Genomic DNA, 71,628 nt, shown 5'->3' with positions numbered 1-71,628 from the left:
TCTTTTCTATGGTTCTTTTATTTTCGATTTTGTTTATTTCTGCTCAAACTTTAGTGATTTCTGTCCTTCTGGTTGATTTAGGGTTCCTTTGTTCCTCTCCCTCTAAGTCCTTGAGGTGTGTAGTAAGGTCGTTCATTTGAGCTTCTTCTTGGTTTTTAATATGTGATTGTATGGCTATAAGTTTCCCTCTCAGTACTGCTTTAGCTGTGTCCCAAATATTTTGATAGGTTGTGTCTCAATTTTCATTTGTTTCCAGAAACATTTGAATTTCTTGCTTGAGTGAATCTCTGACCCAGTGGTTCTTAGGAGTATGTTGTTTAGTTTCTAAATTCTGTGACTTTTAATAATTGTCTGTTTGTTGTTAAATGTTAGTTTTACTCCACTGTGGTCAGAGAAGATATTTGGGATGATTTCAATGCTCTTGAATTTATTGATGCTGTCTTTGTGGCCTAACATGTGGCCTATCCTGGAGTATGTGTTATGTGGATTTGAAAAGAAGGTGTATTCCAGTTTTGGGGGGTGGAGGACTCTGAAAATGTCCAAGAGGTATAGTCTGTCAGTCTCTTCATTCAATTCTCTTGTATCTTTGTTGGTTCTCTGCTTTATTGATCTGTCTAAGTGTGAGAGTGGGGTATTGAAGTCTCCCACAATTATTGTATTACTATTGATGTATTTTTGAAATTCTTTCAGTAAGTGCTTGACATATTTAGATGGTCCCTCATTGGGTGCATAGATGTTAATAATTGTTAAGTCTTCTTGGCTGATTGATCCTCTAATCATTATGTAATGTCCTTGCCTATCTTTTATTACTTTATTTAATTTAAAATCTATCGTGTCTGAGATGAGAATGGCTGTTCCTGCCCTTTTTTGTGGACCGTTAGCCTGTATGATAGTTTTCCATCCTTTCACTTTAAGTCTGTGTTTATCTTGTTGTGACAGATGGGATTCTTGCAAGCAGCATATGGTTGGATTATGTTTTCTGATCCATCCCCCCACTCTGTGCCTTTTGATGGGTGAATTTAAGCCACTGACATTTATTGATATTATGGATTTAATGTATTGTAGTGCCATTGTTCAAAAAAAAATTTTTTTATTTGCTCTGATATATTGCAAGTATTATAGTGATGTTCTTGTTTATAAGAGATCTTTTAGAACCTCTTTCAGGGCCGGTTTGGTGATGGTTGCCTCCTTTAACTGTTGTTTGTCTAAGAAGGTTTTGATCCCTCCATCTAGTTTGAATGAAAGTCTAGCAGAATATATTATCCTTGGTTGAAACCCTTTTTCATTCAGGCCTCGATGATATCTTGCCCTTCTCTTCTGGCATTTAGAGTTTGAGTGCTGAAGTCTGCAGATAACTTATGGGTTTTTCCCTTGTATGTGACTTTTTGTTTCTCTCTTGCAGCCTTTAGGATCCTTTCTTTATCCTTATTTCTTCTCATTGTGACTATGATGTGTCTTGGTGTCTTCAGATCTGGGTTGATTCTGTTTGGTACTCTCTAGGGCTCTTGAATCCTGATGTCCTTTCTGGTATTCATGTCTGAGAAGTTTTCTTCTATTATTTCCTCTAGAATGTTTGCTTCCCCTTCCTCTCTTTCTTCCTCTGGCAGGCCAATTATACGAATGTTACTTCTTTTGAGATCATCCCATATGTCTCTGTTGTTGTTTTCAGTGTCTCTCAATCTCTTTTTAAGCTCTTTCACCTCTTTCTTAGTTTTCTCTAACTCATCCTCTGTCTGACTAATTCTGTTTTCTGCTTCTGTTAGTCTGCTTTCCCTTGCCTCAGCTTCTTTCTTCATTATAGCTATTTCAGCTTTCAGTTCTCTAATTGCCTCAAGATAATCAGTATTTTCCTTGGGGGTCTCAACTGTTGTTTCCCTAATACTGCCATTCCTTTCCTCCAATGTTGTTTTCATTTCTGTGATTAATAAGTTTATTATTGCTTGCATACTTTTCTTATCTATGGTTACTTCTGGCTGATATGTAGTTTCTTCTGGGCTCTTGTCTTCATTCATTGGAGTAGCATTTTTTTTTGTTTTTGATCTACCCATTTTTTTGATTTATGTGTCTCTTTTTTATGCTTTGTTGTTCCTCAGTTGTTGTGTCTTGAGTACAAGCAACACTGTACTAAATACCTTTATGACAATTGCACTCACCAACCTCAGGAATTACAGTAGCAACTGAAGCAAGCATTGAAGCAGTTTAATCACTACCAGTTAGCCAAACAATGTCTCCAGTCCGTGAAAAAATAGTAACCAAATCCCAGTGAAGAAGAAAGAGAAAAGAAAGAATAGCAAGAATAGACAGTTATGCAAATCTACTATCTACTGTGTATTCTAGGGGTAACAAGAGGGGAAAGGGAACTAGAGCAGATATACACACATAGAGAGTCCACTCTGAGTCAGATTTCTTCTCCTAAATAATTCATTAATTCAGAAAGGCAAAGAAGAAGGAAGTGTATGACAAGATAAAAAAAAAAGAAAAAAGAGACAAGAGAGAGAAAAGAGAAAAGATAAGAAAAAGAGCTGTAATTAAAGATCAGTGAAAGGAAGGTTTTTTTATTACTTTATTTTTAATTTAATTTAATTTAATTTTTTTAATTAGATAGGAGGAGGAGGGAGGGGAGAATCTGTAGAGGAGGTAGGAGTAATGAGACAAGTTCCTCCCACAATAGATAAGATGCCCACTACCCTAGCAATGAAAGATACCCTAAGAGTTAATTCTGATCAACCTAAAGGGGGGGAAGATATATGCCTTTATATAATATTAATAATAAAATAGAGCAGGGTAAAAAAAAAAACCCTGTCCCAGATTACCTCAAACCTCATGATCAGAGGCAGCTGATTGTTAAGAAAGAGAAAAAAAAAAACACCTCAGGACTAGAAAAGGATAGCTGAAGTAGACAGTTATGCAAATCTACTATCCACTGTATATTCTAGGGGTAGCTAAAGGAGGGAGGGAAGTTAAGCAGAGATACTCACGGTGAGAGTCTACTCTGAGTGAGAATTCTTCCCCAAAATATTTCTCAAATGTGTATCAGTGAATTCAAAAAAGCACACTGTTTGGTTGTGTGGGGGATGGGGCATGTGGCTTTGGAAGCTGTAGGATTAAGGAAGAAATGATGACAAGAATGAGAAAAAGGAAAAAAAAGAAAGAGAGAGAGAGAAAAAAAAAGAAAAAGATAAGAAAAAGAACAGTCATAAAAGAGCGGTGAAAGGAAAGAGTTTTTTATTTATTTATTTTTAATTATTTAATTAGCTATGTGGGGTGAGGTGGGGGGGTTGGCTACTTAGAAAGAAAAAAGGTCAGAGGTTTCAGAAGGGTATAGACTTAGAATGAATGATACTCCCTGGTGGGACAGGAATCGTGGTAAAGAATGAAGCTCAGCAGGGGAGCATGCTAGGAGATGGTCCCCAGGGACTGGTTATGGTGGGGGGGAGGGGGAGGAGGTGTGCTTAATAATTTTAAAAGAAAAAAAAATGTTTTCCCTTTTTTTCTACTCTATTTTTTAACCCAAATTAAGTTATAGTCACCTCCTTGGTGTCACCGCTAGGACCCCTTATTAACTGGCCTACTAAATGCAGAAAATCCTACCGTTTCCAGAAGATGTGGTCAGAGCTCAAGCCACTAGCAGCTTCTCAGTCCGCCATCTTCTGGGAACCCCCTGTATATCTATTTTTAACTCTCTCTACAGATTAGTAAGATAAGATCTGTTTTGCCTGCTGCCCATATAAGAAAATTACAGATCAAAGAGAGCAAATATTCAGTCCAGTGTCACTTGTCTCCCCTATAGATAAATGCTCTGGCCATCTGCGAGCTTTCCAGCCTCTAGGATGCTCAGATCCATAGGTACCTAATCTGATACCTTTACATATGCCAATCAATTGCGAAATGAAACTCTTCTATGAGCTAAAGTGAGTAACTACATTCTAAAGACTACATGTACATTGTAAATACATTTAAATACATAGAAAAAGCAAAACAAAGAAAAAACTCAAAATAACAAACTTGAAGATAAAGAGTATAAAGAATCCCGTATGCTGCTAGATGGTATCAAGGAAAATTAGTATTTTTCCAAAGCACTTGCGCTTGCTGTTATCTGATATGATCAAATACTTAATCTATTATCACGTACAGTCCACTCTCCTAAGCACACTATATGATGCTGAGATGTAATGCAGACATGTAGGCAAAAAAAAAAAAAAGTTTTTGGTGTATTGCACCAAAGTCGATGACTCTGGGGCTGGGGGGCAGAGTGGGCGCAGTGTTCAGGTCCTGGAACAAGATGGTGGAGGAGGACCTAGATGGGGGGGTGGTGGTGAAAGTGTCATGTGGAAAACTGAGAAATGTTACACATGGACCAACTACTGTATTTTACTGTCGACTATAAACCATTAATCCCAACAAAGACAAAGAATTGTTTTTAAATTGCCACTTGAGAGCATTTCTGAGGAAAATAAAATCCTTAAAGAAAGCCAGGATTCAAAATGTGGAAGCTGCCAGAATACCCATCAGCAGATGACTAGATAAAGAAATTATGGGATGCACATTCAGTGGAATACTGCTCCGCAATTAAAAATGATATTGTGGGGGTCGAGCAGTAGTGCACTGGGTTAAGCACACATGGTACGAAGTGTAAGGACCAGTGTAAGGATCCCAGTTTGAGCCCGCAGCTCCCCACATGCAGGAGGTTACTTCACAAGCTGTGAAGCAGGTCTGCAGGAGTCTATATTTCTCTCTCTCTGTCTGTCTTACCCTTCTCTATATATATGTTTCTGTTTTATCCAATAACAACAACAACAATAATAACCACAATGACGATAAAACAACAAGGGCAACAAAAGGGGGAAAAACTAGTCTCCAGGAGCAGTGGATTTGTGGTATAGGCATGGAGCCCCAGCAATAACCCCAGAGGGAAAAAAAAATAATTAAAAAAAGATATTGTATTGCTCAGTTCAAATTGGATCAAACTGAAGGTGATTACATTACATAAAATAAGTAAAGAGGTGAATGACAACTACCAGACGATTTCACTCATATGTGGAATATAGAGAACTGGAGCAAGTAAACTTACAAAATCAATAGGGACCAAGTGTCTCAGAGACCTGATGGAGTTATGATGATTATCAGAGGGAAAGGTGAACACAGGACTTGGGTGGTGGTGTGATAACACACCTATGTAATTGTAAAGATATACCCCTTGAGGGGAGAGGACAGTAGGTAGTGCACCGGGTTAAGTGCACATAGAACCAAGTGCAAGGACCTTGGTATGAGCCCCTGGCTCCCCACCTGCAGGGGAAAAGTGATGAAGCAGATTTTCAGGTGTCTCTCTGTCTCTCTCCCTCTCTTTCTCCCTCTCTTCTCTCAATGTCCTCTATCCTATCAAGTAAAAATGAAAAATCACCACAGGAGCAATGGATTCATCACGTAATCACTGAACCCCAGTGATAAGCTTGGAGGCAAAAAAAAGATATACCCCTCGACTACTATAATTTTGTAAAACAATATTGTATCCCCAATAAAACATTTAAAAAGAATAAGAAAAGTCAGGGTCCTAAAAGAACAATAAATAACATTTAAAAATATATATTGACTGCAAGGAAATTTGCTAGCTAGACTTTAAGAGCACTGATGGAAGGGCTTGCAGAGTCAGGAGGAATGCTCAATAGATTCCAGTTAAGGATTTAATGACTGTAATAAAATAAGTTAGGAAGCTTGAGAATCTGGAGGGTGGGCACCTGGTTAAGCACACACTACAGCTGGTCCCCACTTGCAGAGGGTAAGCTTCACTAGTAGTGAAACAGGGCTGCAGGTAACTGTATGCCTCTCTCCCTCCTCCTCTCTTTTCAATTCCCCTCTGTCTCTATTAAATAAATAAATAAATAAATAATAACACTTTTACAAAAATCAAGTAAAAAATATGGATGGTGACCCAAGTAAACAGTGAGCCATACTGGTAGGAATATATAGATAGTCTGATGGGAGTGGAGCTAACATTTTAGCTGAGAAAATTGGTTGGAACTAGTTGAGGACAAGTGTTGGGTAGTATGCTAGCTCCCCCAGCTTAAAGTTTCTGTCTCTAATCCTGCTTAACTAAGCACTGGCATACCTGTAGGGCATTGGTTTGATCCCACTTAAAGCTGCAGTCTATTTACATAAATCACTGTTAACTAAGCACCACCCTCCCTCCAGGGCATTGGTTTAATCCCCACTGGTTCAGGAAGTCTTTTTGCTCCACCCCCTCTCCTAGCACACCCTGATCTCCACCAGTCTTTTTTTTTCTCCACCCTCTCTACGTCACACCCTGTTTCCACCCTACTTGGCTAGTATATATACAAGCGGCTTTTCTGAGTAAAAACACTTGGAATTGCTTTCTGGCTCCAAGAGTTCCAGAGTGTATCTCCTGTGACGTTAGTATGGCAGGAGTTCCTGATCCCTCTCCACGCAGCAGCCTAGATTGGCTCCAGTTGAGTTCTCTCAAACCCAGAGAGCACTTGCTCAGGAAGAAGCACCCTCAGGCTATCCTGGCAGACAAGAAAAAGGAAATTAGGATAAATCTTTTAAGAAAACCAGAGACTGAAACAACTTCTTCAGTACACACCCCTTAGTAAGTGCTATCACCAAAACAAAGGCTGGAAGCAGAGTTAAGTCTTATCTTCTTGGTGTTACTCCCATGTATTCTTGGAAACAAAGTCAGGGACATTAATCAATTGTTACTAAATTTCATTGTGTTTAATTTGAAGGGCCATCCCTTCAAATTAAAGCCAAAGGTTGGAAGCAGCCTAAAGACCCAGATGACTGGCTAAAGAAATTATGGGATATATATTCCATGGAATACTACTCTGCAATCAAAGGATGATGTTGTGTTCTTTGGAACAAAATGGATGGAACTGGAGGTGATGATGCTTAGCGAAATAAGTGAAGAGGTAAGAGACAATTACTGATGGTTTCATTCATATCTAAAAACTGGATATACATGAACTTGAAAAAAAACAGAAGCAAGCAAACTGTTTCTAAGGTTTGTGAGAATTCTCATGTCTATTTTTGGGAGGGTGAGGATACAGAATTTTGGTGGTGTGTGTGGTGCAGAACCATATACTGTCAGCTTACAATCTTTTAATTAATAAAAAATTAAATTAAGGGAATCAGGCAGATTAACTGCAGGTGGTGCAAAGTGCAAGGCATAAGGATCCCAGTCGAGCCCCAGGCTCCCCACCTGCAGGGGAGTCGCTTCACAAATGGTGAAGCAGGTCTGCAGGTGTCTTCCTCTCCCCTTCTCTGTCTTCCCCTCTTCTCTCCATTTCTCTCTGTCCTATCCAACAACAATAATAAATACAACAAGGGCAACAAAAGGGAATAAATAAATAAATACTTTTTAAAAATCTTTAAAAAATTAAATTGGGGGGAAATTAAATTAAATTTAAAAAATTAATTATGTTAAGTCAAGTCCATTTTCTCAGTCATCTGAGTTCTTTTTGACATTTTAAGTTTCCCCTGTAGTTTACAAGTAATATTTCTATTTCTAGAATATTTGTTCCCTATAAAATGGTCAATTCTGCCAGCTAATTCCTTGGGCACATTATTAATAGGGTACACAGACCTTCTGTGTACTATTTCACAAAATAGAATAATAATTCAAGTTGTACTGGCCCCCTTTGTCTTAAAGTCCACCCACCAGCACCACTTCCCCCCACCCTAGCTCTGCTCTCCAAAGCCTCTTTCACTGTCACTAGTAGTAAGTCTCCACTTGACTTCTCTTCTTCTCTGGGTGACATGTATTAGCATGGGTTTGATTTGCCAGATTCAGACAAGGTGTACTGAGGTCCAGTGCCAGCATCTCTTCTCCTCTCTCTACCCAGATCCACCCACCTCCTACATTGGAGAGAGACCACAGGTGACAGCTTTATCAACAAAGCAGTCAGTCAGCACAGGCTAAAACATACCCTTCACATGACGGGAATTTTCAAAGAGAAGTGGTAGGCTCTCAACACCTGTTGCCATGATCACTATAGAAGCCTAGCTTCTAGTTTGCTCTTGCAAAGAGTAGAGAAAGTCCAGTCTTTGGCACCATTCCCCATTTCCATTCCTCCCCCCGCCAACTTTATTTAAAAATTTTATTTATATAATGGAGACACTGACAAAACCCTAGGATAAGAGGGGTACAACTCCACACAATTTCCACCACCAGAACTCTGTATCTCATCCCCTCCCTTGATAGCTTTCCTATTCTTTATCCCTCTGGGAGTATGGACCTAGGGTCATTATGGGGTGCAGAAGGTGGAAGGTCTGGCTTCTGTAATTGCTTCCCTGCTGAACATGGGCATTGGCAGGTCGATCCATACTCCCAGCCTGTCTCTCTCTTTCCCTAGTGGGGCAGGGTTCTGGGAAGCAGGGCTCCAGGACACATTGGTGGGGTCGTCTGCCCAGGGAAGTCTGGTTGGCATCATGCTAGCATCTGGAACCTGGTAGCTGAAAAGAGTTAAAATAAACCATCCAAACTTTTGTGTTTTTCAATTTGTTTTCTTTGTTTAACTGTATCTTTTAAGAAGATGCTTAGGACTTGTACCCTGTATCATCAAACACCATCTGCAGTCTGTGTGAGAACTTCAGCAGAACTGTTCCCTCCACTTCCAGACTCTCCCTCCCTTTATGCCATGCAGATACCTAAAATTGCCATATGCCCATATTACAGAAGAAACGGCAGTCTGTTCAGAAACTCCAGTGGTCTTCTGATTGTTTTTTTCTTAAAGACTGATTTCTAACTTGAATACCAAGAAATAATGACTTCATCTTGTCACTCTAGAAGGATTCCCAGGGCCAAACATGGGCCAGTCGGTGGTGCACCTGATTAAATGCAAACATTACAATGCACAAGGACCCAGGTTCAAGGCCCTGGTCCCCACCTGCAGGGGGGAAGCTTCACAAGTGGTGAAGCAGGGCTGCAGTTGTCTGTCTCTCTCCCTCTCTACCGCCTCCTATTTTCTGACTGTCCCTATCCAATAATAATTCCAGATCCTAGAGGGGGTCAAGTGGTGACTAACCCAATAGAGTACACATATTTCCATGTGTTAGAATTCCGGGTTCCAGCCCCTGGTCCCCACCTGTAGGAGGAAAGCTTCCCAAGTAGTGAAGCAGGGCTGCAGGTGTCTGTCTCTCTCCTCTAGCTTCCTCTCCCCTCTCAATTCTTCTGTCTCTATCCAATAATAAATAAATAAACAAATATATATATATATATATATATATATATATATTTAGAAATAAAGAATCTTCACCCTCTATCAAAGCCCCAACATGATGCCATGATTCAGTCAGCGACACATTTGGATTGTGACGTATTAGTACAGCTTTGTGCTTGTTTGTCTGGACTTTTGGTCCACGTTGTTTTCTCCTTTGTAAAGGAGAAACGGATGCATTCTCACCACTTTTTTTTTTTTATCTCTTCTACACAGTATCATTTTATTATGTCCCACCCTCCCACCTTCCACCATGGCCTTTTCTCTCCTGCAGTTCTCATCCTCTGGAGCTCAAAGAAAGCCCTGGAGCCTGCGCTGCACACGAGTCATGGCTCCCAGCCTCCTCTGTCAGGTAAGTGTCCCCCTCTTCAATGAATTGTGGCCTCTAGCAATGTTCCTCTGGTCAGTAATAAACACCTGGAGTCATTAGTTATCCAGAGGAATCTGTATTCTTCTCTGTGACAACTAATTTTCCAACTCGATACTAGATTTAAATCTAGTCACCTCTACCCCCTGTCTGTTGCCTGCCAACATTGTGTGACTGATGTGACCCTGTTCCAGCCCTACTGTATTGATCTATAGAGGGGCTCCCTTCATCCATGGGTTTTTTTGTAAGCAGTTGTTTAAAATTTCTGAAAATTTTCTCTTCCTGGGGCCAGGAGGTGGCATACCTGGTTAAGCGCACACATTACAGTGTACAAGGACCTGGTTCAAGCAGCTGGTCCCACCTGCAGGGAGAATCCTGCACAAGTGGTGAAGCAGGTTTGCTGGTGTTTATCTGTCTTTCTCCCTCTATATCTCCCCTCTCCTCTCAACTTCTTTCTGTCTCTATCTAAGAAAAAAATTATAAAATAAATTTTGTTAAAATTCTCTTCAAAACTGTACCCACCCATCCATAAATCTACTATGAACAATTACCCCTCCAATAAAGTGATTTGGAAAGATAATCTATTTATCGTTCTTTCCCTAAATCACTTAATCTACCAACATGGTTTTTCAATCAGCCCCTCCTGAAGACCTGTGTACTCTAGTTCTGAGCTATCCCTCCTCCTTCTCTGCATTATTTTTCCTTGTCTTTTTTACATGTTATTCTCTCCTTTCCACCTTCTCTGTTTTCTCTCTGAGAACTTAATGCTCATTGGACTTCCTATATATGGCCTCTTGTATTTTCACACGTTTCTCTTGTTTTGCTCTGAGTCTAAATGGCTTTAGATTTAGCCTTTCTTTAATTTAATTTTCCTCTCAGCCATTAGATTGCTAACTAGAAAGTATCTTTTTTATTATTTGTTTGGCCCTTCTTCCTAACAGCACACGTTATGTGGTTTTTATTATTGTCTCAAATTTTTGAGCATATTAAAGTTCTGCCTTCTTTGTTTTCTTCCTCATTATTTCTCTTTCTTTGGTTCTACTTGACTTTCCCTTCTATTATCAAATTCTTATAAATGAGGGCTGGGTGGTGGCGTACCTGGTTGAGCGTACACGCTACAGTGCGCAAGGACCCAGGTTCGAGCTCCCGGTCCCCACCTGTAGGTGGGGGACAAGTGGTGAAGCAGAACTGGAGGTGTCTCTCCGTCTCTCTTCCCCCTGTCACCCCTTTCCCTCTCCATTTCTGGCTGTCTCTATCTAATAAATCAAGATTTAAAAAAAATAAATAATTAAAAGTCTTATGTCCCATTAAAAAATTCTTATAAATCATTCAGCTGTGATTTATATTTGTCTACCAACATTAAAAATTAATAACCAGAATGATTATTTTAAAGGATGGGGGAGGGTTCCCTGAATCTATCTGCTTCCTTGTCGGTCTTTCTTCCCCTAGAAAGAAATCTGACTGGAGGATCTTTCTGGGTGATATTGCCTTATCTTTAGGGTTTGTAAGAGATGAACTGCCCTACAGGTCAGCTTTCAAATCCTGGGAAGGAAAGGGTTTGGCTGAAAGAGAATCATTCCCACAACAATAACCTGACTCTTTTAGGTGGTTTCTTCATTTTCTTAGCGATAGCTTCAGGTATTATTTCCCTGAGAACAAATATCTGTGACTATAATGATAGTTATGAATTCTTTGTCTTTAAACTATTTAAAAGTTTGTTTATATATTTGTTAGCAAGAGATAGAGAGAGGGGACCACATTATCACTCTGGTACAGGCAGTGCCTGGGATTGAATTCAGTCATGCAGGCAAAATCCACAGTCTATCATCACTGATTCACCTTTTCAGCTGCTGCCTTTAATTCTCTTTACTTGTATTTTTTTTTATTTTGATTATGCTTTATAAGTGCACAGCTAAGCTCTGGCTCATGGTGGTGCAAGGACATAAAACTGGGTCCTGAACCACATACTTTATTTGCATGACCATTGTGCAACACACCCCCTGCCTTGTTCTTATCATTTTTTAAACATTTTTTATTGTATTTTTAATTTATTTATTGGGTATGGACAGCCAGAAGTTGAGAGAAAGGGGGAGGCTTAGAGGAAAAGAGACACCTGCAGCCCTCCTTCACCAGTTGCAAAAGTTTCCTCCCTACAAGTGGGGACTGGGGGCTTGAACCCAGGTCCTTGCACACTGTAACATGTGCACTCAACCAGGTGTGCCACCACCTGGCCCCATTCTTATCATTTTAACAAATGTAGCTTCTTCCGCCCTAAGTTTGGTTGGATATTTATTTATTTATTTATTTGTATATTTACTTATTTTACCAGAGTACTACTGAGTTCTGGCTTATGGTAGTGCAGGACACTGAACCTGGGACTTCAGAGGTTCAGGTAGGAACGTCTTCTGTGATGCTGGCTTGCCAACCAGATGTCATAACTAGTATGCTCACTCCCTAGTTCAAAAGTCTGGAGTTTCCCCAGAGAACCTCTTATTAGCCCACTTTGTTTCTTAGAAAATCTAGAGGCCGAGTCACTTAACAAAAGAGTACCAGTAACAGAAGCCAAGTCTGCTACATTCTAAATCCCACTAGTTCTTTGCACTTGAGGTTTTTCTGTTATTAATACAAAAGAAATTTGACAGAGTTCATAGCCAAAGTCTGGCAAAAGTCATGATCATTTCTGTTCTTCCTTAGTTACAGAGCACCACACGCCACATCCCTCCCACCATCCCTCCCTCTTGGCCAGAAAAGAATAAAAACCACAATAAAAGACCTAAGGAAGAAGTGGTTTCCTGCCCTTAGAGGACTCAAGAGCTCAGCTGGGAGAAGCCGGAAATGTCATTTCTTGGTTTTTGTTGTTCAGTTCTCATCCCAACCATTTATACCCAAAGGGAAAGGGGTATGATCCAAACAAGGTTCCCTGAATGTTTGTAATTCACTCTGTAATTGCTGGAGGGTTTTCATTCCCAAATGCCCTCATCACAGCCTTGGAACACTGACACAGAAACCCCCTTAGCAACACTGATATAGCCCAGAGACATCAGGGTCCATCAGAAACACAGTCTCCAGGGACACAGGCTTCAACAGCAGGAATACTGAGAGTCTGGCCTGATCAGACTTCCTCCAAGATAGGACTTCAGGACTGGATAAACCCACATCAGACTTTAGCTGTCCGTTGGCACCTGTGTGAGCATGAGCAGTGATATCGCCTCTTTGAAATTCAGTTTCCAATGCTATAAGGAGAGAAAAAGAAAGACAAACAATGGCCAGGGTGGTGGCACATGCAGTTGAGGGCATGTGTTACCATGAGCAAAGACCTGGGGTTAAGCCCCTGGACTTCACTTGCACAGAGGAAGCTTTACAAGTGGTGAGCTGTGAGTGTCTCTTTCTCCCTCTCTGTCTCCCCTCTCCTCTCAATTTCTCTCTCCTATTAAATTAAAAGAAAAGATATAAATGATCACCTAACTCAGTGGATTCGTTGTACAGGCATTGAGCCCCAGCAGTAACCCCAGTGACAATAGAAAAAGAAAGAAAAATAAGCAAAACACTAAACTCTTGGCCTGTAAGGTCACTGTGTCTTTGACCATCAATGTTAAAGAGTCTAGAGCAACCCGAGGACTGGAACAACCCTGGGCATAAGGAAATTGTCACTCTGGGTGTGACCCCAGGTCTGCTGGGATGTTCCCATCAAAATACACACACCTTTTCTGTGCTGAGGCTACCTGAGCTAGTCTACAGGCATATGCCTCTCACTGGCATTTTCAACACTTGACAGTCCCACCCTGTATATTTTTCTCTTTTTACCCACAGTTTTAAGTTTTTTTTTCTTTTCTTTTTTTCTGTTTTTAAACACTGGGCTGAGTTCTAGAGCTGTCCCCAATATGTAAGATATTTGCCTATAGTCACTGAATTCTGTCTCTCTCTCTGTCTCTGTCTCTCTCTCTCCCTCCACCCCCCCCCCCGTATCTTTATTTATTACTGGATAGAGACAGAGAGAAACTGAGAAGTGGGAGAAAGACAGAGAGACACCTGCAGCCTTGTTTCACTACTTGTGAAGCTTCCCCCTGCAGGTGGGGACTGGGGGCTTGAAGCCAGGTCCTTGTGCACTAAAATGTGAGTGCTTAACTAGGTGCACTACAGCCTGGCCCCCTTGCCATTGCATCCTCTCTCAGACCATTTGATTTTTCCCACCTGATCTCTGCATCGTTCCTCCTCTCTCAGGAAACACTCAGGTGCAAGCCCTTCAGGATGCTCAGAAAGCTGTACCTCCAGGTACAAGCATAAGCAGGGGCCCTGAGCTGGTCCTGTGAGTCTGTCATGAACCCCACCACCTTCTTAGTCTTTGGGTGTTCCTTGCTTTGTAGCAAAGTCTAGATTAAAAAGTCCTAAAATAAATAAATAAAGTACAACGAAGTTCTAGCAGGTAATGCCAAGTCTCTTTCCCTCAAAGTTTTACACATAAACCCATTCTCAGAGAGACCCATGCAGTGCTAGGGACAGTGAAGGGGGCATGCCACTGGTTAGGGCTGCAGAGACTGTGGCCCCAGTCCCATGTCCCTCATAACTCACAGCTTGTGACAGATGAATCAAGTGAGTCCCTGTTTCTGCTCTCCATTCCACCAAGAATATGATACTATAGTTTGGTTTTCTTCTGTGATGCTGGCTTGCCAACCAGATGTCATGTCCCTGTGATAATGAGAAAAAGAAAAGAAAGAAAAAACTAGAAAAGGTCCCAAGGAGAAAATATTCGCAACATTCAAGAAAAAGTGTTGCTGTCTTTTGTGTAAAAACAGTTCAAATAAATCACTAGGAAAAATATTAGCCACTTCTATGAATGAGCAAACAACAGAAGTCAAACATTCACCTATAAGTAAATGTGAAATAAAGAAAGGTATATGGCAGTATATTCAAATACACTTGGAATCAAGACAATGCAAATTCAGAACATGACATTTTCATATGCAGAACATCAGTGACTTGAAATACGGTGTTTGGGACAGCAAGAGGATTCATCTTGATAGAAGCATGTGTTTGACAATAGTTTGAGACCAACCCCCACTGTTCTGGAGGAAGCTTTGACACGGCTATGCCCCCCTCCCCTATTTAAAAAATGTTGACTTGGAGTGATGTCACCAGTGACACACGCGCACACACACACACACACACACACACACACACACACCATTTCACCTTTGGAGGATGCATTTCGCTATGAATGTGAATTATTACAACCCAACCTCATGAATCAAGAATATTCTTTTTTTTTACCTCCAGGGTTATCACTGGGGCTCTGTGCCAGCACAATGAATCCACTGCTCCTGGCAACCATTTTTTCCCATTTTATTGGATGAAACAGAGAGGAAATTGAGAAGAAGGGAGAGATAGAGAGGGAGAGAGAAAGAGACCTGCAGACCTGTTTCACCACTTGTGAAGTATCCCCCCTGCAGATGGGGACTGGGGACTCAAACCCTGGTCCTTGTGCAGGTCCTTGCACTTAGTACTGTGTACACTTAACCAGCTGCACTACTGCCCAGCCCCCATGAATCAAGAATCTCAAATAGACTTCTAACTTTTGATACAGTAAGCTCCCATGTCAGAATACAAATTAAGAAAGAAGATAATAAATATGGAGTCTTATGTGCACATGGTCTGTAGCAGAGGGATTTAAGTAGCAAAGGAAAGAAAAATTCAAGTCATCAAAACTAATTAAGAATTGTTTAAACTTGCACATGGAAAATGGTTTTGATGTAATCTTTGGTAGTTAAATGCAATGCTCAGAATTATGTAGTAAAACTTCAACAGTAAAAAAAAATAGTCTGCAAATGCATATTTAAAAGCTAGAAATAAACATGTCTTAATGTGTAAGATAGAGGTTATGAGCAGATGTTAAAGGATTTTGCATTTATTACTTTGATAAAGGGTAAAACTTCTAGTTACAAATTTAAAATCTGTCCAAGTAAAATATGCCCATCTATGTCTATAGAAATGTACACCTGCAGGGCTGGAGAGACAGCTCACCAGGTAGAGAGGGTACCTTGCTACCCACAGGGCCCTATTTTGAGCTCCATGGAGTTGGCAGAAGCTCCTGTGCTAAGGAGTTCTCTTTTCCTCTCTTTCTGTCTCTCTCTGAATGAAAAAGGCTGACCAGGAAATAGTGAAACAATGCACTTATATGGCTCCACTTTACAAAAAAAATAATAATAAAGTAACAAAAAAATTATGCCCAAGGGCAGGGCAGTGGCACACCTGGTTAAGTGCACATAGTACAAAGTGCAAGGACCTGCTTGTTCAAGGATCCAGGTTCAAGACCCTGCTCTGCAGGGGGGCAGAGAAGCAGTGAAGCAGATCTGCAGATGTCTATCTTTCTCTCTTTCTCACTATCTCCTCTTCCCCTCTCAGTTTCTTTCTATCCTATCTGATAAGATATGAGAAACAGGAAAAAATGATCACCAGGAGTGGATTTGTTGTCCTGGCACCGAATCTCAGCAATAACCCTGGATGGAAGAAAAGAAAAGAAAAGGAAAGGAAAGAAAAGAAAAGAAAAGAAAAGAAAAGAAAAGAAAAGAAAAGAAAAGAAAAGAAAAGAAAAGGAGAGAGAAAGAAAAGAGGAAAAGAAAAGAAAAAAGAAAGGAGAAAAGAAAAGAAAGGGGGGGTTAGGTGGTAGCACAGCAGGTTAAGCTCACATGGCAGGAAGAGCAAGGACCTGCATAAGGATCCTAGTTAGAGCTCTGGGCTTCCCACCTGCAGGGGGTCGCTTCACAAGCAATTAAGTAGGTCTATCTTTCTTTCCATGTCTCTGTCTCACCCTCCTCTCTCTGTTTCTCCCTGTCCTATACAACGACAACAATAATAACAACAACAAGAGCAACAACAACGATAAACAACCAGGGCAACAAAAGGGCAAAAAGAAAATAGCCTCCAGGAGCAGTGGATTCCTAGTGCAAGGACCAAGCCCTAGGGATAAACCCTGGAGGCAATAAAAAAAAAAATAAAAATAAAGGAAAAAGAGAAGAAAGGAATAAAATAAAATCCACACCCAGAAAACAACTACTGTAGAAGAGGAACTTCCAAACTCTCTAATAAAAAGATGTAAAAACTGAGGTGTGTTAGTTTGGGGTGGGGATAAAGTGGGCAAATTTTCCCCCTCTACTGGGTAACTCCTCCCCCTACACAGTTCTGGAAAGAGAGAGAAAATACACCAGAAAAAATAAAGGAAAAAAATGAAGAGAAAAGTAAGAAAGAAGGAAAGAAGTAAGAAAGAAGGAAAGGAAGCCACCCCCCTCAGGATGCTGTCATAGCAGCCCACCCCAAGGGCTCTGCCCACCTTCCTACCTTGCAGCTCACACCAGCCTTTTCTGACATTTCTGCCAGAGATTGCTAGAGCTGAGTCCTGCCCTGGGACACTGCCTTAGACTTCTTATGAGAACAATAGGATGAGAGAAAAGAAAAGAAGGAGGAGGAGGAAGAGGAGGAGAAGAAGAAGGAGGAGGAGGAGAGAAACAGAGCATCACTATGGTACATCTGCTGGTGGAAATGAGCTCAGGACTTCATGCTTGAGAGTCCAGTGACTTATTTACCCTTCTGCCTCCTGGGCCATTCTTAACACTGTTTTCAACCCTAGTTTTCTCTGAGGTTTAAAGTAGACCTTTGCCAACAGACAAAAGAGAAAGTGTTCAAAGTTACTGATTAGCACAAAAAGGCAAATAAAGATGATAAGGAGATACCACTTTATACCCTTACACCCATGACAGTGTCATGAGTTAGAAAGGACAATAACAGGGGCTGGACGGTAGCACAGTGGGTTAAGTGCACATGACTTGAAGAGCAAAGACCAGCATAAGGATCCCGGTTGGAACCCCGCCTGCAGAGGGGCCGCTTCACAAGCAGTGAAGCAGGTCTGCAGGTGTCTTTCTTTCCCCTTTTCTGTCTTCCTCTCCTCTCTCGATTTTTCTCTGTCTTATCCAACAACAAATGTTTAAAAAAAAAAAAAAAAAAAAAAGACTGGCAGGAACAGTGGATTCGTAGTGCAGGCACTGAGCCCCAGCAATAACCCTGGAGGAAAAAAAAAAATAGGACAGTAACAACAAATGTTGGAGAGGATTTGGAGCTCAAACATCATTACAGCATGCGTTGTACTCCGTGAGCTATTTCCTAACCCCAGTATGTGAACATGTGTTAAGACTGCCAAGCTTTGAGAGAGCCTCTGAGAATTCTTCCCATCAGTGAGATCAGTGACCTGGCAACTTGTTCTTTGGTTTTCTGAGGACTCCTCTGATTTCCTTCCAACTTGTCATCTGCCCTTCAGATAATAGAGGTTGTTTTATTTATGAACTCGGAACACAACGGACACTGTTGTCCACCTCTATGCACTATGAAACAAAACACTTAATTGTTTAGTGAATCAGAGATAGTTTCTTTCCCTTCCCACTGTTATTTTAGACTTTTCCTCTCAAATACTCAGGAATGTACATATTCTTGTATCCATTTTATGAACCAAGAAACAGACTTAAAACTTTCACACCTGACCAAGACACATTCTATAGAAAGTCCATGTCAAAATCAACATACGTTGGGTCAGGCATGGGGTCTTAATGAAAAGGTCCATACACAGTGCCATCTAGAAGAAGTGCTCCATAATCTTCTAGTCAGAGGACCATGCACACTTGCCCACTGTGCCAAGTAGGCAGTCCTAAAAAAAGATGTCTAGTGGGGCTAGACTGAGTGTCTCCTCTGAACACCTCCAGGAGGCAGCAACACAAGCCACATCCAACAGCACATTCACTGTTCAGGCAGCTGAGATGGTATCCCACCTCCATGGCCCAGGTCCCAGAGGAACAATCCTAATAGGAGGAGGTGTGGGAGGGCTTCAAACACTGCACTGATGGGCTCCAAAAAACAAAAAACAAACAAAAAAGCACCCCACAGGAAGGATCAAAAATCTGTCCTAAGAAGTACAGTGTTCTCAAGAATCTAGAGTTTAGAACAGGGTGATGTGTTCTCAGGCTCCAAAGCTTTTCATGCTTTCTAAAGTGGGGGGGGGTGGGGGGGCAAAAGGGGAGAGAGTAGATACAAGAATGCTACATAGAACATTCTCCGAGGAGGGCTAGATAGCACAGTGGTTATGCAACAAGACTCTCATGTCTGAGGTTCCAAAGTCCCAGGCTCAGTCCCCTACACAGGCATAAATCAGAGTTAAGTGATGCTCTGGTAATAAATAAATACACTTTTTTTTAAGTAGAACATTCTCTGAGGGCTGACTCCACTTCACTGGTCCTGGTGTCCATGTCCTAGGGACCAGGCGGTGGCGCACCTGGTAAAGTGCACACATCACAGTGCACGAGGTCCTGGATTTAAATCCCTGGCCCCCACCTGAAAGGGGAAAGCTTTGTGAGTGGTGAAGCAGGGCTGCATGTATCTCTTTGTCTCTTTCCCTATCACTCCCTCCCCTCTCAATTTCTTTGTGTCTATCCAATAAATAAATAAATATTTTTTAAATTTATGTCCCGCTTTTAGTTGGCTAAGGTGAATTCTTCACAAATTCCACTTTGTCTGAAAACTTTGGAGGAGGGGACTTCTTTCTTTCTTTCTTTTTCTTTCTAAGATTCTCCCAATCATTCTTGCGGAGTTAAATACTCTTCCTAGATTTCAAATGTATTTGCCTCAGATCGACCTGCCTAGATTCCAAAGCTAGATCTCCTTTGGTGTAGATAACATAATGGTTAGGCAAGACTCTCATGCCTGAAGATCTGAAGTCCCAAATTCAATCCCCTTCACCACGATCAGCCAGAGATGAGCAGGGCTGTCCCCAGACAATAACTTGGATCCACCTGCATATCAGATGTCAGGCTCAGGAAAAAAAAAAAAAAAAAAACTAGTATACTCATGGGCCCTTTGGAATATAACTAAAATAGGCCTACTAGCTATCTACAAAAAGGAGACCCCCACATCTTCATCTGCACTATTTCAGCCTTTAGGTTCATGATTAGTCAACAATTTATTTGGCTTTATATCTTAACTCTTCTTTCAACCACCCGATTCTAAAGGCTACCATGATGCCAACTGGACTTCCCTGGGAAGACAACCCCAACAATGTGTCCTGGAGCCCCGATTCCCCAGAGCCCTGCCCCACTAGGGAAAGAGAGAGACAGGCTGGGAGTATGGATCAACCTGTCAGCACCCATGTTCGTCGGGGAAGCAAATACAGAAGCCAGACCTTCCACTTTCTACACCCATAATGACCCTGGGCCCATACTCCCAGAGGGATAAAGAATAGGAAAGCTATCAAGGGAGGGGATGAGATATGGAGTTCTGTGGTGGGAATTGTGTGGAGTTGTACCCCTCTTACCCTATGGTTTTTGTCAGCATTTCTTTTTTATAAATAAAAATAAATCTCTGTCCCTAACACTGCTGGGACAAGTCAAGTCCTGAAGTCACATCTGAGATTCTTTCATTCCTGGGGTGGGGGGTGGGGGAGATTCTCAGCCACCCAGTCTGTATTTTGTGTTTGCAGAAGGAAACAGAAAGAGAAAGAAGGGGTTCTTGAAAGGGGAGAGTTGGAAGAAAATGAGTGCAGAAGTGGGCGAGTACAATGTGAAGAAGGAAAAAAAAAAAAAAAAAAAAGGAGGTGGAAACCCCAGCGCTGGGAGGGGAATAAAGAGTGCAGTCTGCCTATCTGCCTCCAGCTGGCCCCTCCCTTCCCGCCGCCCAGTGTGGGACACAGGTGCCTCCCAGCTGTCGGGGTCAGAGGGATCCTCGCTGCACCCTGTGCCCCTAGGCCACTTCCAGCACCCTTGGGCAATGGGCAGCCCCAACGGCACGTCGCCGCCCCACCACCGTGAGTACCCGCCTCGGGGAGCAGGACAAAGCCAGGCTAGGTGTCCTGCACTGGGAGGAGGGTGGGGGTGCCTAGGAGAGCCGGGTGTGGGATCCCGGTGTGTGGCTCCTGGTTCTAGCGCACAGGGTGCCCGCCTGGCTCTGGAGCAGGGCCCAGCAGGGTGGCGGAGCTGGGCCGCCCCTGGTGTGCCCAGGTCCAGACCTCCAGTCCCCAACCCCCAACTCTGATTTCCATTGTAGCTGTACCCCAAGTCTGGGGAGGCCGCCTGAGCCAAGCCCCAAGCCCCGCTGGCTCCCTGGTTCCCTGAATGGGGACTGTGAAGTTATCTGGGACAAAAACTTTTCTGCCAAAAAGCAGGAACCAAGTGGCATCCCAGAAGGAGAGGCAGAGCTGGGCAGAGGACTATGGGAGAAGGAGCCACAGTGAGTCCCAAGCTGCCTCAGGCCTTGGGCTTCCTTCTTGGGGGGGCTCTGCAGGGGTGGGGGATGTCAGAGGGAGAGATTTATCGAGATCGCAATTATTTGCCTGATCTGTTAGTGGTTTTATCAGCCCTCACTGCGTGCTTGCTTTTTGACTTTTGAAACCCCACATATGTTTTCTTGCTGACAGGAAACCATTGAGTGTGAGAGTCTCTGTGAAGATGTTTGCAAACATCCCTGGGTCTCGCTACCCCCACCCTCACCCCTCCTCTGCCACTGTGCTTTTGCCAAAAAAACATGGAAAGTTTATTTTGAAAAGAGAAGGGGAAAAATGGATTCCTTGGTTCCCACTCCTTGGCTGTCAACATTAGGAACCGAGAGGAAATGCTCTGAGTTTATAATGTAATCCTGTTTTGTTTTGTTTTTTCAAAGATTTCATTATTTGTTTATTTACTTAAGGAAAGTGATACTAGAGCATTCTTTCAGCATTCCTGATCCTAGGGACAGAAGCCTGAGCTCAAAAAAAAAAAAAAAAAAAAAATCTGTCCTCAATCTCCTGAGCCACCTTCCAGGCTGTTGTAATGTGATCCTGTTAAGGAATTAATATAAGGACATGGTTATTAATGACACAAACTCTGAAGCGGGAAAACCAAGTAGAAGTTTAGCCTCACTTCAAACTTGATTTTGGTTCTGTTTGGGCAAGGCTTGACGCTGTTTGTGTGTGGACTTGTGTCCTGGGTACACAGACAGGACGCCTGGGAGTGCAGGGCCCTCACTCTCTGCCTTGGGATTATGTGAGCATTGGAGGTAAAGCAGAGTCTCTGAGCTCCAGTGGCACCATCCACGAAATGGGACAGCCAGGAGGTCCCTGCTTGGATGATGATAATCGAATGCTTACAAAAGGCTCAGCACAGAGGCCCACATGTGTGTGCGAAATGGTCTGCCTGTGGCTGACATCTCCCTGATCACTTGACATGAGGCTGTGAATACATGAGCTCAAGGATGATGCTGTGTTCATGTGTGTGTCTGTGATGTGTGAGTCAGGGTGGAGACAGAGCTAAGGTAATTTTTCCAGTTCAGGCTGGGAGGGACAGGTCTGCACCCACGCCTCTGACCTGAGAGTCCCTCTTGGCCACCCCAGCGTCTGACCCCTGACCCTATTCCCCTAGCAGTTCTCAGGGATTCAAGTTTCAGAATTTGGCCAGTAATTGCCAAGACCCCTTTTCTGGAACTGACACAGATGAAACTTGCATACCATTCCTTTTGCCCCTCAGACTTGATTTATGACAGGATCTCTGCTGTGGGGAAGCCAGAAGGCTCTATTTTATTTTTGCTACTAATGCAGGAAGGATGTGTCTATATCCTGTCTCTGCTTACATAGTTGTTCCTCTGAACCAGTGCTGAGAATGGCCAGGAGCTGAGTGCTCAGATCGCCTCTTCTAAACCCAAGAGCCACAGTTATTTTAAATGAGCCATGTGTCTTTAGAAACCCTCAGCTTTGCCCTTGCATGGGAGGGCTCAGCACTCACTGAGGCGATGGTCAGGTTTGGCAGAATCTGCTGACCCCTGGCAGCAGCAGAAAGGTCTGTACTAAGTCCCACATGAAATTCCATCTCAGCTATTGCTCAACCCCTCCAGATACCAATGGTGTTGGGGGGTCACGTGGCACAGGCAACAGCTGGACACTTCAAGGGGTTGCCAGGAAGTTATTTGGGGGGACATGCAGTGCATACTGGGAAACAGATGTGGGGCAAGGGGCATCCAGTATTGGCAGCAGGAACATAGTAGCCCATCTACAGAGGGCAGGAAGAAGTTCTTCAGGGCAGGGCAGGAGCTAAGTCTTTCTTGTCTTCTGGGCTCTCAAGTATATGTACTACTGGCATTTTGAGGGTCCAATCACAACATCTTCCTGAGACTGAGTGAACACATTGAGCCCAATAAGTGCAAAGTTGAACAACCAATAAAGGTGAGAAACATCCAAGAAAGAGAAAAACACCTTCTCCCCACCTCAAGACTTTCCAAGTGTGTTAGAATTCCTTTGACAGATATTTTTACACCAGTACTTTTATTTTATGTAGTGATAACTGTCATGTATTCTAATTCATTTTAGTTATCTTCATAAAAAATCTATCTTAGGAGGTCGGGTGGTAGCACAGCAGGTTAAGCGCAGGTGGCGCAAAGCGCAAGGACCAGCATAAAGAACCCCCAACTCCCCACCTGTAGGGGAGTCGCTTCACAAGTGGTGAAGCAGGTCCGCGGGTGTCTATCTTTCTCTCTTCCTCTCTGACTTCCCCTCCTCTCTCCATTTCTCTCTGTCCTATCCAGCAACAATGACAGCAATGACAACAACAACAATAATAACAACAATGATAACAAGGGCAACAAAAGAGAAAAAATAGCCTTCAGGATCAGTGGATTTGTAGAGCAGGCACTGAGCTCCCAATAACCCTGGAGGCAAAATAATAAATAAATAAAATAATAAAATAAAATAAAATGTTAGTAAATTTTTTAAAAAGTCCTGTGAAAGTCACATGAATGGCTGATAAATGCTAGTAGCCAATGAAAGCTGCCATTTCCCCATCTTACCCCCACTTTTATTTTGGCTAATCTGCTTAGTGAAAACGTAAGTTCACTTTTGACATTACCTCGATACGGCACTGGGCTGCTTTTACTGGAAAGTACCTGTTCATGGCCTTTGCTCACTTCTCTCACACCCCCTCCCTCTGTCCTCAAGAAGGAAGCAGGCCCCAGGAGTCAGTGATGTGACCAACTAGAGTCAGAGCAGGGGCTGGAGCCACCGGTGCTACAGAGCTAAGCCTGGGCTTGACCCCACAGCCAACACTTGATGGCTTAGTGGGGCTGCACAGTACCTACAGCCTCGGTCTTCTCTGGAAGTGGGACTAATAACCCTGCTTCATGGGAATTACATGATGCTGAGGGAAAAAGGGTTCCGTGCTGGGCCCAGTGACCGTGGTCTTGGTAGGCATTACTATTATTATTGTCATTTTCATTATTGTACAGAGACATAGAGACATTAAGAGGGGAGGAGGAGAGAGAGAGAGACAGATACCTACAACCCTGCTTCACCACTTGTGAAGCTTTCCCCCCTATAGGTGGGGACCAGGGGCTTGAACTCCGATTCTTGTGCACTGTAGTGTGAGTGCTTAAGCAGGTACACCTTGGTGGCCATTACTGGTAACAGAAATCATCAAAGCAAACTTGATTAGTAGGTGCTGGTTGCCTCCAGAGTCTCCTTGCAGACAGAGGGTGGTTTTGCTCTTAGAATGAATCAGTTACAAGAGTAACTTAGATGAGAAGCCCTGGGGTCTGCTGTTCCACAGTCTTCAGTAACCAGTGTTTTCTTACCTGCTTAGAAACCTGAGGGGTGAAGGGGTTGGAAGCCTAGGGAAATGGCCTTTCCCAGTTCCCAGGCATGAAGGGCATAGCAAGGCTATGGACACAGGCTTTCAGGCCCCAAAACCAACAAGATCAGCCTGCAGTGGCAAATCTTGGGGATCATGTGTGGGTTCGAAGCTAGTGTGTGCCAGCTGGGGAGCTCTGTCACCCACCCACTAGAGTGGCTTTGCAAGAAGAGGGACTGTGTGAGGTGAGACCCTGCCAAACAGCCCACAGCTCATCAGCCATGCTTGTGGTCCAGCCTCACTGCACTGCTGCCGGCCGTCTCTGTCTCTCTCAGTTAACATCAGCCCTCCTCCCCCTGGCCCACCTCCAGTCCATGCTGTGCCCTGGGCTGTCTCACACAGGCTCCTTCTGTGAGGATACACCTGTCTCTCTGTCTTCACCCTGACAAGTCCTAAATCCAGATCCCTTGAGGTCTCTGGGTTCTCACCACACACATGTGCACATGTTCACACGCTGATGTGCATGCACACACATGCACACACACACACACACACATAACATCTGCCTGACAAAGACCTGCTTTCTCAGTTTGGATGCCCTCCCCTCCCAGGACCCTAGGAAACTCCCTTTCATAGCTATGAAGACACTATGCAGCCCTAATAGACTCCTAGGTCTGCCTCCTTCCTGGAATTCTGAACTGGAATTCTTCCAGACAACTCTGTGGTCCCCTCTCTCCAGGGCCTGGTACAGAGAGGTACACAATAAGTGACTGAAATGAATAGATTCTGCACACAAGGCCCAAAGGTCGGTGCTCCCAGGCCCGCAGCCATCCTAAACACCAAAAGCACGTCTTAAAAGGCATACACTAAAATAGTTCCTGGACCAGGACTTGGCATATACTTTGGCAGGCAGTAAGGAACAAACTGGCATGGACAGGAAATCAAACCAAAACAGGATCTGAGAATGCACAGATGGAAACTTTCATACCTGAGACTGTTGAGGTCCCAGGTTCAATCCCTAGCACCACTATAAGCCAGAGCTGAATAGTGTTCTGGTCTCTGTCTATGGCTGTCTCTCTGTCTGCCTTTCTCTCTCTCTCTCTCTCTCTCTGGATCTCACTCATTAAATTAAATAAAATTATATATATATATATATATATATTTTTTTTTTTAAGTAGAACATACTGACAGACTTCAGCCCTCATGACATGGCTTTCCTTCCCCTCCCCCAATAACTGTCTTTCCTGCCTGACCCCACCCCCACCCTCACTCCCATCTTTGCTTAAGGTCTCCTACAGACCATTATGCAATCTGAATTTCTCAGGGAAATCTAGCTTCCTATCATAGCTATTATAAATTTTAAAATTTGGTGCACTTTTATTTTTTAAATTTTATTTATTTATTTATTGGATAGATAGAAATGGTCATAAATTGAGAGAGCAAGGGGGATAGAGGGGAAGAGAGACACTTGAAGCCCTGATTCAGCACTCTTGAAGCTTTCCACTTACAGGTGGGGGCCAGGGCCTAAACCCAAGTCCTTGTGCATGGTAACATGTATGCTCAACCAGGTGTGCCACTACCCAGCCTCAGTTTTGGTACTTTTTTCTGGACCAAGTGCTAGTGTGGAAACCTATCCAACAGCAGATAGTGACAAAGGCTGGCCTCCTCCTCTTCTAGCCAGAGCCCTGGCTCCAAACGCCAAGCTCTGTCATAGCTAGGCAGCTCCTCAGAGCCTCTACCAGGCTAGCCTGCTCTTATAGCCATCAGGGAGTCTGCACTGTTATCAGCATGGCACAGATGTGGCTGCCAGCAGGGCTAGTTGCACCTTGCCTGGCTACAGGTTTGGCCTGTGTTTGGTCGGACACTATCACTACCCCTCATTAGTAACCTGTTGGACCTGATCAATTGTTAGAACTTCAATTTGGACAACTCTGAGAGTTAAAAACTCCAAAGGCTGGGCAGAGGACTTCACCAATGTGTCCTGGAACCTCCCCTCCCCAGAGCTCTCCCCCACTAGGGAAAGATAGAAACAGGCTGGGCGTGTGGATCCACCTGCCAACACCCATGTCCAGCAGAGAAGTAATTATAGAAGCCAGACCTTCTGCACCCCATAAAGAATTCTGGCCCATACTCCCAGAGGGATAAAGAAAAGGGAAGCTTCCAGTGGAGGGGATGGGACACAGAACTCTGGTGGTGGGAATTGTACAAATTGGACCCCTCATATACCACAATCTTGTCAATCATTATTAAATCACTAATTTAAAAAAAGAAGTTGAAAAATAAGAAAACACAAAGCAGAACATGTACTGAGTTTGGTGTATTGCACCAAAGTAAAAGACTCTGGGATGGGGTTGGAGGGTTCAGGTCCTGGAGGACCTAGGTGGGGATTAAAGTGTTATATGGAAAACTGAGAAATGTCACACATGGGCCAACTGTTATATTTTACTGTCAACTGTAAAGCATTAATTCCCCCCATAAAGAAAAAAAAAGGTGCTGTATGTAATGACAACAACTGTCTTATAAACCACTATTTCCCCTAATAAAAATGTTTGAGGATTGGCAAAAAAAAAAAAAAGACTCCAAGGAATTCCACTGAAGTGGGAGGTCCACAATATTGTGAGATTTACCTCCTGGAGTTTGACCAGGTTCCCAAAGTAAATATCAAGAAAACAAAAATGCTTTAAGTCTTCTGATGGGGGTTGGGAAGGGCTATGTGAGGTACACAGGGGGATGGGGGTGGGAGGACATGTGGTCTTTGTACAGCCCTGCCCTGCAGAAACTAGTGAGCCACAGTGAGCTGGCCTGTATCAGCCTATGGCTAACTTTACTTTACTCTAGCCAGTTACACCCACCCAAAGGTAAAAGAAAACACCTGAGCAGTACATGTGAGGTTGACAGAGGCAGGGGGTCTTGAAAAGACCAAGATACAGGTCAGGGGAGGTAGCATAATGGTTCTACAAAGAGACACTCATGCCTAGGGTCCAAAGTTCCAGGTACAATCCCCTGCACCACCTTAAGTGAGTGCTGAGCAGTGCTCTGGAAACAAAACAAAACAAAAATCCAAGACCTAATCACTGGACAGCAAAACCTTGCCTCACTGTACAACTGATCCTTTTTCCAGAGCACTGTGTCATCTATCCAGATAAATAAATAAATAAATAAATAAATAAATATTAAAATTAATATACAAAAATCAGTGGTGTGCCATTACACAAACACTAAGTCAAAAGAAGAAGCAGAAATCACTCCCATTCACTACTGCAGCAAAGTCACCTATACACAGGACAAACTTACCTTACGTGAGGGAAGCACTCAGCTGGCAGCCAGGTGCAAACCCTTTCACTGCCCTCTCCCTCCTCAGGTTGAGAACCTACACACTGAGGGGGCCAGGTGGTGGTGCACCTGGTTGAGTGCACATGTCACAGTGCGCAAGGACCTTCAAGCCTTCAGTACCCACCTACAGGGGAAGCTTCATGAGTGGTGAAGCAGGGCTGCAATGGTCCCTCTGTCTCCTTCCCTCTTTATCTCCCCTTCCCTTCTCAATTTTTGACTGTCTCTACCCATAAATAAAGATAATACATTTTTTTAAAAGTTCACATTTATTTATTCACTATGGAGACATATATTCTCAGCAGAATTTTTTCAAATTTATTGGGATTTAATATTGATTTACAAAATGACAAGATAACAAAGGTATAATTCCACACCATTCCCACCACCAGAGTTCTGAATCCCCAATCCCTCCATTGTAAGCCACCACAGTTCTCCCAAGGTTGCAGACATGGGTTAACCATCATCTCTACAACTATCTGTCTACATTTGTATATAATCCACCCCTTTTTCTTCCACCTCTAGTCCTCTCTTCCTCTCCAACCCACACATAACCCTATTACTACATCCAAATGTCTTTCCCTTTTTCCTCCTCTCACTCTCCGGGTCCTGATGGAGCTGGAGTTCAGAGCCCTCTTATCCTCCTCCTCCTATTACTTGTCTCCCACTGGGAGTATGGTTATTTTGGGGTTCAGAAGGTGGGAGTTCTGGCTTTTGTAACTGCTTCTCCTTCTCAGCAGCATTTTTACATGAAGGAAATTCAGTTTTGCCATAACAAGGCCTGTTTCCCTCTTTGATCCTGGGCCCAGTCTCTGACTTCTGTTCTGTCTTCAATGAGAGAGAGAGGATGCAGTGCAACACATAGCCATCCTTGGTGTTTTACGTGTTTCTTCTTGGTTGCTGTCATGCTGGGAATTGAGCTCAGGATCTACCATATGCAAGGCTGTCCAGCTACCACTGAGCCACCTCCCCATCCCAGAGTGGGTATGACTTCTGCAGTCACCTACCAGCTGCTTTCAATAGAGCCCTACGCAGAGCTTAGGAATCAGACCTTGAAGCCCAGGTTTCTTTTCCATTCTTTCTATCAAAACCCCTGAGCCCAAATCCGCATTGCATCAGTTTGCTAGCAACCCAGACACTGCAGCCTGGGACACCTTGCAGAGCCTTTTTGAGGGCCTCACAGGCAGTTGTGTAAGTGCTCACCCTCGGTGGATCGCATGCTGACTCAGCTTAATGCTATCTTGAAGTGATTTTCTTTTTCCTTTCTTTTTTTATTATCTTTATTTATTAATTGGGTAGAGACAACTAGAAATCGACAAGTAGGAGGGAAGAAGAGAGGGAGAGAGACAGAGAGACACCTGCAGCATTGCTTCACCACTTGCAAAACTTTCCCCTGCAGCAGGGGACTGGGGGTTTGAACATGGGTTTTTGTCTATGCATGCTTAACCAAGTACAGGATTTTCTTTTCTTTTTACTCCCTCCTCCTCCTCCTCCTTCCTTCTCCTTCGTCTTCTCCTTCACTTCCTTTAACCCCTCCTAATCCTCCACCGCCTTCTCCTTCTTCTTCTCTTACCTCCAGAGTTATCGCTGGGGATTGGTGCTGGCACTACAAATCCACGGCTCTTGGCGTCCATTTCTTTTTCCATTTTATTGGATAGGACAGAAAGAAATTGAGAGAGGAGAGGAGAGAGAGAGGGAGAGAGAAAGACACCTGCATATCGGCTTCACAGTTTGTGAAGTGTCCCCCCTGCAAGTGGGGAGCCGGGACTTAAACCTGGATCCTCACAGCGGTCCTTGTGCTTCCTACCATGTGCACTTAACAGGGTGCACTTAATGCCCCCACCCATGATTTTCTTTTCTTAATGAGATGCCAGAGATAAAAACCAAGGGTCTCCTGCTTGCACTTTATCAGAGTTATTTCCCTGATTCAACTCTTTTTCATTTTTGGGTCTCCAGGGGAACTACTGAGATAGAAGGGGGTGGAGAGAGTAAACTCCACGGCCACTCCCAGAGTTCTTGCTGCTCCTGTGGGTGATGGGAGTGGGGCTCAGAGGCTCAGGTAGGCATAGTAGTGGCTCTAACATACTCATCTTAGAACTCTTCATACTTAAGCAAGAAGCCCCACATTTACATTTTGCACCCCACAAACTTTGTAACTTGTCTTGATCCTGCAAATGGAGCTAATAATCGTTTCTCCCTCAGGGCTTTCTTCTAAGGATTAAGTGTGCCATGATAAATAAGATAACCAGTGTGCTTCCTGGAGAATGCTAATCACCGCCTCTGCTAGACAATTTTAGTATGTGTTCACCCTGCTTCTCGATACTCTTTGTCTCCTAGTCTTCTCTCCACTGTTCATTTGCCACTGAAAATACTCCCCAAGGGCAACGTGGGACAGTCTACTCAAGGGCATAGAGCCAGGGGAAACCCCTCAGATTTTTCAGGGAGGTCCTGGGTGTCCGTTCTCCTCTGAGCAATGGGAACTGGCTTTAACATGCTCCTGCTTTGGCCCCAGAGTGGGCGTGGTGTGGTGGAGAGCAATCCAGGAAGCACATGCAGGCTCCGCCTGAGTTGGAGCACACTAGCTGTATGGCCTGGAGCAACCTCCTTGCTCACGACTGCTCAGTTCCGGTACATGCTAATCTGGAATCTGGAGCAGGTATACTTGCTCTCCCAGCTTCTAGCTTGGATACAGGTCTTTTAACATGTAGGATCTCAGCCATCTTGTCCTCAACAGGGAAGAACAGACTCTGCAAATGTAACGGACTGGGGGTGGGGGGTGGGAGAGTGGGCAGATAATGGCACACCTGGTTAAGTGCACATGCTACAATGCACAAGAACCCGGGTTCAATCCCCGGCCCCCTCCTGCAGGAGGAAAGCTTCATGAGTGGTAAAGCAGGGCTGCAGATGTCTCTCTATCTCCTCCTCCCTTCTAAATTTTTCTGTCTCCCAATAATAAATAAATAATTTTTCAAGGGTGCCAGGCGGTAGCACAGCGGGTTAAGTGCACATGACGCAAAGCGGCAAGGACCCGCGCGGGTAAGGATCCTGGTTAGAGCTCCCAGCCTCCCACCTGCAGGGAGTCGCTTCACAGATAGTGAAGCGGGTCTGCAGGTGTCTTTCTCTCCCCCTCTCTGTCTTCCCGTCTTCTCTGTATTTCTCTCTGTCCTATATAAAAAATAAAAAGTCATAATGTATGGATGGATGGCCATCATCTCTCACCTTGAAAGGATACTGCTTTATCATGAGTGGTTGAGTTCAGTCTCCACAACCATGGGCTGGAGGGAGCTTTGTTTTTGTAGTGTCTGTCCTTCTCTCTTCTTGTTTCTCTCTATATCTCTCTTTCTGTCTGAACAAAGTTGGCCTGGAGTGATGAAATCTTATCATTGAAAGAAAAAAAAAATCATGGGTACAGGCGGTAGTGCACCTCATTGAATGCTCACATTACTGTAGGGGGAAAGCTTCACAAGTGGTAAAGAAGGGCTACAGGTATCTCTATGTCTCTCTCCCTCTCTACTTCCCCCTTTTCCTCTCAATTTCTCTGTCTTTATCCAATAATCAATAAACAAATAAGTTTTAAAAAAAATTGTATAGGTGGTTAAGATGGATCGACAGATGGAAAGATGGATGGGAAGGTCCAACAAATGTGAGCAAAAGACTGGTCTGCATAGAGGGTGTCACCACCCTGCTACCCCTCAGGATGCTCCCCCATCCTGTGTGAGAGCTGCAGTGGCCCCAGCTGTTGATGGCTCTGCCCCCTGCACTAGGCTCTGCTGGAGCCCCTGCTACACCCCAGCCTGGGCTCATTTGAGCCCCTTTAGCTTCTCTTCAACACTCAGGGGCTCCAACTTCCTGTGTATTCTCTCCCCTGTCCTCTCTTGTTCCCTGATGTAGCCATTGCTCAGGTTCCCAGTTGGAACTCTGAGAATCTGCTCTGGCCTCTCCCTGGGAGACTTGCTGCTCAGCCCTATCACCTACACTCAAGGACTGGATACAGATTTCAAACAGATCTGACTCCTCCCAAACATCTCATTTTAAAAAAAATGAATGTTAGCTATTGCTGAAAACATGGAGAATTCCTTTTTTTTCATTGTGCAATCATATTTATTTCAATAACTCTGTGAAGTATCCTGACCCACTCTGCTGTTATGGTGTCTGTCCCCCTGATGTGAAGCACAGAAAAGAGGCCTCACTAAGCTTCAGTTATCTCATTTGACCGGCTAGCAGCCGACAGGAGGTATTTTTATCTTCATTTCACATGTGATGATACTGCAACTTGAAACTCCAGAGGCAATGTGACTGGCCAAGAGGCAGGAATGACCTCCTGCCAGAGACACTCAGCTAGGACTGGTTGGCATGTTAGGCTCTGGGCTTGCACCTCAAGTGCTTGCTTGCAGAGATCCAGAGGAATGAATGTCTGCTTCTTTAAAATCACAAGGGAAAAAGAAAGAAAGAACTTTGCAAGATGTAATATTACATCTATCTTTAGACCAGTGCCACTATCAAGTACAGTTGTTGCTACTGGGGAGAAAATGGAGGAAGGAACCCACAGAATCTGTCTGTAGACCCAGGAAGGTGATAGGATAGCCCTGACCTGGATGATCCCAGGTCAAGGAGCTGGGTGTCTGCTGTCCAGCACTGCATTCTCCCCTCTGAACTGACTCTGCTCCCCACGCTGCATTTTGACTGTCCCCTTCACCACCGTCTTCCAGCAAGTCTTCAGACTCCTCCATAGGGCTTACCCAGTGGTCATCCAGCACAGCAGAACAGTGACCATGACTACTCTGTGCCTGTCCCTCACCTTGACCTCTGTCCTCCAGCCATTCAGAATCAAAAACAAATGCCTGGAAGTACCCAGAATTCTAGCTTCATCTTTCTCTTACTGTCTTGATTTTTCAAATGGTGAATCCATGTGGCTCTCCATGTCAAGTCTGAAAAAAAGTTTCCTTTGCTCTGTCTCATGACTCCAGAAGCAACCCATGTTCCTTGAAAACACACACACAATCAAGACAAAAGCTGCACAAAGACTCTCTAGAACAGAGATGACGCCGATATAGGTAATAGGCAGTGACAACAGAGGAAAGTCAATGTAGGAAAAAAAGATAGTTATGGGGACTGGGCGGTGGCACAGAAGGTTAAGTGCACATAGTACCAAGCACAAGGACTGGGGCAAGGATCCAGGTTTGAGTACCCAGCTCCTCACCTGCAGGTAGTCACTTCACAAGCAATGAAACAGGTCTGCAGGTCTCTATCTCCCTCTCAGTTTCTCTCTGTCCTATCTGATAAAAATGGGGGAAGAGACTGCCAGGAGCAGTGAATTCATACTGCCAGCACCAAGCCCCAGAGATAACCCTGGAAGCAAGAAAAAATAAAGCCTTTCTTACTCCATCCCCCCATCCTTTCTTCCCTCCCCTCTGGCAGCCACCTGGCACCCAACAGCTGCCATGAAACAGTGAAGGGCTTGCCAGTCAAGGCCAACCCACATGTATGTCCCACTCCCCCTTCCCCCACCAAGGAAGTGGTGGGCAGATGCCTCTCAGAGTCACTGTGAAGGTCCAGGGAGACAATACTGCCCCCGGCAATTCCTGGCCAGTTCCCAGAATGCCTCCACCCCAGAGCCATCTTGAGTTGGCAGCCTTTCCCTTGCTTGGTACTTGGACCTTGGGAGCACTCCTGCCTTGTGTGCTGTGCTTTCTTAGGTGGCTTCAAAGCTGATTCCTGCCTTCAGTCAGGAGGGACTGCATCCTGTGTGGACCGGTGAATACAGAGGCACTGTAAGAACTCACACTGCAGCAAGACTGGGGTGCAGGTCTTGGGGATGCATTTCCTGCACCCTGGAAATTCACTCAGCAGGTTCTTGAGTGGGGAGGAGGGGGTGATGTCAAGGAGTCAGTGTCAATGCTGGGACTACAAGGTCACCAAAAGGGAGGAAAGGTGATACCAACCTATGTACATTTTCCTGCATCTTCACCCTCCCTCCCCTGTCCTGTTAGCATGCATGTCTGCATGTGTGCAAGCTTGCATACATGTCCTCACAGACGTGCATGCTCATTACTGCTTTCCCACATCCATGCTCAAAATAGGTGGTGCTTAGAGCTCAATAGATGTGGATCTTCAGCAGGGGCCTGGCAGAGCAAGAATTTCTTGTTAAGTCTGGTCTGGCTTAGGACAGGACAAACAGGCATTTGGTCCGTAGGTCCTTCTGACCACCCTGGGATAGCCAGAGACAAACATATGAACCTCTGCTCAGTGTTTGACCTTAAGCATGCTTTTGAAACTATTTTCTATGCTGCTGATTCACAGATTGATTCTTTGGGTCTAAAACATTACAGTATGTCCTCACTGCAGACAAAGTGCCCTGCTTCTCCAAGCTTCTGCCTTTGATCTCACCCAAGGTCAGGGTGGTACTTAGAGCAGATCCCTCTAATCCTAGGTAGAGACAGAGTCACACAGATCTGGAGACTGTTGTGGCAGTTTGCGCTCTGGGCTTATCTTTTCATCCCAGCCTTCTCCATGCAAGCCACCTTAACAGAGACAGTGGTCAGTCTCCTAACATGCATATTAATCAGGGCAGCTTCCCCTACCCCCCAGCAGGCTGTCTAAGCAGCATACACAGCAAGTTCTTAGTCAGTTCTCAGACTTCACATCCATATGCAACACTCCTCACTCATAGCTGTGCCTTTATCTGGGATCCTTTCTTTCAAGGCCCAAGTCTTCACAGATGCCTTGCGTAGCAGATGACATGGGCCATCTATTTCGATTTCCCATACATTTGTGGTGAATTTAGTTCAAGGCATCCCTGTAAGATGGCCATGGTTGAATCCAGTGCACCTTGATTTTAATCCAAGGACCAGATCCTGTGTAGAAGAGGCTGCATGGAATACACATGCCATGCCATTAAAAATGCTCAATGCATCTGGGGTCTATGCAGGGGGACACAAGATCCAAGAATATCACAGGACAGAGTAAGTCAAAACTCCATCAGTCTCTTAACCTACCGGGTCACTGGCCACACCTGTTTTTGCTCCATTCTAAACCAACATGGCCATGTATCCCAGAAACTCCAAAGAGATGCTATTCTACTGTCCCACCCCAGAGTCCACAAATCACATATTTCCACTCTAGTTATTTTCATCAGAAACAATTATTTTTAATTTTTATTTAAAAAATAGAAATACTGACAAGACTGTAAGATAAGAGGGGGGTACAACTCCACACAATTCCCACCACGATAACTCCATATCTTATCCCCTTCCCTGATAGCTTTCCTATTCTTTATCCCTCTGGGGTATGGACCCAGGGTCATTATGGGGTGCAGAAGGTGGAAGGCCTGGCTTCTGTAATTGCTTCTCTACTGAACATGGGCATGAAAAGTTCAATCCATGCTCTCAGCCTGTCTCTCTCTTTCCCTAGTTAGGCGGGGCTCCCTAGGAAAGCAGGGCTCCAGTACACATTGGTGGGGTCATCTGCCCAGGGAGGTCCGGTTGACATCATGGTAGCATCTGGAACCTGGATGCTGAAAAAATAGCTAACATATAAAGCAGAGAAAATTGTTGACTAGTTAAGAAACTAAAGGTAAAAATATTGCAGATGAAGATTTGGAGTCGCTGTTTTGAAGATAGCTAGTAGGTCTATTTTAGGTATATTCCAAAGTTTCCATGATTATACTAGCTTTTGTCTGAGTCTGAGCTCTGATGCAGGTGGACCCAAGTTGTTATCTGAGGAGATGATGTCATGACTGGAAAAAGGATCAGGGAAGAGTAGCTCCCAAATGTAGGGAAAGTGTATGAATATCATTGGCTATAAGTCCCATCAATTTGATCTGCTGCCCATATTCAGCATAGGAGCTAGTGTAACCTCTGCATCCCTGTAGGTCTGAGCTACATTCTGGATCATGAGTAGGAACGTTCCAAGTTGCACCAATTCAGGAAACAATTTTTAAATGAACTTTGGAAATAAAGAGAGAGAGAGATATGAATGGCCACCTGACACAGAGGAGATAAGGTGGGAAGCACAGTGGCCGCAGCCCAAAGTCTCTTGTGACAGTTCACCCTCCTGCCATCACTGTGCACTGAGGTGTCCTGTAACCAAATGGCCAACGACTGGCTATTGCCTTCTGGAAGAGGTAACTGATGCCAAGACATTGTCCTTAGTGATGACACTTGGAGACTTGGATAACATAGGATACTTCTGCATTAGACGCTTCCATTGAATGAGGTCACAAAATGCTCCAAGTAGGGTTAAATATTTTCCTGTAGCAGAACTGCTTGTGTGCACAGCACTCGGCCACTTTCTCACTTACAGTTGACTCTTGGGCAATACAGGCTTGAATTGTGAAAGCCCACTCATATTCCTTCCTTCCTTTCTTTCTTTCTTTCTTTCTTTCTTTCTTTCTTTCTTTCTTTCTTTCTTTTTTACTATTTAATTGTTGTTTTAACTGTAAGGGTCTATTTAAATGTTAATTTTTTTGTCACCACTAGGCAAACAAGGAGAGAAGGAAGGGAGGGAGGAAGGGAGGGAGGGAGGGAGGGAGGGAGGGAGGGAGGGAGAATGGAAAGGAAGGAGGGAAAGAAGGAAGGAAAGAAAAGAGAGGAAGAAAGAAAGAAAGAAAGGGAGGGAGGGAGGGAGGGAGGGAGGAAGGGATGGAGAAAGGGAAAGAGAGGAAGGAAAGGAAGGTAGGAAGGTGGGCTGGAAAGAAGAAAGGAAGAAAGAGAGAGAGGGAGGGAAGGAAGGAAGGAAGGAAGTAAAGAAGGATGGAAGGTAGGTAGGTCTAAATTGTCTCTAAAACTTTGTGATAAATGTTGGGAGGCACAGAACTTTGGTGGTGGATGGAGTGTGAAACTATATGTCTCTAATCTTATAATCCTTTCAACAATTATTATATCACTAATAAAAATAATATAAAAAGAGAAAGAAATTGGAAGTTCCAAAGGAGAAAAAAGTTTCCTTTCATGGGCAGGATGAAAGAAAACTGGTTCAAAGGGGCCCTATTAGTTGTGTTTATTTATATCAAGCTTTGATAATTATGCCTAAGTCATTTACCAGTTAAGAATGGTGAGGTTTCTGAAAAGTCACTTTGCAAACTGCTATCTTTAAACACCCTGCCTGAGGGAGATGGTGCTTTGAGTCAGTAAGCAATGCTGGAAGAAGTCAAAACATGTCTTAGAGGATGTAGCAGTCAAAGGCATGTGGAATCCATGGTTTTCCTTCAAAGCTCAGATGTCCTGTGAGGCTAGGGTCTTTCTCGCAGATAATACTGAATCCTTCATTTTCTTAGACCATAGCTTTTATAAGCAGATATGGTCACAGCTCTGTACAAAGTTCAAAGCAGAGGCAAGGTGTGACTCCATCCATGCCACCTCGCCAGCTGTTGTCTGGGCTCCATGACTCATCCGTGAGAATGCCTCCGGGTTAGTGACTCTGTCCCCTTCCTCCAGGTAATGACTCTGTCATCTTCCTCCCATCTCCCTGATGCCTGTGACTTCACAGCTACACAAGGTGTTCAAGTAGCAGCAAGTCCAAGTGCATCCAAATCTTCCATCCAGGGAAGATGGACGGCTCACCTGCGTTCTAATAACTGAAGCAATAGTTAATAACGTGCATATGTCAAACGTCTGATCAGGCTGGATGGTGGCACACTTGGTTGAATGCACAAAGACCCGGGTTCAAGCCCCAGTCCTTATCTGAAAGGGATCAGCTTCACAATCAGTGAAGTAGTGCAGCATGTGTCTCTCTTTCTGTCCCCTTCTCTATTCCCCTCTCCCTGCTCAACTCATCTCTATATCTGTCAAATATAAGAAAAATGAAATGTTAACCATCTGTCACCAAATGTGACAGGCAGGCCTGCATTCAAAGCCATTTAGTGGCTCCATCCCAGTAGGCATACCCAGGTTTGAGCCCCCACTCCTCACCTGCGGGGTGGGGGGCAGAATTTCACAAGCAGTGGAGCAGATCTACGGCAGACTCTCTCTCTCTCTTTCTTTCTCTCTCCCTCCCTCCCTCCCTCCCTCTCTCCTCCTCCTCCTCCTCCTCCTCCTCTCTCAATTTCTCCCTGTCCTATCCAATAAAATGAAAACAATGACCACCAGGAGCAGTGGATTCCTAGTGCTGGCACCGAGCTCCAGCAATAACCCTGGAGGCAAAATAATAACAATAAAATTAAAATAAAATGGTCCAGGGTCTTCTAGCTCAGGCTCCTACAGCTCAGGCTGGAGTTCAAGGTTCCATCCGCTCTACCCCCTTACCCACACAGAGATGGGCCTGTGTACCTGCTCCAGACACAAGTCAATGACAGGCAGGTCTCTAAGACAGGAGGATGCAGTCAGCTCCTTTCCTTCTGCTGTATGGCTACACAGTTCTCTACTTTGTGTGATGAGCTGCCCACTCAAGTTAGCAAGGCCTTGTAGACATGGGCACAGAGGCCCCTGTGAATGTGACCTCATAACAAGAGTTCAGTAGCTTCTTAAGCAGTCCACCACCTAAGGAAACGTGTGGCCTGGACTTGTGCTTTTACTCACTGGTGCCTGGCAGAGCTCAGCCACAGCCTTTATGGTGCAGACAGATGCTGAGAGGGCCACAGTGGCAGGGCGCTGACACCCCCAGACTTTCCCTGCAGGAGTCTGGGCTAGCTGGCCAAACTCACCCAGAGGAGAGAAGGTTGCTTCCAAGAGGGGTCTGGTTTCCCCCACAACTTTGCATCTTTTGTTTTCTGGGAAGAGCATCAAGCTGGCATCCTGGAATTACACTAACAGCACAGTGCAGAGCCACAGAGTGATTCTGGTAACACTTCTCCTCAAAGCCTCAGCCTCTGCTCCTCTCCACCATGCATGTGCCATGCTCGAAGGGGATAAAGGCTTCATGCTTGTGTACCATCTCCCCTGCCCCTCATCTCTTACACACACATTCTCACCCATGCACATACACAAACACACTTGTGCAGCCCCAGTGTCCATGAACCCTCCTCTTTGATGTCAGAGGGGTCTGTGCTCTGGCCCCTCAGCCGCTATGCGCCCTACCCTGAGCCGTGTGCACCAGCAGTACAGAGTGTGGGTGTACCTGATTGTAAGGGCAATGTATTTCTTTGGGGAACTTTATTTCCCTCCCCTTTATTTAAACTGATAGAAATAGCTCCTACCCTCAGGCCTGCCTGTGATAAAGCCACAGACATAGAGAAAAGCCTCATACTATCTTATCAGGCCGCTGCAGGGAATCTAGTGCCTATGTAGGGAGGGCCTGGAGCTGATAAAGGAGTCCAGGGCCCAGCCGCTCTGCAGCCAGCCTCACTCTTGTGATCCACAGAGCCTAGGCCCCTTGAGACAGGAACAGTGAGACACAGGAAACTTCCTTTCCTTCATGGACAGTAAAGCAGGCTCTGGTGGCCACAGACAACAGGACCATCTGGGACACAAATGGCTGGTCACGCTTTCTGGGAGCAAAGAAGACTGGTGGAGACAGAGACTTGAGAAAGGCCTTGGGATTCCCAAACAGGAGTCAGGGCAGCAAGTGAGGCTTTAAGCAAGCGATGTGGCATCTCAAACCTCAGTTATCCCACTATGATATGGTTCATCATCGTGCTGCTGCGTCTGTTAACTGAGGAATGGAGGACATACAGCTGCACTGTAGGGGCTCATTGTCAGGGTCAGACCCAGTTCTGTGTGCCAAAGATGACCTCTGACCCTGGGAGGCAGTGGTTCAGTCTGGGTTTGAATCTTGTCAAGTTATTATATCAACTGAACGTCAGTCTTTTTGTAGGTAAAGTGGAGGTGGAATAGCTACTGGCAAGATTGTTTGGGAGGTATTTTGTCTAATGAAAAGCACTTTTGATTTGGGGGTTGTGCCAAGAAGGCAGGTTTAGAATGAGAGGAGCATTTGAATTGGAGAGGAGATACATGAAGGCCCCAGAATTGTGTCCAGATACCTAGAGAAAGCAGACAGCCTTCCACGCAGCATCAGAGTCTTCTTTTTTTTTTTTTAATTTTTATTTATAAAAAGGAAACACTGACAAAAAAACATAGGATAATAGGGGTACAACTCCACACAGTTCCCACCACCAGAACTCCATATCCTGTTCCCTTCCCTGATAGCTTCCCTATTCTTTATCCCTCAGAGAGTATGGAACCAAGGTCATTGTGGGATGCAGAAGGTGGAAGGTCTGGCTTCTATAATTGCTTCTCTGCTGAAAATGGGCACTGACAGGTTGATCCATACTCCCAGCCTGTCTCGCTCTTTCCCTAGTGGGGCAGGGCTCTGGGGAAGTGGGGCTCCAGGACACATTCATGGGGTCATCTGCCCAGGGAAGTCTGGTTGGTATCATGTTAGTATATGGAACCTGGTCGCTGAAAAAAGAGTTAACATATAAAGCCAAACAAATTGTTGACTAATCATGAACCTAAAGGCTGTAATAGTGTAGATGAAGGTGGGGGGGGTCTTCATTTTGTAGTTAGTAGTCCTATTTTAGTTATATTCCAAAGAGCCCATAACTATACTGGTTTGTTGTTGTTGTTATTTTCCTGAACCTGACATCTGATATGCAAGTGGATCTAATTATTGTCTGGGGAGATGATGTCATGGCTGGAAAAAGGAGCAGAAAGTTGGATCAGGGAAAAGAGTAGCTCTCAAAGACGGGAAAGGTGTATAAATATTGTTGACTGTAAACCCCATCAATTTGATGTGATCTTGGGATGATATGCAGCTTAGGAGCCTATATAACCTCTGCATCCCTATAGATCCTGAGCTCACATTCTGTGGTCATGAGTAGGAACATTCCATGCTGCCCCAATTTCAGGACCTATCTTCCTCTGGTGGAACATAGTCTTCTTAACATGCTCAGTGTGTCTGTCCACAGAAAAACGAGGTGAGAACTCCCTGCTGAGAAGTATAAACAGACATCACCCATGGATAGGCTGGGACCAGTGTGAACTGGTAGACAAGTTCACCCGTGGAGTGAACTTTTCAAGCAGAAAGAAGAATGTGAGCCAAACCTGGACGTTTGAAGCAGAGTTTGGGGCTAGATGGTGGCAGATCTGGTTCAGAGCACCTGTTACAATGCACAGGGACCAATGTGAATGATGAGATGATAAAGAGCTGTGTAGTGTGTGAATCTGGCTTGTAGATTTAACTGGCATTCTGCATTTTGTCTGGAGACCTTGGAGAGTGGGATCTAGCCATGAGTGAAGTTGTAGGATCCCATGTGAGTCTCAGCTAGAGTTGAGAGGCAGGAGTCAGAGCCTTCTGCTGGGAGCAAGCCCACCCTCTGCCACTGGCATTCCAGAGCTGCTGCCCAGTTGCAAAGCCTTTCGGGTAGACAGACTATGCCTCCTCTTGAAATATATAAGGAAGGTGTTCCAAGATTTCCCTCCTTATGCATCTTGCCCTCCATCTTCTGCAAGCCTCTGACAAAGGCTATAGTCTTGTCAGTGTTTTCATTTTATAAATAAAAATCATTTTTAAAAAATATTTTCTTTTTTGATTTTTTATTATCTTTATTTAATTGGATATAGACAGTTAGAAATCAAGAGGGAAGAGGGTGATAGAGAGGGAGAGAAACAGAGAGACACCTGCAGCAGCCCTGCTTCACCATTTGCAAAGCTTTTTTCCTGCAGGTGGGAAGCCAGGATTTGAACTTGGGTCCTTTGTAACATTAGCGTTCAACCAGGTGTACTACCACCCAGCCCCTAAAAATATTTCCTAGCCAGGGAAGTGTCATAATGGTAGACTCACATGTTTTATACATAGGGGGTCCTGAGCTCCACCCCAGTCATCAGACGTGATGAAGCAATGTTCTCTTCTCTCCTTCTCGAAATAAAGTTGAGTGATCTGTAATTTACAAAAACCTCCAGTTTGCATGAACTTGAAAGTAGGAAGCTATTTTATCTTTAAGACTTGAAACTGGGGCTGGGTGGTGGCGCACCTGGTTGAGCAACATTACAGTGCAAAAGGACCTGGGTTCGAGTCCCTGGCCCCCACCTGCAGGGGAAAAGCTTTGCAAGTGGTGAAGCATGGCTGCACGTGTCTCTCTGTCTCCTCCTTCCCTCTCAATTTCTGGCTATTTCTATCCAATAAATAAAGATAATTAAAAATAAATAAATAAATACATGGTTGCTTTATTTAAAAAAAGACTTGAAATTATCTATTTATTTTATATTATTACAATATAACTATCGCATCCTAACTGTGGCATAGACTCAGTAGATGGTTATATTTTGAAATCAACAGTTCATTATTTATAACTCTTCTACCCCTTTCATCTTCTTCATTAACTTCTAATCACACTCATGCCAGAATCAGAGATTCTTACACCCTCCAGACTCCAAGAATTGTCAAGTTCTATTATTTTATCACTTTATCCTCCCTCATGGGGCCCCCCATCAGCCCCATATCTCCCTCCCCACGTCAACAGCTCTCAGCCCAGATGGTCTATTGTGGTCTATTCCCACTAGTTTCCAGTCTCGTAGTATTGTACGAGATTTAGAAGACAAAAGGAGTTCCTTCCCCTTTCTGTGCTATGTCTCAGTGTCTATAGACTCTCTTTTACTGTAATGTCTCATCTGCTCCCTACCTACAAGAAAGGCCCAACTTCTTCCACCTGACCTTTAAGACCCTCCATTGTCCCATGACTCACCAACCTGGTGAGTAAAAAAGTTGACTGGTGATATTGACTGGGGGAGAGATGGGGAAAGAAGTAGTAATACAGTGAAAAGAAGAAAGGGAACCCACTCAAGAGAGAGTCTGGACTTAGCCACTTGAATGTCTTTTTCTTCCTTCACCTGAAGCCACACCTTTTTACATTTTCCAAAATGAAATATTCAAAAATAGAAATTTGAGGGGCAGACGGTGGCTCATCTGGTTAAGTGCACATAATACAGTGCACAAGAATGCAGGTTCAAGCCCCTAGTCCCCACCTGCAGGGAGAAAACTCCATGAGTGGTGAAGCAGGGCTGTAGGTGTCTCTCTGTCTCTGCTTCTCTGTTTCCCCCTCTCCTCTCAATTTCTCTCTGTCTCTATCCAATAATACATAAATTAAAATATTTTTTAAAATAGTAAATTGAAACATGTAAATTTATTATTTTTTTTATATTTTAACCAGAGCACTATTCAGCTCTGACTTATGGTGGTGTGGGGGATTGAACCTGGGACTTCGGATCCTCAGGCATGAGAGTCTGTTTGCATAACCATTATGCTATCTACCCTCCACCCGAAACATGTAAATGTTTAAATTCTATCTGTTACAGTATTAATCACCAGACTTGAGCAGTCTTCTGCACCTTGGTTTGTTTGGGAGTCCCTAGTTCTGATGGCCCAGAGTCAGCCTCAGAGCAGGCCAATCAATGTCAACCTCATGTCACCTTGTGATTTGGTTTGCTTAAAACCTATGTGCACAAATAAACTCTGCTTGAACTTGCCTGTTGCCCCAACTCCAATACCATGTGCTAGATTTCAAACCTGCTTTTTAAATTTTTTTTAATTTTACCTTATTTGTTATTGGAGACAGAAATTGAGAGGGGAGAGGAGATAGAGAAGGAGAGAGACAGAGAAACACCTGCAGCTCTGCTTCATCATTTGTGAAGCTTTCCCCCTGCAGGTGGGGAGTGGGGGCTTGAACCCAGGTCCTGGTACACTGCAATATGAGCACTTAACCAGGTGCACCACCACCTGGCCTCTGTAACCTGCTTTGGAAATGCTAAGGTTCTTGATGAGGAGATGGGGTCATTAAAGTCTTGAGATGTGTGTGGTCCCTATTCTGCTGGTGAGTCAAAGCTAGTTGAACTTGAGCCACGATACCTGCGAAACTCGAAAGTGCAGTGAATGAAATCCGAGCTTGTTGACTCTGATTATTCTCCAAGGCATTTATCACTCTCTATGAGGAAAAACATTTCATTTAGATGCCAGTTGATTTGTGTCACGAGATTTCCACTGACAGGAGGAAGAGTTATGCATGTGTTTGTGACTTATTTGCTTTTAAAAGATTAATGTTAAGGAAACATGAATCACAAGACCTGAAGAGGGGAAGGAGGAAGGAAACAAGCAGAAGCACACTGGTGATGGATTGAGACCTCTTAGAGGGGCCTCACCAGCCAGCGAGTTGAATCGATGGAGGTGGAGGAGTGGCAAGGCGGGAGTGGGAGGAGGGAACAGAAATGGCTTTTCCTGCCTTCTTGGAGAGGGAGCAGGGCAAGCAGCTTTCTGGAACTAGAAACAAAATGAGGAAGTGAGCTGGGGACTGACTCCTGGAAACTGAGTTTCTGATACCCAGAGAACAAACAAGGGTTAGCAGCACGGTCAGGAAACGCAGCTGTCCTAGGAGATACTAAAGCTCTCCCTGCCCCTGAAGTTTGAAGTTTGACTCAGTGTGTGTGTGTGTGTGTGTGTGTGTGTGTGTGTGTGTGTGCCCTGCATCTGTCTGTGCATGAGCTGGGGTGGTAGTGACATATAATTGGCACAGTTTGCCCAGGGAGCTGGGTTTCTCACTGTAGCATCACTCCAACCTTACCACCCCACCCCCACCTCCACCCCCCCTTCTCTGTGCCACTCACAGGCCCTCGTGTGATATTCATAAGGAGCTGCTTGCTGCTGCCCTTTCCCCTCCCAGCACTTCAGGCCAGATGCTTCCCACATGTCAGTCAAAATGCACCTCTTTTTCCTGACTCTGTTTCGAGCACCTTCCTAGCAGAAAAGCAAATCACGGCAGGTGAATATCCACGTGGTCAGAGACATGGCTCAGCCGGGAGAACACAGAACACACAGACAAGTTGCCTCATTCAGTACCAGGCACCAGAACTGCTCTGGATTCTCGCTCATAAGAGCTGAATAATAAAATCATTCTGTAAAGCCTGAGCTACCAGCCACTGCATGTGAACTCTCAGTGAGCCTTCCCTACATATCCTCACACCTACCACAGGGAGGATCCCTGACCCTCAGCACTGCCCTGCCCAGGGGGAGAAGGCAAGGAGGCTCCTTGGAGTTAGAAGACCTTAGGGGTGAGAAAAGGAAGGAGAGCAAAGAAATTGCTCCCTCTATGTGGGCTGCTTTGTCCTGTATGTAGCTCAGGCTCCAGTGTAGCTCCATTGCTTTCACTTCATTTCAGGACTGTGGTCTCTCACTCACTCCCTCTGCCTCTCTGCCTCCAGGGGAGGGGGGCTAGGTGGTGGTGCATCTGGTTGAGTACACATGGACCATGCACAAGGACCCAGGTTCAAGCCCCTGGTCCCCACCTGCAGGTGGAAAGCTTTACGAGCTGTGAAGCAGGGATACAGATATGTCTTTGTCTCTCTCCCTCTCTATCTCCCCCTTCCTTTCAATTTCTGGCTATCTCTATTCAATAAATAAATAAAGATAATTGGGGATGGGCAGTGGCTCACCTGGTTAAGCACACAGATTACAATGCATAAGGACCTGGGTTCAAGCACCTGGTCTCCACCTGCAGGGGAAAAGCTTCACAAGTGGTGAAGCAGGGCTGCAGTTGTCTCTCTGTCTCTCTGCCTCTCCATCCCCTCTCAATTTCTGGCTGTCTCTATCCAATAAATAAAGAAAAGAAAAAAATTCTAAAATAAATAAAGATAATTTAAAAAATAAAGACAGAGAGGGAGAGGGAAGAGAGAGGGACAAAGAAAGAAAAAAAGAGAGAAAGGAAAAGAAGAGGAAGCCCATTGTTGAGACCCCCCTTTATCTCACCTCTGCTCTGGAGCACACATTGGGGGTCCTGTTGTGTTCAGGTGGTCTGGGGCTCCCCTTCTCATGTCCTATGGGTAAATCCTCTGCCTGACTTCCAAGTGAAAACACTCCCTGACTTTGACTCTGGACCCAAAGGCCACCAGTCCCTCTCACGCTCCCTCTCGTGGCTCCTGGACACCACACCAGCAGGGCCACCCCTGTCTGCCTATCAAAATAATTGAAGGAAGCAAAACATTTTTCTCATCCTGTTGACCAACCAACGAGCTTTCTGGAAACCCAGTAAGAAAGTGTGCCTAACTAAATCATCATTATTTACACGTGCTGCCTGATCAAAGCCATTTAGCCATGTAATTAGGTATCTAATTATGCTGAAAATGTAATCATATGATTTTGGTAAGTGAATCAGGTCCTCCACAGAAGTGGTGAGGATCAGCCTGCAGGATCCGGCCTGAGAACAGGTCCCTGCATTGCCCAGTGACAGGTTGGCACCCAGCCAAGCGTCTCCACACAGCCCCGCATGCACACAGAGCACAGCTCTAAACTCTAAGCTTGCTCGTGCACCTGGTGGTCTCCAGGCCTCTCCCGGAACTGAACAGATGACAGCCGTCCATGTGGTAGGAGGTGGCTGTACATCTGCAGAGTGGCTGGCTAGTGGCTGGCTGGGAGACACCCAGGGAGGTAATTGATCCTAACATGGGGGAGGCAGGTGCATAGGGGAAAAAGATCATGGTAAGGGAGAGTCAGCTGGAATGTGTCAAAAAAAAAAAAAGCTTCTTTCTACAACCTCACTCATTCATTCATTCCCCTACCACTGTGTCAGCTGTGGCCAGCTGTGGAATGCAGCCCTTGGTCTCTGCCAGCTCAAAACATAGTGCAAAGACAGACAATTGCAAAATGTTGTTTGTTTGTTTGTTTTGTTTTTTCCTTAACAATAAACCACAGCTCTTGGACCAACTTGCAATATGTTTTTGTGGTGATTTAAACAGGATATTCTGCAAACCCAGACCAGGCCTGCAGCTTCTTTTGCAAAGTCAGCTAACTAGGAATGTTTTTTACATGTTTAAATGATTACAAAGAAAAGAAAAAGATAGACAAACTAAACAATGAAACAAAGATAAATATGTTGCAGAGATATTATGTGGCCTTCAAAATCCAAAACATAGACAAGAAGGCTTGCCACCCCCTGCATGAATAGAGGGACATTAAGACAATCCCTATGCAGTAGTCAAGAAAGGTTTCCTGGAGGAGACGGCAGGATCTGTACTTCATGGTAGAGTAGAAACCTCTAGAGCATGTGTCCTCTGGGGCTCTAGGAATATGGCAAGGAAGGCACAGACAGCTCTCAAAGTGGTCCGAGCTTCTGACACAGTTTTGAAGACAACACCAGCTGTCTCCTCAAAGAAAGCATGTTGTTTGGTCTTGTCAATATTTCAAAGAAAGGAAGGAAGGAAGGAAGGAAGGAAGGAAGGAAGGAAGGAAGGAAGGAAGGAAGGAGGGGGCTGGGCGGTGGTACACCCAGTTAAGTGCACATAGTAGTAAGCTCAAGGACCCAGGCAAGGATCCAGGATCGAGCCCGTGGCTCTCCACGTGCAGGAGGGGACACTTCACAAATGGTGAAGCAGGTCTGCAGGTTTCTCTGTCTCTCTCTTCCTCTTTATCCACACCCCCCCCCCCCAGTCAGCTCAATTTCTCTCTAGAGAAATAGAAAAAAAAATAGAAAAAAAGCAGCCACCAGGAGCAGTGGATTTTTGTGCAGACACCAAGACCCACTGATAACCCTGGAGAGAGAGAGAGAGAGAGAGAGGAGAAAGAAGGCATGGGTGGTCACACCTGTAATTAAGTCTTCCTGCTTTCGTAGCCCCCAGTCTCCCACCCAGTCTCTTCACTGACGCTCTCTCCCTTGAAGAGGGGTGATTGTTCAGTAACATTTGAACTGAGTCACTTGGTCTGATGGCTGGTCACCTCCTCCCACCTGAGTCCTGCCTCTGGGACCTGGGAGGACGTCTGCTTTGGCATGCATACAGCCCTGCTTCAAGCCCCCAGTACACCACACAAAGGAGCTTCAGTGTTGTGGGGTGTGTGTGTGTGTGTGTGTGTGTGTGTGTGTGTGTGTGTAACTCAGCCCAAAGCAGTAAGGCTTTTGGGTGGGAGCAGTGACCCATGACAGGTCACATCACTCTGGAACTTGCTCAAGTTTGAGAAAGTCCCCCTAGGTATGGCCCTTACCTCCATTTCACTAGTGAGGGAAAAGAGACCCTGAGAGGTGAGGGACTTGCCTATGAAACTGTGTGCTGTACTGCATGTTTGATCTTACCTAGATGAGTGGAAGGTGGGGCCTGGAGCCATTTAAGGAGATCAGTGAAACTCCTATGGGTATTGAATTCCTCCCCTGCCACGCAGTTTTTGTCCTCAACAGATGGTGAGCACATTTCTTTCTTCCCACTGCATCCATAATTCAGCAGACACCTACCTGCTGCTGCCATGATCTCTGTTTCCCACTCGCCCCACAGGAAAAGCAAAGATACACGAGACGTGTCCTTTCTTTGGAGGATCCACAGCTGTGAACATTCTTCTAGATCTGCCCTGCCTGTATATCTACTCTGGGAGCTAGTTAACTCTTTACAACAAGAATCAGAAGTCAGAATAGGACCTGGCCCACCCTTCACACAGAGTGGAAGCTCACATGCAACCACAATGAGTGTTTTGTTGTCGTACAAGAGAGAAGCACACCAGCCTTCAGAGTTCTTGTGATGGCTGAGTTACTGAAACAGCGTCAGTTAAGCTGGAAGAAGAAGAAAAAAAAAGGAAAATCAATTAAATAATGTGTATACAGGGAATCTCCCTAGAATATGGGATTCAGCTCTCAGTAGGAGAGAACAAAGTTTTAATTCTGAACCAAAGGATGCTGTGGAGGCCAAAGGCAGCAAGATGAGAGAACAGAATGGATAATAATTTCTCATTTCCTCTGCAAACAAAGGTGAGACTCTGAGAGAGTGCTTTGCTAAAGATGATCCTATGCCTGGATTATACTCTCAATTCTCATTTTTCTATGTAGGATTTAGAAGAAAAAGAATAGCTTCTCCTTAACCTCCAGGGTCTCCATTTATCTCTGTTCAAAATAATCCGCATGTTAGAGTGAGGGTCCTGAGGAGACCAGCTCTAGAAATACTCCACAGTTCTGTCCTGATTACTTTCACTCACACATGACCCTTGATGTGGAGATATGACAAAAGGCGGAGGAGGAGCAGAAGGAGGAGGAAAAAGGGAAGGAGGGAGAGAAAGGAAAAGAAAGAAGAAGGAGGAGGAGGAGAAGGAGAAAAGAAAGAAAGGGAAGAATCAAAAAGAAAAAGGCTTTAGCCAGTAATAAGCAAAGTATAAGATGCGTGTGTCCCCATAGGAACCACTAAGGTATATGAAGAGCCAGGTGGAGGATACCTGGGGAACGGACTGTATCCAGTGGCATCTGAACTTGTCTGAGCGCAGTGAACACAGAGCCTAATAACTGGGCTGGATACGCAAAGGGGTTAGGAGGCAGCTGCAAGACTGGAGGTAGCAGAGACCAAGCCCACCTCCAGGATGCAGCTTGTCAGAGATGGAGGAGGAAAGGGCCAGCAGCTAGAGGACTCGTACATGTTGCCTGTCCTGTAGCTAAGTTTCTCCAGTAGCAGCTATTTCTGGAAATAAGCATATGTCTGGACAAGATACCCAGTTTTCATTCACCTAAATACTGAATGGCACGGCTAAGCTTGCTCTTAAGCTCACAGGGTCTTTCTTGATGGGTCCCAGCTTGAAATAATTCTCAGACTGGAGTAAAGGATCTGGGGTGAGGGGGATATCTGAACATCTTGGGGAACCTTAGCCTTCAATACTATGCATCACCCCCAACAAAGTTATAAGCTTCTTGGGCAGTCCCCACCCTCTCCACTTCCCTTAAGCCTGGAGTTGGGTAAATGCTAACTGATCAGCAAGCACTGTCTGGCTTGCCTGGCAGATGGATGACAAATTATCTGTTTATTCCTTTCGGACACATATCCTAAGGCTGGGCCTGCTCCAGTTGTAGCTTGAATACCTTTATTTTTCCAGAGAATGGTAACAGTAAGCTATCAAAGAAAAGTAAGTGGGGGCTAGAAAGACAACTCACTGGATGGAAAGCATGCCTTACCATAAAGAGGGGGAAGGTTCAAGCCCCATTGCCACATGGAAAACGCCATAGCACCTGAGGAAGCCGGCTATAGTCCTTCTCTATGTCTGTTTCTCCATCTGAATGAAAAAGTGGTCCAGAAGTGGTGAAATGACACATGTATACAGGAGGCCCTAGTTTTGCAAAATAACAACAATAAATGAAAAAGGAAATTCATTTGATCTTTTCTCTGCAAAAGGAAAAATCAGCCAGGAAATATCAATTGTCAGCTGATTTCCATTTCATTTGCACAATAAATCTGAGATCAGAATCTAGAGCACGAAGAAGAAACTCTGTTGCTGATGGGGGAGATAGCATAATGGTTATACAAAAGAAACCCTTGTGCCTGAGGGTTCAAAGTCTCAAGTTCATTCCCTGGTACCACCCTGATCCAGAGCTAAGCAGAACTCTGGTGAAGAGAAGAAAAGAGAGAGACAGAGACAGAGAAAGAGACAGAGAGGGAGAGGGAGAGGGAGAGAGAGAGAGAGAGAGAGAGAAAGAAAGAGAGAGAGAGAGAGAGAGAGAGAGAAAGAAAGAGTCGGGCGGTAGCGCAGCAGGTTAAGCACAGGCCACACAAAGCTCAAGGACCGGCGTAAGGATCCCGGTTCGAGCTCCAGGCTCCCCACCTGCAGGGGAGTCACTTCACAGGCAGTGAAGCAGGTCTGCAGGTGTCTGTCTTTCTCTCCCCCTCTGTCTTCCCCTCCTTTCTCCATTTCTCTCTGTCCTATCCAACAACAAGGACATCAATAACAACAATGACTACAGCAATAAAACAACAAGGGCAACAAAAGGGAATAAATAAATAAAATTAATATTTTAAAGAAAGAAAGAAAGGAAAGAGAGAGAAAGGGATAAATAAAGGAGGGAAGGAAGAAAGAAAGATAAAAAGAGAGGGGGGCAGGCACTGATGTACCTGGTTAAGCACTCACACCCCTGGTCCCTACCTGCAAGGGGGAAGCTTCATGAGTGGTGAAGCAGGGCTGCAGGTATTCTCTGTCTTTCTCCCTCTCTATCTCTTCCCCCTCCTCTCAATTTCTCCCTGTCTCTATCCAATAATAAATTAAAAAATAAAATATTTTAAAAAGAAAGAAAGAGAGAGAGGAAAAGAGAAAAAGAAAAGAAGGAAAGAAAAAAAAAAAAGAAAGTCCAGCACAAGCCAAGTGGAAGTTTCTATGAACTCACAGGATCCTGTCCCTTGCATGGAAGCTGCTGTTTTTTCCTCTGGAATCAGATTCACAAAGCTGACTTCTGCTGAAAATACTTGAGCTTTGTTGACAGTAAACAAAAGGAAGGCTGTGCCCTTGTGAGTAATTAGCATAAGGCTGCTGTCATTGGCATAGGTCATAAACTTGTGAGGAATTGTGGGGAACAACAGTTATTTAAGGAATGGCCTGGTAGAAATGGCCCTTCTGACTGTGCCTTCACCTGATAGAAGCAAAATGCTACCTATAGGCTTATGGACTCCCAGCTCACATCACTAGCTGGCTAGTCATTTCCTTCTTTTGCTACAGAGGTTTTTAAGGACCTAATCAATCCACCACATTTATAAACCCACAGAAAAAGAGTGGTTGCTTTTTTATTTTTCAAGAGACTTGTACGAAGACTTCGCCACCTGAGGCCATTTGAGGAAGTTCCTCTTCAAGCCAGACCTTAAAGTAGAACTCTCAGCACACAAGGCAGGATTTGGCAAACTTATCAAACAGTAGGTGTGACTGCATAGTTGTTATAAGCCTGGCTGCCACAACCAGAGGCTCTGCAAGGACTCCAGGACAATTATGCATTTCCTCTCCAGATTTGAAATCAGAGATCATCATCCTTTCCCCAGAAAGCCTAGGTCTCCTTGAGTGAAGCCATCCTCACTCTCAGCTCAAAGGACACTGCCTCTCTGAGCCTCCTGCCCCAGCCCACCCTGCACTAGTTGGGAAACAGGAAGTGAAGCTTTTCCCCTCCAAGCTCCCTGAGGAAGAAGGAAAAATCATTCTAAAAGACTCTGGAAGTGTGATGACAAAACCTTGTGTGAAAACAAAGGATGGCTTCCTACAGAAGGTGGAAAGGAGGCTCCTGAGCAGGGCCTCATCTGCTTTGTGTCAGCCTCTGAAGAACACCAGAGTCCACCCACCATTGATGTCACCAGCCATCTGAGTGGAGGACGTCACCCAAATGGAGATACAACATGCTCATGGCTGGCTGGCTCCATGGACAGCTGTCATTGGCCAGAGGACAGGAGGCTAACCACCCCATGGATTGTGGGGTCTGCAGTGACTTGGCAGTAATCAAGGTGATGAGTCCACAGGAAAAAAGCCTTCCCCAGCCTTCAGAGCTCATGAGAGCAAGGGGCAGTTTATACCACGGTGAGCACAGAGCTTTCAGTGCTGAGGAGCCCAGGTTAGAGCACAGGCTCTAAGGGCCAGGTGGTGAGTGCACATACTATAGTGCTCAAGGACCCAGGTTCAAGCCCCTTGTTCCCATCTGCAAAGGGGAAACTTCATGAGTGGTGAAGCAGAGCTACAGGTCTATTTCCCTCTCCCCTCTCAATTTATTTCTGTCTCTGTTCAATAATTAATTAATTAACTAAAAGTTTAAAAAGGAATATTTATAATTTCCTTGAGAGAAAGAAAGAAGGAAGGAAGGAAGAAAAGAAAGAAAGAAAGAAAGAAAGAAAGAAAGAAAGAAAGAAAGAAAGAAAGAAAGAAAGAAAGGGACTAGGTAGTGGCACACTTGGTTAAGTGCACACATTACAGTGCACAGGGATGCAAGCCCTTAGTCCCCACCTGAAGGGGAAAGCTTTAGTGGTGAAGTGGTGAAGTCTTTCTGTCTCTCTCCCTCTCTGTCTCCCCTCCCTTCTCAATTTCTTTCTGTCTCTGCCCAGTAATAAATACATAAATAAATAAATAAATAAATAAATAAATAAATAAATAAATAAATAAGGAAGGAGGAAGGAAGGAAGGGAGGAAGGGAGGAAGGGAGGAAGGGAGGAAGGGAGGAAGGGAGGGAGGGAAGGAGGGACACAGGCTCTGCCCCCTCTTGGCTCAGTTTGACTGACTTCTTTGGACTTGTTTTTCATTATCTACTTAAAGGAAGGGAAAGTTATGACATTTGTGGACTTGCTTACAGATCCATCTTTGAGCCCTGCTGTCACCACTTTGCTGCTGTGGCCTCTTCTCCCCTTCGGTGCTTCTGCTTCTCAAGAAGCAAATAAATATTAAATATAGGTCAAATGCTAGATAGCCCGACTTGTTAAATGCAGAGAATACAACACAGTGTTCCCCTTTCTTCTTGTCTTGCAGTGCTGAGCACCCCACTCATGGCATTCCCTCCCTCGTCTTAGGACTACCCTCTCTGCACCCAGTGTCCCCCATCACTGTGGGAGGAGCTGCCTGCCTCCTGCTCCCTTGCTCTGTGCCCTGAGAGCTGGAGACTTCCCTGCCTCAGATCTGGGAGACAGGAACTCCCATTGGGGCTCTGTCCTTCCTCTTCCTCTCCCTCTCAGGACCCACCAGCTCACAGGAAACATCTGCCAGCCTGCCTTTGGCTATGTGGTTAGGTCTGTGGCTGGGTGGTCACACTGAGGGGTCAGAAGGTCGGAGTTATCCACAGCAGCTTCTGTGAGCCAGCAGTGGGTTTGGTCTCCATCTGCCCTCCCTGGAACTCAACACTCTAACACAAAGGATATGCTTTATCTCCTTGTAGTAGTCTGATTGGAGATTCCCGAATACCGTGGTCAAAGTAACCCTCAGTTAGAAAACATGGATGGATGGATGGATGGATGGATGGATGGATGGATGGATGGATGGATGGATGGATGGATGGAACACTGCATAGCACTGGCTACTGGTGGTGTCAAGAACTGAACCTGAGACTTCTTGACTGCAAGTCCTGTGGACTTTCCTTACCCATCCAGAAATGCCTTTCAGATTGTGACCTAATACTTGTATGTGTAGGCATAATGGAATTGAAGCTTCATCAAGAAGTATTTCTCCTAGCTAAAAATGGTAAAGTCTTATTGCTAAACTATATTCTATTTTTAAATTATTTTATTTTATATTTTTAAATTTGTATTACTAATTTAATATTGATTTACAAGGGTGTAAGGCGTATAATTGTAATAGGGATGTAATTCCACACAGTTCCCATCACTACAGTTCTATATCTCTTCTTCTTCTAATTACTCTTCACCTTCTCCTCCTCCTCCTCCTCCTCCTCCACTTCCTCCTCCTCCTCCTCCCCTTTCTTCTTCTTTTCCTTCTTCTTCTTCTCCTTCTTCTTCTTCTTCTTCTTCTTCTTCTTCTTCTTCTTCTTCTTCTTCTTCTTCTTCTTCTTCTTCTTCTTCTTCTTCTTCTTCTTCTCTCTTTCTCTGCCCATTATATCACTGGTTGGGATTCACAAGTGAACTGATTCACTTTCCATTTGGGGGAAACTTCCTGATCTCTGCTGTAATGTGGAAGCCACAGAAAGGCTCAGCACCCACGTTTTTGGTTGGTTGGTTGCTTGGTTGGTTGCTTGGTTGGTCGGTTTTAGCTGTCTGTAGGGATAATGTCTAGACACAGTGACTAGTATTCACTCTCTGCCTGGACACACAGCTTCTACCAGTTGCCATTTAAGTGACTGGCATTGGATTATATTCAAACCAGAGTGATAACTGAAGTCAAAATAGCAACAACAACAACAACAAAAAGAACCTGCCCTCCCCCCCCACACACACACACACGTTCAAGTCAAGGGCCTCAGCAGGTACATAGCCAGCTTCCTCCCTGGACACCACCCGCAGAGATGAGCACAGAAACCTAAGGTAGCTTACACTCTTATTGTTCTCTCTGTAACCAAGGGAGATCAGTAACACTTTCCTGGGACTCAGATCCCAAGTGTGTGGAATGGGAATAACAATCATTACTATTGAATGAGACTGTCAAAGGGAATTGGATGGCTTAAGACATGAAATGAAAGGTCAGCACCTGGCACTGGCTAAGCTATTGCTAATTGTTCTTAAAAGAAGAGGAAGTAGCAGTCATTTCAATCTCTGGCTGTGTTGAAGCAACTGATATAAGGAAGAAACACTGGTCTTCACTTGGAAAGTTCCTCAGAGCAATTCTGAGAATCAGAATTCGTAAATGAGGAGGTGTCATCGTTTCTTATTATACTTCTGTATTTTGTGAGCCAGGAATGTCTGAAACACCAGTGTCTGGCTGCATTTAACCAAAGTCATGCATTCAGTAAGCATTTATTGAGCCCCTACTGTGTGTCCACACTAAATCCCAGACTAGACTTTTCCCTTTCCTTGTCACTCCCCACCCATGTTGTGGTTCACTGTGAGACACACCCTCCCATCCCCTGTCCTGACTCCTAGCATATCCCACTCCTCTGCTTTCTGTTAACCTCAGAACTTGGTCATCCTTCCCATCTCCAGACTCTGTTCAAGATGCTGGACCCCCTTCCTTGGCTTTCTTACATCCCAGACTTCAGCCTGCAGCTCCTCCTGGGGTAGGACACTGCAGCAGCCAGCTTCTTACCAGAACCAAGGATGTGGCATCCACAGAGAAGGATCTCATCCCACTGTCATTAAGGCGATTGAGTGGAAATTGCTATTGTGACGCAACTTTCTTGGCATGAACGTATAGATCTGGTACAGCAGGAACATGGGATTTCCATGTTAACACTGATGCTTCCATGGTCTCATGAATACTTCCTCCCACTCACCTCCCAGAGGAGAAAGGGGATATTCTGTGCATCAGCCCGAAGCCCCTGTCATTCTTGCTTTCCTCTCCAACCTAGTGTCTGCCCAGCTCAGTAGCTTTAGGAAGACACACTCAGGAGTTGTGATATTGGCTAGGGAAGCCCTGCCTTGCACAGGGGATCAGACACAGAGACCTAGAATGGGATTCAGGGAGGAAGCTCCAGGCAGCGGCAATACTGCAGAGAAAGGAGGTGGGGTTGAGGTAGAGGTGGTGGGGGGATGTCTTCCAAGAGCACTTTCTCACAGAGAGAAAATAAAAAGCATACCTCAAGAGAGAGAGCACCCACTAGGCCCCACACCCCTATGGGATGTTGAGTGAGTTGTGTGAACACTGAATTCCTGGCCTCAGGTATGGATTCACCTGCTAATGTCCATGTCTAGTGGAGAAGAAATTACAGAAGCCAGAACTCCCACCTTCTGCTCCCCATAAAGAATTTTGTTCTATATTCACAGAGAGATAAAGAATAGTGAAGCTTCCAATGGAGGCAATGGGACATGGAACTCTGGTGGTGGGAACTATGTGGAATTGTACCCCTGTGATCTTATAATTTTGTTCATCATTATCAAATCACTAATAAAAATTTTTTAAAAAAGAAGTAGGCTAGGGGTATGGATCCACCTGCCAACCCCATGTTCAGTGGAGAAGCAATTACAGAAGCCAGAACTCCCATCCTCTGCACCCCATAAAGAATTTGGATCCATACTCCCAGAGGGATAAAGAATAGGGAATTTTCCAATGGAGGAGATGGGACATGGAACTCAGGTGGTGGGAGTTGTATGAATTGTACCCCAGTTATCCCACAATCTAGTCAATTATTATTAAATCACTAATAACAATATTTTTTAAATAAAAATTAAAAAAGAACATGCAGACTCAGAGCCTTACATGTAAAATGGGCCAGGAGTTTAATTCCCCTCCTGGGGGTGATGTGAAGATCACATGACGTGATATGTGGAAACCACTATGCCAGAACTTTGCAGGTGCAGACATTACCCAAATGTCCGTGTCATTCTGAAAGACACTGCAGCCCACAGAGTCCGAAATTCATGCCTGCCACATACAAATGCTCGTGGGCATCAAGTAAGGACTCGCGTCCAGTGCTGGGCAGAGGCCAGGCAGAAGACAGCCTGCTCTAGCACCCCTAAGGCTGAGGCCTGGCCCTGCATCTTGCTGCTTCCTGCCCACCCAAGCCCAGGTCCAGAGCTGCCTCTGACTGAGCAGAGTTCAGACCTGGCTGAGCTGCTGCCAGTGCAGGGAATACTCTTCTCTCACCTCAGGCTCTTCTGTTCTGTCCACAGAACCTGACCCCTGGGATGTTTCCTCCGAGACAGACATCGCCATCATCGCAGGTGAGCCATTCTAGGTCCTGGGGGCAGAGGGGACACCCAGGGACTGGGGCAGTGGGTGGTCATGGCCAGTGCTCCCCCTCCCTCAAAGGTGATTTTCAGTGTGGACCTGCAGACTCCAGGCCTGTGGAAAACTCCCAGTGTGGTTCCCCCAGCAGGGCTGTAGGTGGCTCTCCCTCTCTGTCTCCCTCAACCCTCTCAATTTCTCTGTCTCTACTCAATAATAATTAAATAAATATAATAACAATAAAAAAGAAAAGCAGGTGTGGGCCAGCTTGTCGGGAGTGTTCACTGAACAGTACATCTGGCACAGCTCTGTGAGTCTCCCCTCCCACCTCCAGCTAAACACACATGAACTCATGCACACTGACACACACATGTACACTCACACACATGCACACAGAGACATGCACTTGCACATACACTCATGCACTCACACACAGGCACACATGCACACATGCACTCACATGTGCACTCATACACATATCTGCACTCACACATACGCACACATGCACACATGCACTCACACGTGCACTCACACTTGCATTCACACACACACCTGCACTCACACACACTCTTAAATACACATACACTCACACCTGCACACACACCTGCACACACATGCACTCACAAATGCATGCACTCACATACAGTGCACTCACACACACATGCAGTCTCACACACACTTGCACTCACATACATGCACACATGCACACACACATGCACTCACACACACTTATACACACATTCACTCACCCATGCATGCACTCACACATACTCACACCTGCACACACACACACACACACACACACACACACACACGCTCCTACCCAGAGCACCTGCCCAGACAAGCTTGGCATTCTCTCTGCACCAGGTGTGATCGCTGCAGTGGCCCTGGTCCTGGTCTGCCTGCTGGTGGTCCTGCTGCACTACATGTACCGGCACAAGGGCACCTACCACACCAATGAGGCCAAGGGCACAGAGTTTGCCGAAAGTGCTGATGCGGCCCTCCAGGGTGACCTCTCCCTCCAGGATGGTGGTGACAGCAGCAGAAAAGAGTACTTCATCTGAGGAGCACCCAGCCCAGGAGAACACGCACCCCACCACCCTGCTCCGCCCTCCACCTGTACCTCCAAGAAGACTGGGAGAGCACCCACTGGACCTCAGATTTGATCCCCTCCTGGGATCTCGGTGGTGGCCCAGGGGTGAGGGAGGAAGAGAGGACCAGTGTCTCCCAAGGACCCAGGGGGCACAGCAGCCACCAAGGGAGCCTTGGTTCTGCCAGAAAGAGAACGTCTGTGTCTCCCTGGACAAGTGCAGTTTGTCACTGCTGCAGGAGACACCCTTTCCAGTCCTGGGCCCTTCTGGGGCTGGGAGGCAAGGAAGTAAGTCATCAGGAAGCCAACTGGGGATAAGGGCATCAAATGTCAGTCCTTGATATTTGGGGGGGGAGAGGAACAGCAGGTGTCAGAGATAACAGACAGCTTTGTCACCCATTGATCCAGCTCTAAACGATTGGAAATAAATTTGAAATGTAACCAAGCACTTAGAGTCAAAAGGCATCACTGCAATTGTCTGGAGAGTCATCAGCACATTGTGGGCCTGTTTTCTATGAGGTGGTTTTTGGGTTCTCTCTCTCTTGAAGTATTCATGGACAAGGGCCCATACAGCTGGGCTCTGTCAGCTGGTTCTTGGAGAATAGGGCAAGTATAGAAAGCTCCTGGGCCCCAGGGAGGGAGGAAGTGGAACCAATAACCAACATTCTTATTTTCACACAGGTACCAGCTTCATGAAACTAATCTAAAGAAAATCCTCTTGGTCAGAGACCAGACAATTGTTGATTCATTTAATGTGAGATGTTAGGGGAAAAAAAAAAAAAAAAAACTGGTAAGCAAATGCAAGCAATTACCAGTGTGCCTTCCATGAGAGCAGTTCTAGCAGTAACTAGGTGCCCAGTAACTATAGAACTCCACTCCCTGGGGTTGGGTCCCCCTTCCATAGGCCTGGGACTTTGAGCTGATCCCAACTGATCCCACTAATCTCTGACATTAAATGGACATAGCTGTGTGGTAGCAACACTGAGGGTCACTGACAAGGACAAGTGTGCCCAGAGTACGGAGCCAAGCATCACCCAAAGCCTGCAATTGATACCACAGGTCTCTTCTTTTCTTGGTAATATTTCCAATACATTTCAATATTTTAGTAATTTTTTTTATTGGTTAGAGATACAGAGAGAAAGGTTCCAAGCCCTGCTCAGTTCTGGTTTATGGTGGTGCCGGGGACTGAACCTACGATCTTAGAGCCTCAGACATGGAAGTCTTTTGTCTAACCATTAGGATGTCTCCCCAGCCCATGACCACAGCTGAAAATGGACTTGTTGATCATCTATTTTTATCAAGATCTCTTATTTATTTATTTATTTATTTGCCCTCAGGATTATTGCTGGAACTCGGTGCTTACAATATGAATCCAAGGCTCCTGGAGGCTATTTTTTTCCATTTTGTTGTTGTCATTGTTGTTGTTGTTGTTGGTTAGGACAGAAACTGAAAGAGAAGGGGAACACAGAGAGGGGGAGAAAAAGACACCTAGAGACCTGCTTCACCACTTTTGAAGCGACCCCCCTGCAGGTGGGGAGCAGGGGACTCAAACCCCAGGTGTGCTACCACCTGGCCCCCTCACTGAAGTCTTTATAAGACTCTTAACTGCTCAGCAATTAAACTAAGGACAGTTAACTCTGAGATTAAAGATGATGGCTTAGAGCTACCCAGAACTCCCTTGGTGCTATGTTCTTGGTGCTGGACACTTAGTCCTAGGAATCAGCACAAGTTCCCCATCACACTCTCGAGGTTGACAGTGGAATTGGTGAGATTGGTGAGATCAGTCTCACTGGAGAATGGCCACTGACCACAACAGGTGGAAGTCATAGGTTTATCCTGGGCTCTTGTAGCCTGGGGGTGGAGGGTGCTACAGGGAACTTGGTGGAGGGAGAGGTCTTAGCCCTTCCCTTGATGACAAGGGATTACACTAACCACTAGGTTTTTCAGTCTTCACATCCTCAGCTGTATAATGTTTGTTTGCACACATATGACCAAACTGCAATCCATAGACTACTAGCTTGACCACTGTATGGCATACAAACTAGGGTGGGGGAAATGACCCGTGCACAAGTCAGTCTAGAAAACAATGTAAGTGAAGTGAATATAAGACCTTCAGCACCTCTGGTATCCCAGTGTGTGTCTGGGTAGAGGAATGATGTGTGACATGTCAGTTCTTCCCAAAAGCACTGCTACAAACACGTGGACCCGTGTGTCCAGGAGGGTGCGTTTTATGCCCTTGCTTGGGTGACGACACTTTAGGTTTCAGAAAACATGTTGGTCCATGACCACGAGTCATCCAAGAACTGAACTCAACTCTTTTTTAAATAGGTGGATTTATTTCTGTGTCTGAGAGACACCAGAGGACTGTTCAGTACCCACTTGTGGTGGTAGGGGGCATGTGCTTCGAGAGGGAGAGGGGTCAGACCTGGTCATCAAGTAGGCAAGTGCCGGAACTGCTAGCACCTTCAGCAGTCTCTCCAGCCCTCAGCTCAGTTCTGACGCTGACTACCTGGAGATGTTAGTCCACAAATTAAGGACTCTGTCTCCCAACGCTGCCCTCTAGCTCAGACACCAGTGGAGAGTGCAAGCCCAGACTGTTACCTGTCATAGGTCATAGGGGGTAGGCAGTGGTGTACTTATTTAAGTACACACAATACTAAGCTCAGGGATCATGATTCAAGTCCCTGGTCCCCACCTGCAGAGGGAAAGCTTCAGGATTGGTGAAGTAGGGCTGCAGGTGTCTCTCTGTCTCTCTCCCTCTCTATCTCTTCCTTCCTTCTTGATTTCTAGTTCTCTCTATCCAATAAATAAATAAAGATAATTTAAAAATAAAACCAAGTGAAAGGAACAGTGTAAGGATCCCGGTTTTAGCCCCCAGTCGCCCACCTGCAGGGGGGGTCACTTCACAAGTGGTGAAGCAGGTCTGCAGGTGTCTATCTTTCTCTCCCCCTCTCTGTCTTCCCCTCCTCTCTCAATTTCCCTCTATCCTATCCAACAACAACAACAACAGCTATAACAATAATAACCACAACAAAGGAAACAACAAGGGCAACAAAATAAGAATCCTCCAGGAGCATTGGATTCATAGTGCTAGCACCAAGCCCCAGTGATAGGCCCGGAGGCAAAAAAATAAAAATAAAAATACAACAAAATAAAAACAACACTAACCACTAGGTTATCAGTGCCCCAAATCCTTTCTTCAGGTATATCTAATCTGCTAGAATAGCTCCCAGAATGCAGGAACCTGATACCTTCACTAGAACACCGGTATACAATAAAGGATGTGACTTAGGAACAGCCAGAGGACCGGGTGGCGATGTACACAGTAGGGCATATGTGATCCTGTGCAGCAGGACCCAAGTTCAAGCTCCCAGTCCCCACCTGCAAGAGGGAAGCTTCATAAGCAGTGGAGCAGTGCTTCAGATGTCTCCTCTCCTCCTTCTCTTTCTGTCAGAAAAGAAAGAAAAATAAAACATGCCACATACAAAATATGAAGTCATTCTGCAAGTACATAGCCTTAGCAGTAACGTTGGTGGTAAAAAAAAAAAAAATCAAATCAAATAAAAACCCACCATCTTCATGTCTTGCAAGAGCAGTCCAAGGTGAGGAATGGGGTGGAGTGGGAGGGAGGTGGTTATGATGACGTGCTGCTTCCCAGCCCAGTCATTGTGTATCCTTGTCCTTAATTCTCTGTGTGTTTGACAGCCTGTATGCATTCTGAAGCCTGTTCTCTTTTTTTCTTATTGCTGTTGCTGGATAGAAACAGAGAGAACTTGAGAGGAGAGGGGGAGAAAGAGAGAAAGTCAGAGAGATACCTGCAGCCTTGATTTACCAGGCAGGAAGCTTTCCTCTGCATGTGAGGAACAGGGGCTTGAACACAGTTCCTTGAGCACTGTAATGTGTGCACTTAACCAGTTTTGCCACTGTCTCCCCACCCCAAGAGACCTGTCCTCTTGGTCCTTAAGGAGTCTTCATCACTAAGGCATGATTGGTAAGATCATTGACCCTCCATCTCCAACCCCTCACTTCTCCTCATAGCTCAGACTGAGAATAACAACCTTCTAGTCAAGTCTCATAAAAGTGTCAAGGAAAAGAAAGGAAGTGGGAGGGAATTGATGAGGAAGGAGTAGCTGCAGGGTTGTGGGGGCAGGTGGTGGCACACCTGGTTAAGCATTCACATTACAGTTTGCAAGGACCCAGGTTCAAGCCCCTGGTCCCCACCTACAGGGGGAATGCTTCCTGAGTGGTGAAACAAGGCTGTAGGTGTCTCTCTGTCTTTCTCCTTCTTTATCCCTCATCCCCTCCCCTCTCAAATTTTCCCTGTCTTTATCCAATCATAAATTTAATATATGTGTATATTTTTTTTTAAGGAAGGACTGTTTGCAGGAAAGGGAAAGAAAGGAAGCTCATTCTGAAACCTCAGCTTCGTCCAAAGCTCCTCTTAGCCTCACAGTTACCTCCAATGGTTCTTCTTGTGGGGAGGCCTCTTCTCTGGCGCAGACTCCTGGCGTGCCCACCCTGTTGCACACCAGATGTGGTGGTCTAGGAAAATGTCACCCAAGGCTGAGTCTTTACAGGACTTACTCTGTATGTCCATTGCTAGTGACATGACAAGAGATGACCCGGAGACCAAGCTAGTAGCAATGATCCATTTATTGATCAGAAAGGCAAGACTTTTAAGGAGTTGCAGAAGGAGGTAGCTTATTTATACCATATGTGGCTAAAGCAGAAAAGAGGCAGAGAGAGGTAAGGTGAGTGAGCTAAGGAATGAGGAAGCTAGGCTTTGATGTGCATGAGTGTAGGAGTCCTTGCGAGTCAGGAGGGTGAGGTTTAGTTATAGTCTTATTCAGAAGGGCAAGAACAAAGAAGGGAGAAAAGGGGCCTCTGATAGTATCTGTGTAAGCAGGAGAGCTGTTTTGGGAATGAGGAAGTAGGGTTATCAATGGCTAGAAGACAAAGAGGTGTCCTGAGGGTAAAGAGAAGATGGGTCAGGTATGATAATTTCTGGTAGCTTTTGAATAAGCAGACCATTTGGTTTAAATGCAAGGAAGTAAGCTATTGTATTGGGAATGCAGAGTCCCTATGAGGCAGAGTCTGACAGGTAAAGCTGAACCTGAAGGCTGTTCTCTCTCATGCTCAATCTCTGGTAGAGAGAGGCTGACAGGATGACCCTGTTTCTCAGGCACCCATCTTTCAATGGGAGGTTCCACCATGCTCAACCATATCCTCACAGTTTCCCTACAAATGGTGGATGACCTCTTGCTCCCTAAAGACTTGTATGAACTGAGATTATGCAAAGATTGAAGAACTCATTGGAAGCAGGCATGGAGAGAGGGAAGCAGGCATGGAGAGAGGGAGGGAGAGGGAGAAGGGGAGAGAGAGAGAGAGAGCAGAAACACAAGAGAGGGCTTTGGGACATTGGCAGGCAGTCCTGGATGGTCTATGGGAGATCTTGTACATCATGCTATGAAATTTAAATTTTGTGCCATAGGCAAAAAGGTATCATTAAAGGGACTGGTAGGAAGATAGCACAATGGTTATACAAAAGACTTCTTTTATTCTAGTCCTACCTGAGCCAGCTTCCCATTGGTCTGCTGAGATGACCTGGCTTTCCTGCTTTCCTGTTGGGGCTCTGTCTTCCAGATGTGCTTGTCTTTCTTTCTCTCTCTCTCTCTCTTCGTTTCTTTCTTTTTTTCTTCAACGAGATGGGTGATGTTATGTGCTTGTCTCTAAAATTCCTCTGACAATGGAAAGTGCTTCCACTGGGTTCCTAAAAGCCTTTCTCTCTAGTGCTGCCTGAAAGTTCTTCCCTGCTCATAGAAGAAACAAGTGAACCAAGTGGTCATAGACTCAGACAACCCAGCTTAACTGACATTCCAGACCTCCTGTCCCTCAGTTCTAGGTTCAATTACTGGCACCACTTTAAGCCAGTGCCAATCAGTGTTCTAGTGACAAAATAATAGGAACAATGATAATAATGAATTAATTAAAAATAAACTTGTCAGTGTCTATCATAAAGATATAATAAACAGGCATGGGAGACAGTCCAGCCTATCAAAGCAGCAGTCAGCATGCCTGAGGGTCCAGAGGCTGTAAGTTCAATACCTGGTATCATTTGATTAACTAAAGTTAAGTAGTGCCTGGTATCTTGTCTACCTGTCTCTCAATAAATAAGCAAATAAAACTTTAAAAATACACATGCTATCAATCAAATTAAAGAATTCAAACTAAAAGTGCATTGCAGAAATACAAAAGAAAAATAGAGTGGATAAATTTATATTTTCCAAAAAAATCAGTATCACAAAAATCTTCAAACTTTACTTTAAAAAGATCCATTGGCCAGTGGCAGAAGGATAGTTATGTCTTCAGATGTCCTCCTCTGTCCCAACTGCAGGAACAGAAGTCAGTTTCTTTCATTCCTTCATTCTTTCTTTCTTTTTTTTTTTTTGTACTGGCACTACAAACCCATTGCTCCTGGGAGCCATTTTTTTCCCACTAAACAGGACAAAAGGAAATTGAGAGGGAGAAGATAATGAGGGGGAGAGAAAAATAGACACCTGCAGACCTGCTTTACTGTTTGTGAAGCGACCACCCTGCAGGTGTGGAGCCGGGGGCTTGAACTGGGATACTTGCACTTTGCACTATGTGTGCTTAACCTGGTGCACCATTGCATGCTTCCCTGCCACCCAGGTCAGTTTCTTAAACCACTCATCCCAATTTGCTCCCCCCCATTAATGTCCTTTACTTCTTTTTTTACTATTTTATTTATTTATTATTTTATTTATTTGTTTTGCCTCCAGGCTTATCACTGGTGCTCAGTACCAACACTATGAATCCACTTTCTCCCATTTGTTTGGATAGGACAGAGAGAGATCAAGAGGGGAGAGGGAGAGAGAAAGAGAAACACCCGCAAATCTGCTTCACCACTTATGAAGCAACACCCCTGCATTTGGGGAGTAGGGGCTCGAACCAGGATCCTTGCTCCTTGCACAGGTCCTTGGGCTTAGTACTGTGTGCGATTAACCGGGTGCTCACTGTCTAACTTCTAATACAAGTCTCATCTCTTTTGGTTAGGGCCAGGACTCCATGCCTTCAGAGTCAATCCTGTGCTAAAAACTCACTTGCTGGAAGTCCATTTGCTAAGAGCTGGGTGTTCCTTTTCAGCACAAGATATGAAAACTCGTGATCTTTTTTTGAAAGCCGGGTGTTTCAAAGTCAGATTAGAACTCCCTTTTTGTTTCATGTAAAAGATGTAAAGTGAAGTCCTTCGTTCAACAGTAACAGACAATAGCATTGTATTCATGAAACCTTGAGTTCCTTTTTCAGTAATGGCGAGGCTAACTAGAAGTTCTCAAGCGTCTTTTTTCATTTCTGCTTGTCCAGTTATATACTCCCTAACCACTTAGCAAGGTCTGTACACTACTCTCGGGATGGGATATTGCCCTCACCAGGAACACTTCTCTGCCCTCCCATTTGGTCTAGATTTCACATGACTCAACACAGCCAGCCTGGCAGGAAGTGGATCTCATCTGATCAACAGCAGACAGGACAGCGGGAGCCAACTGCTGTGCAAACATTCCAGAACTTTTCCTTGCTTCCCTCACAGGGAGGAAGTCTTGATAAATTTATTTTGTCTTTGTGCCTTTGGAGGGAAGGCTGCTCAATTGTTTTTTCCATTAGCTGCCCAGGCAGTTTTATCAATGGTGTCACAGGGATGACTTAGGCAGCAATAGCATTTCTTTTCTTTTTTAAAAAAGATTTATTATTATTATTATTTTTTTTCCAGAGCACTGCTCAGCTTTGGCTGATGGTGTTATGGGGGATTGAACCTGGGACTCTGGAGTCTTAGGCATGAAAGTACCAGCAGCACTTCAGCTGGCTCTATGCCACTTCCAGACTACGGGTTCTTTACTGTTTGCACCTGGTATTAGGGAAAGACAGTGCTTCTGGACCGAACGCAGCTGAACAAAAGCACCCCTTCTGGCACTTATAGTTTTGTGAACTAGGAAGAGGTATTTTTTCTTCTCTATGCTTCAATCATCTCATCAACAGAACAAAGATTTAAAATATCTGGCTGGGAGGTTGCTTAGAATATTAAATTCAATAACGATATAAACTTGTTAGTACTAGGAGTTGTTTTGAGCTATGACATCCTTACAAGTTAATGTGTTGGTCTTCAGTCTTTTTTTTTTTTAAAAAAAAAAAACTTTTAAAAATACTTTTATTTATTTAATACTAGAGTGAGAAAAAATGAGAAAGGTGGATAGAGAGTGAAAGAGAGACAGAGAGACACCTGCAGCTCTCCAGAAGCTTCCCCCTGCAGGTGGGGACCAGGAGCTTGAGTCCAAGTCCTTGTGCACTGTAATGTGTGAGCTCAGCCAGGTGTGCCTCCGACAGCCCCAAGTCTTCAACACTTCCTTAGATGCAGAGAAGTCACTTTATTACTCAAAGGAGGACATCAGCTTGTTTTGTCCTTTCTCTGTACCTTTAAGCCCTCCTGAGTTATGTGGATGGCCACAGGGATGCTTACCACAGTGAGCTCAGTTCCACAAGCAGGGCCTGAGCTAAGAAGATCATACACTGAAATGAAACACTGCTTTCTGGCTACAATAGTGGGGGTACCATCTTCCAAGACAACCTGCCAAAAAAATAAATAAAATACTTGAAAAGACCATCCAGCAGAAGGAACAGCCATGTCCCACTCACAAGCTGTGAGGACCCCACAACAAGAGCACTACTACCACAGTGCCAGGTGCCCAGAGGGCTCCAGAAATACTTAGTGGATAAGTGTGCACAGACAACAAACCCTAGCAACTCAGCAGGTGCATTGTACTTTAAAATAGGTCTGCCTTCTGGAGTCCCCAGGTTCAATACCCACTTCCCCTACACACACAACATAAACTAAAGTTGAAAAGCACTCTGGTAAAAAAAAAAAAAAAATCCCCACAGCCATATACAAACTTAATGTGATAACCATCAAAGTTCCACCAAACTTCTTTAAGGGAACAGAACAGGGAATTGGGCATAGCACAGAGGATTAAGTGCACGTGGTGCAAAGTCCAAGGACCGGCCTAAGGATCTCGATTCCAGACCCCACCTCCCCACCTGTAGGGGAATCACATCAAAAGTTGTAAAGCAGGGCTGCAGGTGTCTATCTTTCTCTCCCCCACTCTATCTTCCCCTACTCTCTTCATTTCTCTCTGTCATATCTAACAACAGCAACATCAGTAACAACAATAACTACAGCAATAAAAAACAAGGACAACAAAAGGGAAAATAAATATATATGTATACATATATATGTACAGATAGAGAATAGAATAAAAATTACAATCATTTATCAAGAACCAGAAAACACATAGAATTAGCAAAACAATCTTGAGGAAAAGAAACAGAAATGGAGGCATCACATTCTCAGATCTCAAACTATATTATAAGGCCATCATCATCAAAAGAGCCTAGTACTGGAACAAAAATAGGCACACAGACCAGTGGAACAGAATTGAAAGCCCAGAACTAAACCCCCACACCTATGAACATCTAATCCTTGATAAGGGGTCCCAAAGTATTAAATGGAGGGAGGAGGCTCTCTTCAATAAATGGTGCTGGGAAAATTGGGTTGAAACATGCAAAAGAATTAAATTGAACCACTTTATCTCACCTGAAACAAAAGTCAACTCCAAATGACTCAAGGACCTGAATGTTAGACTAAAAATTATCAAATACTTAGAGGAAAACATTGGTGGAACACTTTCCCACCAAAACGTCAAGGACATCTTTGATGATACAAACCCAACTGCAAGGAAAACTAAAATAGAAACAATTCAGTGGGACTACGTCAAGTTGCAAAGCTTCTGCACAGCCAAAGAAAAAGACAAAGAGAACCCTCACAGAATGGGAGAAGATCTCCACATGCCATACATCAGACAAGAGATTAACTGCCAAAATATACAAAGAGCTCAGCAAACTTAGCAACAAAAAAGCAAATGACCCCATCCAAAATTGGACAGAGGATATGTGTGGGGCTACATGTAAGCTTGATAGAGCTTAGAGAGAACTCCCCCTATCCTTGGATGGAGGTCTGAGAAGATACCCTCTTGTCAGTCTCTCTCAACTGAGGTGAGCAAAGGGGAGAAACTAAGACTTAGTTCTTTCCTTCTTGACTCTCAGGCCCACGAAACCTCATTGCCTCTCTTCATTAATGCAGGCCACATGGCCCCTGCCTTAAGGTTCATTTACTCAAAGTTCACAGAGGAGAACACACCTTATCACACACTCCTAGCAGTGCCCTTTGAGGTCCTTAATTTGCTTATCTTCTCTCTATCTTGCCTTAACTGATTCAACCCCTCTCCTCTCCTCAAACGCCTATGGGTAATTAAATGCCTGCATCAGGAGACTAATTATCTTGACCTTTATGTATCTGCATCAATTGTCATACCATCAATTGTCATACCAGCCCCCTACCATAGGGGCAAGCTGACCTTTAAGAAACCTGTAATTTCTGACATATTTGAATAATGTTCTTTGTTTGGTTTTCTACTTAAACTTTGCCCACCTGCTAATAAACAAGATCTGAAATCTGAGCATGCTGCAGTCTCCCCCAGTGTCTTTACTTCGTGTTGTCACTTGCAGGAGCGAGAAAGAACCGGTCCGTTCCCTTTATCCTGGAGATCACCTCGCCAGAAAGCCTACAGATATGAACAGAACATTCACTACAGAAGAAATCCAAAAGGCTAACAAACAAATTAAAAATTGCTCCAGGTCACTGATTGTCAGAGAAATGCAAATAAAGACATTGAGATACCACCTCACTCCTATGAGAATGGCATATATTGAATAGGACAGCAGCAACAAATACTGGAGAGGTTGTGAAGACAAAGGAACCCTACTTCACTGCTGGTGGGAACATAAATTGTTCTAACCTTTGTGGAGAGCAGTCTGGAGAATTCTCACAAGGCTAGACATGGACCTTCCATATGATCCAGTAATTCCTCTCCTAGGGATATACACCAAGGACTCCATAACACCTAACCAAAAATATATGTATATACCTATTTTCATAAGCAGCACAATTTGCAATAGCTAAAACCTGGAAGCAACCAGGTGCTCAACAACAGATGAAAGGCTGAGAAAGCTGTGGTATATATACACAATGGAATACTATGCAGCTATGAAGAACAATAAGCCCACATTCTCTGACCCATCTTGGCTGGAGCTAGAAGGAATTATGTTAAATGAGCTAAGTCAGAAGACAAAGACGAGTATGGGAGGATCCCAATCATAAACAGAAGTTGAGAAAGAAGAACAGAATGGGAAACTCAAAGCAGGATTTGACTGAATTTGGAATAGGACACCAAAGTAAAAATCTCTGGGTTGAGGGCAAGGGCCAAAGTTCGGCTTCACGGGGGGTGGGGGGAGACACAGCCTTTTGGTGGTGGGAATGTGTTTATGTACACTGCTATTAATTTGTAGTTATATCAATCACTATTTAATTAATATGAGAGGGGAAAAATTGATTGAATGTCTCAAACTTTTTAATGCACAGACCATAGGCTAAATCTTTGATATGTTGACTCTCTTAAAAGCTTAGACAAGGGAGAACAGAAGCAACCGGTGGCACAGCTATATACAAATAATGTCAAAGGACATAAATTATGGTGATGTTGTGTATGATATAGCAAATCCTTACAAGGGATTTTTCAAAGTTAACCCAACTGCCAAATAATATTATTATAGCAAAAATATTTCTATTGCCTTCTTAAACCCAAAGAGAGCAGAAACCTCCCACCTCTTCTATAGAGCCTATATTTCCCCAAGTCCTGGAACCTCTGGGGTGGGGCTCACTTTCCTTCATGCTTCTCTCAATTCATACCAAATGATACTGCATCTGCTGATCCCAACCTAATCAACGTAACGAGTACCACCTCAGCATGTTTCACTTCAGACTGTGTCTAGAGACATCAGGCATGGGATGTCAACTCTTCAGCCTCATTACTCAGGTAAAACCTTTCCTTTCATAGGACTCTCTAATTCCATTCCAGGTGGTTAACTTCATAACAAAGTCTCAAAACCTACATTTAGACCAGGTCCCATGAGATACAGCATATGTTCACATGTATCTATAAATTAGAACAAAATATATACCTGAAAGCAAAAGTACACAATAGTCTGCAGTGAGAAAGTATGAAGTTCCTAATGAAATAGTGTCTACTTAGACTTAGATACCCTCCTCACCTACTTCCTATTACACTTCCCTCACTCATTCCAAAGCTAACCACATCAAAGCAAGGACTGCAAAAGCTGAATATGGCCAAGAGGCTGGCATACTTTAACAATGACTCTTTAGTCACTATCAGGCCACCCCATCAGCTGGGGCCCTAGTTGGGGAGTCCTGAGATTCCCTAACAGACTTGATGGGCCTAGACCTCCAATAAATCCCTCTCTCCATTGTTACTAGTCATCTCTATCAGGAATAACACAATAGACCCCTTTGTGTGCCCCCATAGGACCTTTCCCTCAACTTGGATCAACAAAGGTAGAGAATGTTCCATCTTGCGAAGGGAGGATGGACAACATACTAAATTGGGGCAGCTTGGAACGTTCCTACTCATGACTAGAATGTGAGCTGGGACCTACAGAGATGTCAAGGTCACATAGTCTCCTAAGCTGAATATGGGCCCCAGATCACATCAAATCGATGGGGTTTACAGTCAACAATATTTATACCCCTTTCCCATATTAAGGAGCTACTCTCTTCCCTGATCCAGCTTTCTGGTCCTTTTTCCAGCCATGACATCATCTCCCCAGACAATAACTTGGATCCACCTGCATATCAGATTTCAGGCTTAGGGGAAAAAAACCAACTAGTATAGTCATAGGCCCTTTGGAATATAACTAAAATATGCCTACTAGCTATATACAAAACAGAAACCCCCCCAGCTATTCATCTGCACTAGTCCAGCCTTTAGGTTTATGATTAGTCAATAATTTGTTTGGCTTTATATGTTAACTCTCTTTTCAGCCACAAGGTTCCAGATACTAGCATGATGTCAATCAGACTTCTCTGGACAGACAAACCCACCAATGTGTCCTGGAGCCCCGCTTCCCCAGAACCGCCCTACTAAGGAAAGAGAAAGACAGGCTGGGAGTATGGATCAACCTATCAACACCCATGTTCAGCGGGGAAGCAATTACAGAAACTTTGCACCCCATAATGTCCCTGAGTCCATATTCCCACAGGGTTAAAGAATAGGAAAGCTATCAGGGGAGAGGAGGGGATACAGAGTTCTGATGATGGGAATTGTGTCGAGTTGTACCCCTCTTATCCTATGGTTTTGTCAGTGTTTCCTTTGTATAAAGAAAAAAGAAAAAAGAAAAAAAAGTTGAATTTGAGTAAGGATATTTAAATTTATTATACAGCACATTGGACCAGTAGAATATCACTAAAAAACAAATGCTCATGATTTTTTTTCTTGCTTCTAGAATTTTCCTCTGGGGCTTCATGATCCTATTGCTTTTTAAAGGCAGACCTTTAAAAAGTTGATTTAGTTGTTTTTTCTTTATTCCCACTGGTACTAGGGCTCCATGCCTATGCTCTGAATCCACTGCTCCCAGCAACCATTTCATATGATAGGACAGAGAGAAATTAAGAGGACTTGGGAGGAAGATAGAGAGGTAAAGAGAGAAAGGTAGACACCTACAGACCTGCTTCACTGAATGCAAAGCTTCCTGCTTGCAGGTGGGGAGCTGTGTTGGACCCCGAGTCCTTGGCGTGGTAACATGTGCACTCAATTGGGTCACCACTGCCCAGCCCCCTAATATTTAATTTTAAGTAGATGGTGAGAGATAGGAAGGACTGCGAGACAGAGAGAGAAGGAGACATGCTACCACACTGCTACACTGCTCCGGAATCTTCCCCTTTGCATGGTGCTCCCATGTGGGGGTCCAGGGTTGGCATCTAACCTGGGCCTTGTGCATTGCAAATTTCTCCCTCTAAGGGTGAAGTATGGTCAGTATCTCCATGCCCCAATTCCAATGTCTTATTTTCTTTATTTCTTCCCTACA

At 44.6% G+C, this 71,628-nt stretch overlaps 1 protein-coding gene and 1 long non-coding RNA gene across 3 annotated transcripts; one reads left to right on the top strand and one right to left on the bottom strand.

Moving 5' to 3' along the window:
- Positions 1-20,222: 20,222 nt before the first annotated feature.
- GYPC (glycophorin C (Gerbich blood group)) lies at positions 20,223-58,009 on the top strand. Of its 2 annotated transcripts, XM_060177956.1 has the most exons (4): positions 20,223-20,431; positions 20,671-20,853; positions 56,420-56,470; positions 57,342-58,009. In XM_060177956.1, exons 2-4 carry the CDS (start codon positions 20,739-20,741, stop codon positions 57,536-57,538), a joined length of 363 nt encoding a protein of 120 aa, XP_060033939.1. In that variant the 5' UTR covers positions 20,223-20,431; positions 20,671-20,738; the 3' UTR covers positions 57,539-58,009. The 2 variants fall into 2 exon arrangements, with proteins under 2 accessions (XP_060033939.1, XP_016048728.1); XM_016193242.2 differs by lacking the exon at positions 20,671-20,853 and having other exon boundaries at positions 20,236-20,431.
- LOC132534268 (uncharacterized) lies at positions 31,648-46,684 on the bottom strand. Its single transcript, XR_009545978.1, has 3 exons — positions 45,210-46,684; positions 41,259-41,354; positions 31,648-31,962 (listed from the first exon to the last, which is right to left on the bottom strand). It is a non-coding gene; the product is annotated as an uncharacterized LOC132534268 (long non-coding RNA).
- Positions 58,010-71,628: the final 13,619 nt, after the last annotated feature.

The sequence above is a fragment of the Erinaceus europaeus genome, chromosome 18 (genome assembly GCF_950295315.1).
Source record: "Erinaceus europaeus chromosome 18, mEriEur2.1, whole genome shotgun sequence".
Lineage (NCBI taxonomy): Eukaryota > Metazoa > Chordata > Mammalia > Eulipotyphla > Erinaceidae > Erinaceus > Erinaceus europaeus.
This window is presented reverse-complemented; position numbering and strand designations above follow the sequence as displayed.

Bases quoted from the DNA above. Each gene is read 5' to 3' on its own strand.
- GYPC (XM_060177956.1), top strand. From the start codon at position 20,739: ATGGGGACTGTGAAGTTATCTGGGACAAAAACTTTTCTGCCAAAAAGC. The intron at 20,854-56,419 runs GTGAGTCCCAAG...TTCTGTCCACAG, and splicing joins CTATGGGAGAAGGAGCCACA to AACCTGACCCCTGGGATGTT. The intron at 56,471-57,341 runs GTGAGCCATTCT...TCTCTGCACCAG, and splicing joins AGACATCGCCATCATCGCAG to GTGTGATCGCTGCAGTGGCC.